This window comes from Lycium barbarum, chromosome 2, assembly GCF_019175385.1.
Source record: "Lycium barbarum isolate Lr01 chromosome 2, ASM1917538v2, whole genome shotgun sequence".
NCBI classification, from domain to species: domain Eukaryota; kingdom Viridiplantae; phylum Streptophyta; class Magnoliopsida; order Solanales; family Solanaceae; genus Lycium; species Lycium barbarum.
Window position 1 is genome coordinate 6,163,258 of NC_083338.1, and position 72,089 is coordinate 6,235,346.

A 72,089-nucleotide genomic window follows, 5' to 3' on the forward strand; every position below is an offset into this window, starting at 1 on the left:
ACAATGGAAATACGTCAATGAGATAAAGGAAACATCAATAAGGAGCAACTGTATATGACTGTCACGTATAGAAGAAATAACACATGTTGACTTACTTCATATCCATCATCATATCATATATTGCTGCGGAACGTGCATCCCGGTCCATAAATCATCAAATATAAATATATTGCCACGGAAAGAACGGCCCGATCCATATATCATCATATATAAATATATTGCCGCGGAACATACGGCCCGATCCATATATATATAATATAGTATATTAGTGCCGAGGAACGTACGGCCCGATCCATCACCTATATATCCCGCGTCCGGGATGATATCATAAAATACTAGCTGATCAGGTGGCTATGCGTCTATAGCGCCTCACCTTTCCCCACTTTCCCTGAAAACATTTTTATATCATATACATATATATAGAATACACATAGCATGCATGAGAGCCCAAGGAAAAGCTATGGTCCTATCGGAGTGAAGTAAGGTTGGTAACCTCCGATTATATTATGAAATAGTTGTTATAACTTTGTCTCACCTTGAAGGAACAACTATTATAAGGTGGGACTATCAATGAAGAATAGCATTAGGAGAACATAAAATAAAGTCATAAATATCATAAGGCGTCAATTCATATACTTTGGAAACTTTAAAAATAGTCATCATCCGTGAATAAAATTGAGAAATCAAGGAATAGCTCAATATTCTTATATCGTCATTGAAATCATAACTTGAAATCTTTAAACATGAAATCGTTCTCATCGTAGTCATCATAGGAAAATATTCTCATCTTTGACATCATCGTTGTCATTACAAAAACGTGTCCAACATTATGATCATAAAAACTTACAAATCATAAACCTTTGTTTTGGAAAGATACGGATATTTTGGGACACATTTACGAGTTATCAAGAGAGGAATCATGCCTTGGAATAATAAACGTTTATCTTTGGAAAATGAGGAAGCTATGGAAGCATTCATGAAGTCGTAACTTGGGAATCATGCCTTTGAAGAAAAGAGCGAGCCTTAACATACCTTTGTCGTTAACTATGCTATCGTTCGCTTGATTTCCTTTGATGTCACGTCTCTACCTTCAAGAGAGAATTCACACCATCGTTAGTCAATCAACGAGAAGAACGCGCTACTATTTCTAGGGAAAATTGGGAAGCGTTTCCTTTGTTTCTACTACTTTTCCCATGATTCATTTCAACTACCAAACATTCATAACAACACTCACAACATCGTATCAACAATCGTCATTTATTTACATTTACCTCATTCCACCATTTTTCTCCAATCTCTCCACATTTATGGGTTTTATCTCATCATCACATTTTCGCGTATCTAATACTTATTTCGTGGTCTAAGTATCATTTATAACATGTTTGTAATCTCAACATATCCATTTTCATGATTTCATTCGACTACCCTCCAATTGTGGCACTATTAATTCATTCAAGACCCACTTCTCATTCTTTTCTACAATTTAAGTATACTAGCTTTCCAATACCTTAAATAATATGTTAAAGTCATAAAATTTATCTCAAATGATAGTGGAACAATCTTGGAGTAGAATTCCTCCTTTTGCACCAAAACCCTTCTTCACTTCCCTTGGGTTTTCTTGAATTAGATGAACTTTGGCTAGGTTTCATACCCTTAGGTTCATGGATTTAGTGTTATTGATCATGGATTTTCCTTGAATTTTCTTGTGGATGAATGTTGGAGAGGGTTCTAGAGGTTTCTATGTAAAAAATGATGAAAAAAATGAGTTAGAAACGAAGTTGAGTCTAAATATAATGGTCTAGAAAATTCTGGACCGACACAACATGCGGCACGCTTTGCGAGACGCAAAGCATGCCTGCGAGCCACATGTTGAGTCGCAAAACGTTCCAGCCAAACAACTCTCACTGGCACACTTTGCGGTCGAAGTGCGGAACCGCATGTCGAACTTGCGAAGCCGCATGTCTAACTTGCGGAGCCGCATGTTGTGCCGCAAGGTGCGCTAAGCTGCCCGTCGTAGACTGACCATAACTTTTGATCTCAATAGGATGTGAGGGCCCACGACCTGTGGTTAGAAAGCTCTTTTAATTGTCTACAACTTTCATCATGTGGTGTTTTTCCCAAATTCCAACTTTATAATAGCGTTTTGGCCCCTCCAAACCAGATCATTACGAAGATATTTCCTTAACTCGCCCTTTTGGATGGCCTATGCTCATGTTTGGCTTATGGGTTCTTCTTGAAACTTACTTGACACTTCATTACCAATATAAGAGACATTATAATTCTTTTCTAAAATGTCATTAACACATCATTAGTTCGATACTCGTAACGGTTCCTCGTCGGTCAGTTCACTGTGCACGAATGAAAATTTTCCGAGGTGTAACAGTTTATAAGTTCTGGATTCTAATTTTTTAAAGTTATTTAGTTTTATATTATTAATCAATACATAGTTAATGAACTTTAAGACAAATACAAAATTTGTGTAGCGGATGGGGGTTGCTCCTCCTTTAATCAAGATTCCCCCCAATGGGCACTACACAATGCGAATTATTTGGATTAATCGGGCTCAAACGAGGATATCAAGCACCGAATAGAAAACCAAAAAATAAGAAAAATGAGGTAAGAGGTTCGATAACTTTTAAAAAGTAGACCTTAAGAACAAAAAGTAAATTTGATTTAAAAAATAAGATTAAGACCTAGAAGTAATTAATTGAAAAGTTTAAAATTTTATTGGAAAATTTTGTGAGAACTAAAAAAGCCCCTTAGTTGTCCCTTATATATAGTACTAACATATAAATATTTAATTGTATGTGAATCCAATAATTAAAATGAGTTATGAATTCGGTGACAAGTTATTCAAAATCTATAATTAAACTTTAAATTCTAATTCCGCTTCTGGTCAGTATACGCATCTTAGGCCCCGTTTGGACATGGTTTCAAATCATATTTGGACATACAATTTGGATATTTTAGGTTGCATTTTCTCTTATAGACATAAAAACCCCACAAATTGTGAAAACTATCAAAACGTTCTCAATTCTTATACAATCTTACCAAATGAGCGAATTATAGTTTATAACAAAATTAGAACACAACTAGAAGGCTTTTCTAAAAAATGCAATATCAATTAATCAAACTTTATTTCAATAAAATTGAAAATTTAACATGAATAGTAATGTAACTACTATTTATATAATTTTCCTACATAAATTAAAGATTGATAGACATAAATAAAAGTTTGTGGAAGTTAATAAGATTGATAAATGATTGATGGGGATAATTGTTAAAAATATTTATCAATTTATGGGTCTTTTTATAAAATATTAATTTATGAGTTAAATTTTATATTTAAAAAAGTGACAATATGATTTCAAACCCCAAATCATGCTTTTTAAATGATTTGGATTCAAACCATGATTTCAAATTAGGTTTCAAACTATGATTGAAAATTGATGACCAAACGTTAATTTAAAATTATGGTTTAAAAATTAATGGCGAAACGCCTACTTAATATCCATGCAAGAGCTCTAGAAGGTTTCCCCAGCAAAACTTCACCATCTATATAAAGAGAACTCCATAGAGACCATTATACAAACCAAGCACACATATCTTCTTGACCCAAAGAAGTGAGAAAAAAATTAAAAATGTTGAAGCCTCAACTTCAACAAGCATCACAATCTACAAAGACTCTATTTCCACTGAGTACTAAGCCATTCATTTCTGGAGAAATCTTAGCCACTTTTCCCATAAACATTTTAAATAAAAATATTGGACAAAAGAGTAAGAAGAATTTTAGGGTTCAGTATAATGCTGCAAATAGTACTAAGGCAGTGCTTACTTCTACTGAGAAATCCACAGGTGTGAAAGCTGTGGTGACTGTCCAAAGAACAGTTAATTTATCTTTATCAAGGGGACTTGATGATATTGGTGATTTGCTTGGTAAATCACTCCTTTTGTCTGTTGTTGCTGCTGAGCTTGATCCTAGTAAGTGTTAATCACTCATTAATTTGAATTTTTATGTGTACTTTGGTTGGAATCAAATACGGATTCAAAGTTTAAACTTAATGGTTTTAACTTTAACATTCTTATTGTTGAATTCATTGCGCTTCTGGTATTATTGGTTTAGAACTTGATCATTTGAACTTGAAGTTATCTAAGTTTTGGCCGTTAAGATAAGCACACTTTTAACTATTTGATTATATCATATCTCAATATTTTTTTGTTGTGTGCACGTGAGCTAGTCGGAACAGGAAGAGGGTTCAAATTAATTAGTTTAAACTTGATGGTTCAACTTTAACTTTAAATTTCTCATTATTGTATTTGTGAAATTTTGCGTTTAAAATTTAGTGTTTATTAAAAATTAATTGTACTTTGTTTGCTCCCTTCCCTTCCTCATGAGAGTTAGCTAGCTCTTGAGCTTGAAGAGGAGTGAACAAAAGCTAGTCCAACATTGGGGAAAAGTATATTTAGTGGGGAAATTAGGAATTTTAACCCTTGTATGGCTTTAATTACGGAGTAAAGTTTTTATGTTGAGAGGATTAACAGTTTAAATGTAATAAAAAAACAATCTTATTTGTACAGTGTAATTTCTTATGAAAGAGACTCGATTGAACTCCTCCTCATAGATCCGATCCTTCTTTGCACAGTGTCCACTTAGGTTTTTGTTTATATTGCAGCATTTACAACTTGACAGAATAAATATTCTCTCGATCTCAATTTATGTGATGATATTTGACTGTGCACGAAGTTTAAAAAAGAAAAGAAAATCTCTTGAAAGTTGTTATCTAAAATAAGTATAGATGGTCTTATTAAAGATAGACAATAAGGTCTTTTTGCTACATTATTTTGGCCACAATAGCCCAAATATAATAAATTCATATGACTATTTAGGTTAAATTTAATAATTTATATTTATTTAATGTTATTTTTATATTTTTTCTTAAATTTTTTCTTAATTTAAAATTATGTAATATAGATTATGGTGATTTTTAGTGTGAATTTAGCAACTCTTTAAAACTAAATTGTTTCTAACTGTGACATTTTTGAGATAAACAAGACCGTGCCACATCAGTTGGGAGGAGACTAATTGACCCTATTTATGATTTTATTAATTAGTAGTGTCTTAGTTATTTAGTTAGAGAAATGAACTGGGGTTCTTAAGTACATTTTTCGTCCTCTATTTTTTTTTATTCCTTGTATGTCCCAAGGGCTTGTTCCTTCCTATCTGTTTTCTCTCTTTTTTTATTTTTTTTTTTATTTTTTTTTATTTTGTTTTGTTTTGGGTGCTACCTTAGTATTTTTAATTTGTTGTCACGGATAAATGCTTTAGTAGCAATGTTAGAGCGTTTGGATGAGCTTAAAAAAAGCTAACTCATAAGCTGTTTTAGATAATGTAAATCAAATGAACGCAATTATTTTTTTGAGCTTATTTTAAGCATAAAATAGCTTTAAGCTGACCAGTTAAACACTAAAAAAAATTAAAAACAGCTTATAAGTTGCCAATCCAACGGGCTCTTACTCTCGACCTTTTATTCTACTGGTTTTCAAGTCAATTGTGAACAACTGTTTTTTTTTTTTTTTTTTGTACATGTCTTTTATGAAGTACTTCTGATTATGGAATTTTATAACTTGATTACGTTTCACAACCTAAATAGCAGAGCACAAAACAAAGATTAACTTCCCTAGGATATAACACACTACCCTATCTGTGCCAATTGATGTGATATTTTTTATATTTCGAGATTTAAATTACATAAATTTTGATTAATATTTTAAAATGTATTTTTATCAAATTAATATGAGAAAAATTATAATTTATATTACTTTTCATATAATTTTTAAAGATATAAATTTTAATTTTAAAATATTAATTTAATTTAATTTAATTTAATTTTAAAATTTAGTTAAATTGATTATTAAAAAATGAAAAATATAATATAAATTGGGACGAGGAGCATAAGTTAATAATAACATGACTTCATGAAAAGATAGGTCAGATAGGTCGAAAGCTATTCCTTAAAACTTTCTTTGTTTATGTTTTCCGATCTTTTCCGGAAAGTCATTAGAGAGTGTTTTTCTAGAGCATGTTTTGATGGGATTATGTTTATAAGCTAAAATAAATAAATTGGATAGTTTAACTTATTTTTTTTTATTTATAAGTTGTTTTTAGCTTATAAGCTACTTTAGATAAGCCAAGTTAAATGAGCTCAATTATTTTTGAGCTTATTTTAAGCACAAAATAATTTTAAGCTGATCAGTCAAATACTTAAAAAAATTGAAAACAACTTATAAGCAACTTATAAGTCAATCCAAACGGGCTCCTAATGTAAACATGTTTGATTAGACACATACTTTAAGGGAGAAAATGATATTAGGGGTCGTTTGATACATGGTATTAATTGGGATATCTTAATATTAATTATGAGATTAGTTTTGTATCATATTTATTAGAAGGTATAAATTTATTTTGGAATAAATTTATCTCATTAATTTATCCTGGGATAAAGTATAAAGTGCATGTCAAATTTAAAGATGGGATATTCCATCTTATTCCATTAGTCCTGGGATTATTTTATCTCATTTTCTAGATGGGATAAATTAATTTCAAGAGATTAGATAAATTAGTCCCAGGATAATTTTTTCTACATACCAAATGACTCCTTAGGTATCATGAGAAGATTAATAATTTGTTCGAACCGATTTTGATATTTGTTTCTTTTGAAAAATATTTTTTGTCAGTAGTGATTTTCAAAGAAATACTTTTGGAAAGTAACAATAATTCTAAAAACACTTTTCAACATTAAGGAACAATTTGTGTTTGGCCAAAGTTTTGACAGTGTAAAAACTTTTTTTTTCAATTTCTACAAAGCTGCTTCTTCTAGTACTTAAAACCCCTTATTTTTCTCCTAAAATCGTTACCAAAACCTCAAATTTATAAAAATCAGTATTTTTTTAAAAATAAAAACTGTTTTGACTTCCTAAAAGCTTTGACACTGCAAAAGTCACATGACTTCAAAGATAAAGAAAAATACAATTTCTTGACAAATTAAAACGAAAATGTTATCACATACCACAAATTATGTGGTGTAAGTAGTCGTTTGATTTAAGGACTCATTAGTTTTGGGATTATAATTTCGAAACTAATTTATTCCATATAGTGCGATTATTTTATATCATTTAAAAGATGTTATAAAATAATTTCAGTATAAGTGGGTTATGAAGATATAAGGTGAGTAATTTCAGCGCTAATTTTTATATCATGTTTGGTATAAGGTATAAATTTATCTCAGAATTATTTTATACTTTATACCAAATGTGTTATAAAAATTAGCGTCGGGATAACCCACCTTATACCTTAAACCAAACGACCCCTTAACAGAATTACCCCGTTCCTCCTGTCATTTCAAATTTCAAATCACATTAGCTGTAATTGTCTACCCATCACGATAGTAAAATATAGTACGTAAATAATTGTACCTTTGATAAGACATTTGTGGATGCCATTTCATTTGTACATTTTGTTCTATCGCATTCACTCAGTACGAAAGTAATGTTATTGAAAGTTCGAGATTTGAACAGTTTTTTGAAAATTGAAAGCAATTCAAGAGTTAATACTTAAATTAATGGAGTGTGTAGACTATATGCCATAAAAATCAAGTAGTTGCTCGAATTTCTATGCAACCAATTCGATATAAGTAGGCATTTGGCCATAAAAATCAAGTAGTTGCTCCCCGTTGAACCCAACACAAGTTAGGTATAGTTATAAAAAAAATATGAAAATTAGGTATAAAAACTCAAAAAACACCCTAAATATAAAAACACGGCGGAGTGCTTTGGTTTCTAAGTGAAACTTTAAAGATTTGGGTGGCCGGAAATCTGGGTTCAAACCTCTGCTCATAATTTTATTTTCATTAATTTTAATAAGACATCCACGACCTCAAATTCTAGGTCCGTCATTGTAAGTGGTGAATCCAACACTAAAGCAATATTTTTTACCAAAATCATATATTTGTATTAAAAAATTAACTAAATTAATTAAATACCTACAAATATTGAACTGCTTCCCTAGCTATCTTTATAAGGTAGGGGTGAGATCTGCGTACACTCTATTCTTTTTAAGCCTCTTCTGGTGTGATTATACTGGGTATGTTATATGTATACTTACATATATTGAACTATGAACCCAAATTTTAATGTACATTAACTTGAAATCGCTATAGAAAATCATAGAAACTTCAAATCCTGAATTCGTATTTGCTTTTAATATTTCTTTTATGCTAATTTCTTGCTTCATAATTGTTCAAGTTGTCCCTCCTTTATGCTAATTTCTTAATGTAATGTTTTCCAACTTCCATTTAATTGTAATTCTTTGAATATTAGTTAATTGTTTTTGTTCTCTATATCTTTTAAAGAGACTGGATTAGAGAAGCCAAGCATTACGACATATGCACATCGTGGACGAGATGTGGATGGTGACACACATTATGAGGCCGATTTTGTAATTCCTGAAGACTTTGGGGAGGTTGGAGCTGTTTTAGTAGAAAATGAGCACCACAAGGAAATGTATGTGAAGAATATAGTAATTGATGGTTTTCCCCATGGCAAAGTTAATGTTACATGCAACTCTTGGGTTCATTCCAAATTTGATAATCCTGAGAAAAGGATTTTCTTCACCAATAAGGTTTGCAAAAAAAAAAAAAAAAAATCCCTCCTCTCTTTATTTCTCTATATATGCTTTATTTACTCAAAAATAATTATCAAGTTATGTCTATCTCCGATAATTGGTGATATTAAAAACTTAATTTACAAGACAAGATTTCTTCGTCCAGAACAAGAACTATCTGGTTGATTTTACTAACGAACATATGATGTTACTATTGAAGAATGGATTTGAATTATATATGTACACTGGCACTATATAATTGATTATTAGAGATTAAAAAAAGAAAAGGAAAAAAAAAGATTTAATAGGCAGGACTTTTGCATCCGGGATAAGATGTAACTGGTCGGTTTTCATAATGGACAGATTTGACGTTACTATTAGAAGAATGGATTTAATTTAAATTATATATACTGACATTATATCTTTGATAATTAGATATAAAAATTAAGAATCTGATTTGGTAGACTAGATTTCTTCGTCTAGAATAAGTAGTAACTTGTTTCACAATGGATGGAAATATTATCTTACTATAAAAGACTGGAATATATTAAGTTATATGTACTGATGTTATAAAAAGAAATTACACTATCAATGTATGACCTGCGAAGCTTGTCGGTTATCCTTTTTCTCACAATTATACCTACACACTTTATTTTATATTTCATGTTTCACTTATTAAGAAAAAATGTTTATCAAAGAGTTGGCTTTGTGGTCCTTTTTATCCACAGCGACATGCATTGTCGTCTAACGTTGTACTAAACAACGAACATAAATGCAATCAATTATTTGAAACTTATATGACTACTAGGACCCGTATAGGAAAGAGACCGGACATATAAGTGGGAAAATGATATAACGTATCTATTTAAGATTCTTTATTAAAAAATATAGAGATAATTTTTTTTATTTACAAAATATAATGGTATATTATAAAACATAACGGATTTTTATATATTTTTAGAAAATAATTTCTTTTAAAAAATATTTTTAATTTTTAATTTTTGTTTAATTTTTTAAAAATATTTATTTTTTAAATTTATTTGTTTATTTTTTCTCAAAGGCTTAAAAAATTATCTTAAATTTTTGTGTATGAAATGTGTATGTGTGAATTTTTAATACAATTTTCATACATAAAATTGTATGTGAAAATTTTAAGCTTTGAATAATGTGTGAAAGTTGTTACAATGTTGTTGTAAATGTATTAATTTTTCAGATACCTAATATGAAATTTATATACAAAAAATGTGAATGAAATTCTAAGTCTTGAGCAAGATATACATATTTCATACCATTATCATACATAAAATTTTGAGCGTAATGTTTAATCCTCGATCAAGATATACACATTTCATATTTTTTTTTTCGTACACAAAATTTGAGCGAATTTTTTAAGCCTGTTAGATATACACATTTTATTCACAAAATATTTGAGCAATTATTTTAAGTCTTGAGTGTTGTTTTGAAGTTGTATACAATATTGTTATAGTTGTATTAATTTTATAGAAATCTAACATGAATTTTATACGCGAAAATGTGAGCGAAATTTTAAGCCTTGAGTTAGATACAAATTTTATACCGTTTTCATGCACATAATCTTTCAGCGGATTTTCTAAGTCTTGATCGAGATGTATACATTTCATACATTTTTCATATCGTTTTTATACATTAAATTTTTAGCGAGCTTTTTAAGCCTTGAGCGAAATATACACATTTCATACAACTTTCATACATAAATTTTTGAGCGAAAAAAATTATTTTTTTTAAATAAAATAATATTTTAAAATTTTAAAATTTTAAAAAAAGAATTTCTTATTTTTTTTAAAGCATGTTTTATAGGGTTTGTAATGTTATGTTTTGTAAATAAAAAACTATCGTCACGTTTCGTAAATATTTCTCCTTAATACGTTTTTGTACATATTTTACACCATGTATAAGTTATCTCGGCTGTCATTTGAGAAAGAAAAAGAAAATAAGAGAAGAATTTGCATGTAAAAATTCTTTTTGATAAAGTAGAGGTAGAAAAATCGGCCCATGAAAGCATGTCAAGTTTTGGGTGATTTAATGACTTTCTTATTAATTAACTCAGTACATTTTGACCTGCCCAATTCAGTCAATGTAAAAATTAATCTAATTTGGGCTAAATTGACCCATTAGATACCTTATCAAAATATTTTTTTAACACAGTTTACGTCTTTATATTGTCTGATATGTTAATATGCTCATAATAATAGTTTTATTAATTAGTTTTATTTATTTTGTAATTAAACATTATAAGAAAAAACAAACAAAGAAAATGACTCTAGGTAAACGTTGGATTTATCCCATCTTGACCCTACTCATTCCAGCCCAAGTAATCTTTGGGCAAGTTCATTAATCGCATATATATTTATTGACTCGGTTTGTTGTAATACTACAGTTTAAAATGACCCATGAGAAATCTTGTTAAAATAATAATAGTTTTTTATTTTATATCATACTCCCATCGTCTAAAAAGGATTGTCCTAGTTTGACTTGACACGGAGTCTAAAAAAAAGGAAGACTTTGAAATGTGTGATCCAAAATAAATTTTAGATATTTGTATGAGTGTAATTCATTATAGAGTTAAATTATTTCTAAATGAAGAAAGGTGCCAATCTTTTTGTGTTAAACTAATAAGGAAAATAGGACATTTTTTTTTGGGGCAGAGGGAGTACATATTATATCAAAGAACTTTTTTATTAGTTTTGCTTGGTAATTAAACAAATTATAAGAAAACAAATAAAGAAATTGACACTTAGTGAGAGTTAGGCGGGTTGGGTAATGACCCATTATTTTGAACCTTAATCCAACTCATTTCAGCCTAAATAATCTTTGGGCCGGTCATTGTAATTTGTTAACTCGGCGCATTGGTTTGACCCGTCCATTTGACACCTAGGTTGCAAACTAAATTCAGGACCTTTGGTTACTATGCTATTAGATTGGGATGTGTCACCATCTTTTCTAGAAACTTATGCTATCAGAGGAGAGGAAGCATATTTTTATTTACTTAATCATATCATCAATTTTAAATAGTTAACTATATTAACAAACTTAATCTTTCTTTGCATGGCAGTCATATTTACCATCTCAAACTCCAAGTGGAGTGAAGAGGCTAAGGGAGAGAGAACTTGTGATACTAAGAGGTGATGGATTTGGAGAAAGAAAACAATTCGATAGGATTTATGACTATGAAGTTTATAATGATATTGGAGATCCTGATGATACGGTTGATGGCAAGAGACCAGTACTTGGTGGCAAAGAACATCCTTATCCTAGAAGGTGTAGAACTGGTCGGTCAAGAAGCAAAAAAGGTAGTATTTACTTTAATTAATAAGTTCATTTATTAGATAATTACAATTATTAAGTTTCTAGGATCAAATTGTTATTTAGTGAAAACAACATTACCCCCATTTCAATTTGTTTGCTGGTTTTGATTTGACATGGGGTTTAAGAACGTAACGTAAAAAAAAAAAATGAATATTATGATCTTAAATTAAAGATAAGTAGAATATACCAAAATGTCCTTTAATCTTGTAGTCTTATGTCGTATGTGGAAAGTTATAATTAAAGAGTTGTCAAAAAAGAAAATAGACATTCTTTTTAAAACGGACTAAAAAATAAAGTAAGACAAACAAATTGAAACAGAGAAAGTGATTAACTGACCTATAATCACTGGTTAAAATTGACATGTAGGATAAAAAATCTTTACACGTATATAACGTAAAATCCTTTTTAAATGGATTTATTCTATATACATTGGTGGAATTTATACTCATCTGACTAACAATGTGAAGAGTGTTTACACTATCAGTTTATCTTTACCTACTGTAGTTGATAACCTGCCTTATCTTTTGATGGACTGGACAATATAGACTATTTTTACACTATCTATCAATTTATAAAACGTAAACTCTTACTAATATGTTTCATACATAGTTAAGGGGCCTCATCTACAGCAATCCTGTAGTTTACATGCCATATAACATGTTACTCCATGGTTTGTAGGTTACTAAACTATCAATTAATATAAAAACTAGGAATTATCTATTAAATTCGTCGTTAATATGTTGTTAAATAACCCACAGCTAATTAACAAGATTGTTTTTAATAATTCTTCGCGAATTCATTGTTAAATAGGATTAGCGACGACATGTTTTTGTTGTTTAATTCCTACTTTTTTTATGCGATCATGCATGTTACTTACTATATGTTGCAGGTTACCAGATCATGCTTGTTGCAAACTTACCTGTAATATACATTTTTAAGTAGATAAAATTAGCGATAGATTTTTCTGTTTAGAGGCAAATAATTTCTATCGCTCATTAATTCCTTTTGTTTTTTCGGGTTGTCCCATGTGTGTTATTTAGCTTACTATAGCTTGCAGGTTTGTTAGATAATGCTTGTTACATAATTTCATGTAATATAAGTTCTCGATAATGTGATGATTAGTAGTAGTATTTTTTTTTTCACTATCGGTGTGCAGAAGTTAAACTTTGGATTAGTAATCTTTAATTTTGTGCATGCATGCAGATCCATTATCTGAATCAAAGAGTTCCTTTGTGTACGTACCAAGAGATGAAGCGTTTTCAGAAGTGAAGGGCTTAACATTTTCTGGCAACACTATTTACTCTGTCCTACACGCTGTTGTGCCGGCATTGGAGTCGGTCGCCACTGATCCCGAGCTCGGGTTTCCACATTTTCAGGCTATCGACTCGTTGTTCAACGTCGGAGTCGATCTTCCGGCCGGAACTACCAATAAAAATGATGGTTTGTTGACTATCGTACCAAGGCTCATAAAGACTCTTTCTGATACTCAAAAAGATGTGTTGCTCTTCGAAACTCCTGAATTGCTTGAAAGTAAGTACCCAAAATCTACGAAGTATACATAACTATGTTGTTTGGACTCTTCAAAAAATGTCTACAAGTACCTGTCGGATTCTCGAAAAGTATATAGTGCATTTTTTGAGGATCTGATACCGGTACGATTGAACTTTTGAAAATCCGAGCAACATAGCTTGTTGATTTAATTAGTTGCGTTTTTCTTCTTGTAGTTGGATCAATGTATCTATTTTCATTTTATATCATGCAGCACTTTTGAAAAACCAAAATCGAGAAATCTAAATATTGTAAAAATACTCTCTCTCTCTTTATATGACATGTACATTTTTAATTTTAGCATGTTCTAAAAAGAACAATATTTTTTGTAGTTAAACATAATTTAATATTTAAATTCTCATTTTATCCGTAGTGTTTAAAAAGAAGAAGTAATATCAGATTCATCCAACCTTAACTAATTTAGTCAAATATATTGTAAAAATAATATTATATATTTTGATTGTTATGGCAGGGGACATTTTTTCTTGGTTTAAAGATGTGGAATTTGCTCGTCAAACCTTAGCTGGTCTGAACCCATATAGCATACGATTGGTTACGGTATGTTATTGCCTTTAGTTTTGGTTAATTTTATTTTGCCGCTATTTACTTAATTGGTACTTGATACTTATTTAAAAAATGATACTAATATTCATATGTTTTAGTAATAGTAAATAATTTGTACATTATTATAATACTTAAAAGTCAATTACATGTATTTTTTTTTTTATATAGAAATCATGAATTGGTAACGTGCAATAGATTGATAAGTGACTTGTTATTGCCGGTAAAAACACATTAATCATATATATATATATATATATATATATATATATATATATATATATGTTAAATCTACTTATATATGTAAGCTCTCGTGAGGCTATGTTTTTTTTTGTTTTTTTTTTTAAAAGGTAAGCAGAGCAGAGATTTTCACTAAACAGATTTAAAATATATAAAAGTAAATACACAAAGTAACCACAATATTTATTATATACATTAATAATAATTTAAACCTTGTACACACAATGTAATTTTCAGGCAAGGGGAATTAGGAGGAAGAATTCCTCACCCCTTGTCGGCCGATAGTTCAGGATTATTGTTTATGCAGCTTAATCCGTTAATTCATGTTTTAGTAAGATTACTCGTTAATTAGGTCATTATAAATCAGGGAATATATTTTGGTTAAAAGATCAATTTATTGATTGAAACATTGAGCTAAAATACTTCATGAAATTACAGGAATGGCCATTGAAGAGCAAGCTAGACCCTAAGATCTATGGACCTCCTGAATCAGCAATCACAAAAGAGCTAATTGAGCTAGAAATTGGAGGATTCATGACTGTTGAAGAGGTATAAACAAATCCTTAGTCTTTTTGTAAATTTTGAAAAATAAATAAATTATTTTTGTTAATTAGTTTTTGGATTATTTCATTTGCACAAACAGCCATTTTGGGGCCATTCTTTAAAATATGTGCCCTCGTTAGCTCAATGGGGTTAATTTTGTCAATATATAAAAAGATTCATCCAACTACTTTTAAGTTTTTATTTTTTAATGATTATACAAGCAGAATAAATGCTCATATATAAAGTTCTCCGTTAAGAAATTACATTATAGCAATTATGTAAGTTTTATACCTTCGGATATCCCAAAAATATACAACATATATATCACTATGTATTTTTTAAATACTTTTCCTAAATAGATATTGAATGTAATATTTTATACTGCGCATTTTTCGCGAAATTACTTTTGACAGCCTAGGCACATCGCATAAATGTCTTTACTTTTAGACGAAATTTAGCCTGTTAAACTAATGGGAGACATAATTTAACTGTGGGCTCCAACTTGATCATATGTTGCTTGTGCTCTCCAAAAATGTTGCAGAACTCATGTCAGATCCTTAAAAAATGCATTATTTTTAGAAGAACTGACATACAAAAGACTACATTTTAGAGGGTCCAAGCAACATAGACGTGACCTGTACAATCTCCCTTTTGATTTTGACTCTTGAGTTATACATAATCAATGCAGGCAGTCAAACAAAAGAAGTTGTTCATCCTAGATTACCATGATTTGCTATTGCCATATGTGAACAAAGTTAATGAACTCAAAGGGAAAGTAGTTTATGGATCAAGAACTGTGTTCTTCTTGACACCTGATGGCACATTGAGACCTGTAGCCATTGAGCTAACAAGGCCACCGGTAGATGATAAGCCTCAATGGAAGCAAGTTTATTGCCCAACTTGGCAAGCCACTGGTGCTTGGCTATGGAAATTGGCTAAAGCTCATGTTCTTGCTCATGACTCAGGATATCACCAATTAGTTAGTCACTGGTAAGTGATGACAATGTATTTTGATTTTTTCCAACTTGACTTTTATATCACTCATCATTTAGAGTGTTTTTGGTTAAAGCTTATAGGCGGGTCAAATTGATTTATAAGTATTTCTGACTTATATTTATGTTTTTGAAAAATATCAAAAGTGTTTATAAGCAGATGCTATAAGAATAACCTTGAAATAGAGTGGTCTTGAACTTTTGACCTTGCTTACCTCATGGGCAGAACTTTTAACTTTTGGATCTTGATGGTTTAATCAGATTCAAACTCTTATTAACTATTGAATTCTAAGTTAATAATTTTTACATATTAAATATTTTAAAGACAAATACGAAGTTTGGGCCAAGTTACTAGGTTTTGTCGAGCCATACCTTCAACTCTACATCCCCTGCTTATATAAGTTAAAATTAGCTAAAAGTCATAAGTTGGTCACTCCCAAATTATACATTTTCAACTTGAAAGCACTTTTAGTTTGACAAAAAAATTATTAATTTATTCCTAATATTTATTTTATTAATTCATAAAATATCCTTTCCAAAACAAACCTTTAATTTATTTTGTAAATAACCTTTAATTTATATTTTTTGGTAAATAACTCTTAACAATATTTTAGTCATTTTACACAAAGATCTTTGTCAATGCATTTTTTAAGAAATATATTAACTGCTTATTATTAGTTTTAACATTTCTAGTCAGTCTCGTAATTGCTATTTGTATTATTCAATACTTGGAAGTGTTTTTCAATACTGGATGCTGATTATTTTTTCCAAAATTTACAGGCTAAGAACTCATTGTTGTACAGAGCCATATATTATAGCAACTAATAGGCAACTAAGTGCAATGCACCCAATATACAGATTATTGCATCCTCACTTCAGATACACAATGGAAATAAATGCCTTAGCTAGAAAATACCTTATTAATGCCAATGGCATTATTGAGAGTTCATTTTTCCCTGGCAAGTATGCACTGGAGTTGAGCTCTGTTGCTTATGATCTTGAATGGAGATTTGACAGAGAGGCACTCCCTGAAGACCTTATTAGCAGGTATAACTTATTTTTCATCCCAATTTATGTGATACTTTTCGCTTATTGAGGTTCAAAATGTATGAACTTTGATGAACATTCTAAGATGTATTTTTTCACCAAACTGATTTGAGAAAAGTTGTAACTTATAATACTTTTTATGTATTTTCAAATACATAAATTTTGATCTTAAAATATTGAGTATTCTAATCCAATTTAGCTTCAAAGTATGGTCAAATTAACTCTCCAAAAAAGAAAAGTATCACATAAATTTTGGATAGAGGGAGTACTAATCTTCTATTTTCCTATTTCCGATTAGGGGTCAGGTATTTGTTTTAGGACCTAACTAATTTGAATTCACATTAGAAAGTCCCATTTTAGAGGTACATTAAAGCGCTCCCAACTAAAGGAAAATCCCCAAATCCCCTAAAATAATTACATTTTTAAACCCGGTCCAATTATGTAAAAAATTCATATGCGGCCAATTTATTCCCTAGTCCTACATCTGGAGCTACTAGGCACCCTATATGAATTTTTTATTTAATTTGGTGGGGTTTAAATGGAGCGGGTTTAAAATGAAATCGGGTTGTTTTTGAGAATTTTCGTTAAGATATGAGTATATTTTAAAACTTTAATGACGGGAGGGGTATTTTTTATCCAAATTTATAATGAAGGATATTTTTAGCCTTTTTCTTAAAGTAGAGAGGTATTTTTGACCTTTTTTTTTCAACACCAAACCAAGTCAAATTAAATCATTAGTCGAATTTTTTTCTCAATTTATCTATTTGGTGTGGTTTATCGGTTTATTTTGTATACCCCTACTTACCACTCTACCACAAAATTTGGTGGTCAGTAGTTTTTTGTTTTCTATTTCTCATCCGGTATTGATTACTTGCTCGGGACTCGACAACCTTTTGGTGGTTACTATAATATGCCGTTTGGTTTTACTTCTGATTTCAAATTCAATGCACTGAAGGTGCAAAAATTGTTTAGATAATATGATTAAATAGAAAGTATTTACAAGTAAATATTTTAACCTTATTTATACATTAAATTATCCAACGAAGAACGGAAGACAATTCGGATAAATCCCTTGCGCCGTCTGGCTTCCTCCTAATTTCTGCTAACATGTTATTTTGTGTAAATTTTACAGGGGATTGGCAGAAGAAGATCCAAATGCACCATATGGCTTGAAACTAGCAATAGAAGATTACCCTTTTGCAAATGATGGTTTAGTACTTTGGGACATCCTTAAACAATGGGTCACAGATTATGTCAACCACTATTATCCACAAACAAATCTCATTGAATCTGATAAAGAACTCCAAGCTTGGTGGTCAGAGATCAAAAATGTTGGTCATGGTGACAAGAAAGATGAGCCGTGGTGGCCAGAGCTAAAAAACCAAAATGACTTAATTAAAATTATCACAACAATAATTTGGGTAGCTTCTGGCCATCATGCTGCTGTAAACTTTGGCCAATACAGCTATGCAGGTACTCACCTTAAACTTTGTGCTTTACTTCAATTTTCATGTTAGTAAATTCACTTATTATGAACGGTTGCTTGTAGTTTCTTTTAGGTGATGTACTAGCGTAAATTTTTTATTTATACTGTTACGCCTCATTTGTTTGCACTTAATGTGCGTCTGAATATGAATGATTCAGATTTGAGCTTAAACACTTTCCGGTTCATCCCTTCAAAACATAATAGGGAAGAATATGTAGATGAACTAACCATTAAAATATCGAAACCAAAACGTGAAAATTAGTAGGGTGGAGTCTGATGCATTGGTAATAACTTAAGACAACTAAAGACCAAGGATTGCACAATCTCCATAAAACAAATTAGATTTTAAAATCTTTACCTGATCCCCTTTTTTTTTTTTTTTTTTTTTTTTTTTTTTTTTTTTTGTAAAGCTTTATGTCGTTTTCTTTATTTGTTAAACGAGAATTTTCTTGTAATTTTTTTTAAAAAATTATTTCTGTTATAAAATGGAGACCCAGATCTGTTTTACTCTCGTCAAAGCCATCACAGTATTCTGGGAATCTGGGCATCATCCATAGATGGCAGAATGTTCTTGATTTAATCCAACTTAAACAACTTCCTTTATTGTGGTTTTATTCTAGTCTCTTTGATCATAGGATAATTTTACTGGTCATTCAATTTCTTGAATCAAAAGACTATAATTTAACCCACATTGAGTTTTTTTTTTTTCATTATTGAGTAGGAAATAGGAATGCAGAAAAATTGCAGATATTAAATTCACACCGCTCAACACAACGAGGGAATTGCAATTTATGGTTTTATTTTTTATTTATTTAAGATTTTAATTTTTTTATTGATATGATATTTAATTACTTTTTATTTGAATTATAATTATTATGTTTAATAAATTATACACATTCAGATGTTGAAAAACAAACAGTTTTAATCATTCAGTGTTCAAGAGATAACTTCTTAATATTCAAATGTGTATTCAGATTTAAACACTTTAATCTCAATGAAAACAATTGCAGCCTTAGTGTGTATAATTAAATGGAGGGGAAGTTTTGCAACAATCGTGTGACCTATAAGTTATGGGGTCGTGTTGTGGAATCAATCACTGATATTTGTGTCAGGATAGGCTACCTATATTATACCACCTTGGTGTACGATCCTTGCTTAGATCCTGCTTGAATACGGAATGTTTTGTGCACCGAGTTGTCCTTTAATAGATACAAGTTAAACGGAAAAGGGTCGCATATACCCCTCTACTATTTTCTATTGTTTAAACCATTACCCCATTCTACCTCAAAATCGTTTGATACCCACGTTTCAAGCTCCAAACATCAAATTTCCTAGCGGATTTAAGCAATACGGGGGCAGGGGCGGATCTAAGAGAGGGTTCAGGTGTTCACCTGAACCTCCTCAATAAAAAATTACATTGTATATATAAGGTAGCTCTTTTATGTGTATATATCCGTGAACACAAGATTAGAGGTTCACTTTAGAGGTTATGGGGGTTCAAAATTTACCTTGAGATTTCAAGTTTAAATTCTAGACACTATATTTTATTTTTTGAACTCCCTTAGTGAAATTTCAGGATCTGCCACTATATGAAGGTTTTAGTTTGTGGGTTGTGTCTTTCATTTTCGAGCCTCCATGTGTCCGGTCCATCAAGTTAGGGGTAGATATGAAACTTTGCCTAATGATAAGGGCTCCCAGATAGTATTACGGAGGACTGGTTTAAATAATAGAAAATAGTAGTGGGGTATATCCGACCCTTTTTCGTTAGTTAAATCATTTCAAAAGAGCTTAAATTATATACGCTGATGATGATATTTTTTTGTTATATCTGTGTATTATAACCTATATTGTAGTGGGTTAGTTGGCTTGTTGTCTAATTTAATAAAAATCTCACTTATAGTGACCGATACTTGTAGTAATATTTTGGATGAAATGATATTGTAAAAATTAGTGCACTGGTAGTGTGAAAAATAATTATAGAATTATGTCACCTATAAGGTAGTAATTACAAGTAAATTTTCGTGACAAGTGGTAATTGGTTAACCTAGTAAATGGTAACTTGCCTGTTATACGAGTGGAGTTACACTAATAGTCAGGGCAAAGCTAGGGGCATAAGAGGGTTCATACGAAACCTCTTCATCTAAATATTACTATGTATATAAGGTCAATATCATTTATATATATATGTAGTAGATGTTAAATATTTTTGACTTTCTTTGTGTGTTTATTTCTTTATATTTTGAATCTTTTTTAGTGAAAATCCTGATTCTGATATTGCTAACACTATAAAACATCTTTTCCTTTTACTTCTTGTGTTTACACTATATATACATATACGTCCTCCTCCTCAATTCTTGAAATATTGACTCTTTTATCGCATGTGTAGGTTACTTTCCAAATAGGCCAACAACTTCTAGGTTAAAAATGCCAACTGAGGATCCAACACCTGAAGAATGGGAGTGTTTCTTGAACAAACCTGAAGAGGCACTATTAAAATGTTTCCCTTCACAACTTCAGGCAACAAAAGTAATGGCAATTTTGGATGTTTTATCAAGCCATTCACCAGATGAAGAATACATTGGTGAAAAAATTGAGCCATACTGGGCTGAAGATCCTGTAATTAATGCGGCGTTCGAAGTATTTTCTGGGAGATTGAAGGAGCTTGAAGGGATTATTGATGCTAGAAATGCTGATCCTAATTTGATGAATAGAAATGGAGCTGGGGTTGTGCCTTATGAATTATTGAAACCATTATCTGGTCCTGGAGTTACTGGTAAAGGTGTACCTTATAGCATTTCCATTTGATTCTTGAATTAGTGTTTGTCAAAGACATGAATTTTGTAACAAAGTTTTATGTGGAATAAAAATGATGCAAGCCAAATGTGCCTTTCTTGGTTTGCAAATGCCCATTGTAACAATATTAGTTCCAACCATTCTTGGATGTGCTTCGTTAATTGGTGGCCTAAATTATGGTTGTCATATTTGGTTCTTTTTTATTTCCTTGGAGGAAATGGCTATAAATTTGCACTCAAATGTCTATTTTAGTGGCCAATGAGGTGGATTGAAAATTACGAGGTCTTAGGTTGGAATCACAAAAGAGGAAAAAATATTAAGTGATTTCTTTTCATCTGTTCAAACCTTGGTGTAAAGAGTTTATTGATACATGTGCTACCATGTACAACTAGTCAAGATGCGTACAAACTGACCTAGATACGATAGTTATAGGAAAAAATACAAATCTACCATACTTGGCGTTTCCTTTTACTTGTGGAAAATATTTAAAAGCTTCTATAAATTGAGGCGGATCAAGATATTTACTCTGATATATTCAATCTTTAGGTTCTTAACCTTGAACTCATTATCTTTTTGAAATAATTCATCTCCATATCGAATCATAAACGTAGTACTTATGCTCTACATCTGTCACTGTTAGTAGTATCAACAATGTGGCCCCTTTCAAAATTAGACATTTTAGTTTGGGCGAGAGAGTTTCTGAGACATACAATTGTTAGTTTCTGAGACTTAATGAATGAGAACTTCACAGCAAGAAGCTGGGTCATTTGCACTTTTTATCCTATTTTGTGTTGGTCTTGAATTTTTATCCTCAAGACAAATATTTTTTTTTGTGAGGTATAAATTTATATTTTTACATCATAATAACCTATAAGTTATGCTCGCGCCATGTTCGGCATAAGTTCGATTTTGATTGATAAAAATTAAAGACCAGCTCATTTGAAGGACAACCGTGCAATTTCTTCCAAAAGCTAGATCGGTTCTTATTTGCATTTGCAGTAAGGTCAATTTGTTATGTCAATGATGAAAATCATGAAATTATATACAAATATATGCTTTATCATTAAAAAATATCCTTTTAACTATTCTTTATTCCAAGGATAAGAATAACTTTTAATTAGGGGAATCTAGTTCTTTTATCCACTGAGATAATTAAGTTGATATTATGAGATAAAAATAGCGTTAGCTGGTCATTTTTCGAGTTTGAAATTGAGAAATAATCGGTAATTCAAGGGCGGATGTAGCCATTCCCCAGGTTGTTCACCCGAACACCTTGAGCAAAAAATTACAGTGTATATTTAGAGTAAATTTTCGGTGTTTATGTACATATATTAACTTTTGAACACCCTGAACAAATACAAAAGACTAGCTCAAGTGATTCAGTTATTTTTTCTGATCACCCCGAATGAAAATCCTAAATCCGCCACTGATCGATATAGTATAGTAATTGAAAAATAGTCATTTTCTAATATTGAAATAAAATTTAGACTTTCATATTCTAAGCTAAAAGCCTAAAATGCACCAAAACTCTGCGAAAGTGTGCTAGAGTTTAAGCTTCTCTAAAATAAGGTAAGCACTAGCAAAGTATGTTGGAATTCAAGTCCTTCATTTGAAGAATTATCGTTTTGCAATTTGCTGCGAATAGAGTAAAAATTCTAGAATACTATCTTGAAAATTGGAATTGACGTTTTCAACTATATGAGAGTTTATAGCTATGTTTTAATTATAAGTCAAAAATGGCTATTCGTGGATTTTACCCTGTTATTAGTGACAAAATTAGCTGATGGAAATATCACTCACCAAAGTTTGGGCAGATAGGCTAAGACGTGTTTTCATTGCAGGTCAATTTGGACATAAACTCAAGTTAACTCAAGCTATAGCATAATTGGCAACATGGCTGTGAAACATTCCAATACTTAAATTTGCTATTTTATTTACAATTCTCCTTACAGCGATTGCAGGTTATAAATTTGCACTCAAATGTGAGGTTTAGTAGTCAATGAAGTGAATTGGGAAATGCGAGGTCTAAGGTTGAAATCTCAGCAAAGGAAACAAATACTAAGTGATTTCATTTCATCTGTTCAAGTCCTCGTGGAAAGAGTTTATTGATACTTGTGCTACCCCGTATAACTATTTGAGGTGCGCACAAACTGGCCAAGACACCATAGTTATAGCAAAAAATACAAGTCTACCACACTTGGCGTTCCCTTTTACAGTCAAACCTCTTTCATTCATTATAACAACATTTCACTGTGACGGCTTGATGTTTCCCGGAACTGATTTTTCATGTTATATTTTACTTCTTTATAACAACATTCTACCTATAATAAGCACTGACATTCATTATAGCGGTGCACTCTTTGTAAAATTACCTCTCTATAACAGTTATACCCAAATATTGTGTAATAATATTTTGTAAGAAATATCTTATTTATAAAAATAAAGTATTAAAATATTTATTGTAATCATCAAGGTAAAGCTATTGAATTCCTTTCTGCTGAAAATTTGGACAAAAATCCTCGTCAATTTAAACGTTATGTTATCGCTAAGAGACTGAAATTTATGAAACAACCTGCATTTGTAGAATTCTTACGTCAAACTTGAATATTTAAATTTCAGTTAATTTTAAATGCATATTTTCCTTAGATTTTAATTCTTTATCGGTACGGTACAACTAGTTATGAATTTATTAGTCATATGAAAGTCTATTGTATTTTGAAATTAACGAGTATTTTTCTTTTGTTTATAACATAAAAAGAATGCAAAAATAAAATTTTGCGTACTTTTGTTTATAATAGCTAAATGAGATTCAAATATCAAATGTCAGTATACATACATAACAACACCTCACTATCGTAGCCATGAAATTTCAGACAAACGCTGTCATTATAGAGAGGTTTGACTGTACTTGTGGAAAAAGTTGAAAAACTTCTATGAATTGAGGTTCAAAATAACCCAAAAGTTATGGCCGCGCTCTTAAATTTTTTTTATGCCCCGTTAAACATAAATTTGATTTTCAAGGCTAAAATTTAAAGACCAGCAATTTGAAGGCCATACCGTGCAATTCCTTTCAAAAAGCTCGATCGGTTCTTAGTTGCATTTGCAGTGAGGTCATTTTGTTATTCCATTGATGAAATCATGAAATTATTTACAGATAGATGCTTCATTATTAAAGATTATCCTTTCAAATATTCTTTATTCCAAGGAGAAGAATAGCTTTTAATTAGGGGAATCAAGTTCTTTTCCACTTAGGTAAGTAGATATTATGAGATAAAAATAGCGTGAGCTGATCATTTTTCGAGTTTATAATTGATAAATTGTCCATATCTGCAAAGTAATTGAAAAATAGTTACTGACCAATATATATACTCAGCTAAAAGCCTAAAATATAGAAAAGCTCTAGCAGAGTGTGCTGGAGTTCAAGCATCTCCAAGTTAAACTTCAGCAAAGTATGTTGGAATTCAAGGCCTTCATTTGTAGAATTATTGTTTAGCATTTTCCTGCGAGTTGAGTATATATTGTCCTGGAATTCCAGTTTTGTAATTCAGAAATCCAAGACAGTATTCTAAACTTGGAACCCTTTAATTCTCTATTTCAACTCGAAGACAGAGTCTTGGAGTTTTAAGTTGCAAAAACTTAACATTGTCCCTTAGTATGAAAAAAAGAGAAAAAATGAAGAAACTAGTCTCTGCGGTTTTTTAAGTTGGGGGAATTTTTGTCCTCATTCTATTTCTGAGTAAAAAATGATTGTTTTTCAACTATGGGAATCTATGGCTATTTTTCAATTATAGGTCTGAAAAATGTCTATTCGTAGATCTTTTTACCCCAGTATGAGCTACAAAATTAGCCAACGAAAATATGACTCACTCAAGTTTATCAGGTTAGCTAGGCATATTTGCATAGTGGGAGGATATTCCCATCAGAAGTATGTTTAAAAAATGATGGATTATTTGGCCAAAAAAACTTTCTTCATCATACTACTTTACAAATTACTCCTGTAGTAATTTCTTGGGAGATATGGAAAGTCAGGTGCTCAGTTATTTATGGAGGCAAGAAATGTTATGGTAAAGGTGTTGTTTTCCAGATTCTTAATCACTTGAAATGAGTAATTTCTAAAGCCAAAACAAATAGAAACTGGAATATCAAATGGGAAGAGATCTGTTAACAAATCATGCTTCTAATCCCAAGATTAAATGTACAATTGTTAAATGGTACAAGCCTCCTGAGAATTATTTGAAAATCAACACTGATGGTAGCAGGGACTCTAATGGAAGGGCCAGAACTGGAGGCATATGCAGAGATCACAAAGGCAATTTAGTTATGGCTTTTGGTTCTACTTTTGGTCACAATTCAAGTAACATGACTGAAGCCAAAGCAGCCTTGATTGGACTGGAATGGTGTTTTCTTAATGGGCACGATAAAATTATTCTTGAATGTGACTCTATGATTGCGATATAAAAGGATAAAAGGCATCTATAATGTTCCTTGATAGATGAAAGATAGAAAAGGATAAAAGGCATCTATAATGTTCCTTGATAGATGAAAGATATCATTTTGCAAATTCAAAACATTACAAGGAACATTAGCTGCGAGGATCAAGATTGCTATATGGAAGCTAACCAATTCGTAGATGCACTAGCCAAATGGAGCATTATTAATGAAGAGCTGTTGATTCACTCACACACTAATCTCCCCTCCACAGCTATTGGGCCTTATGAATTGGACCTCGTTCAGATGGCATCGTCAAGGCATAAACAAAGGAGGAATATTTTTGTATAAATCGGGGTCCAGTTGATTCTTGAAGCTTATTTTTTTGCCTTAACGCACTGGACCATTTGTATATGTTGTGCATAACTTGTAAAGTTGTGATTTAGATAGCTTATTCTCCAGCTTGTTTTGTAATTTAGGGTTGGACTCATTGTCCCCCTACTCTTTGTAATCCCTTATTGGTGTTATAAAAGGTTGCGCCAGCATACGGCGGCTTTGTTTAAAAAAAAAAATACATGAAGAGGATACTTGTGGCAGAGAATGCACGGGCTAATGCAGCCTCCTCTGATGCTTGGATATGCCATTGGTGTTAGTTCCATTATCAGTCTAACTATGATGAATATGAGTATCATTGTAGCATCTTGCCAAATTGAACAATATCATCATGGAGTTTTAAGTCATAATTATGGGTGCAATAAGTACCCGATAGGGTATATTGTAAGTGGCAGAGCGATATTGCTTCTACGATCCATTGAGATTCATTCCTTTATAGGTCTAATTCATCCTATTAAAAAAAAAAATTAAGAGTGCAAAGTACTTTAGATCCTTGTATATGAATGAATTATGTACTACAACTTGAAATACTCATTATACATGTGTTAAGACCAAATGAAAGATGTATTAAATATGCGATGACTGTTGTTTCAATCCACTAAGATTCATTACTTTGATGAATTATGATTATAGTATCAGGCCAAATTGAACAACATCATATAGCTCAAGATTATAGATTAACTATACAATGAGGAAGAAATCAGGAGGGATTTTGTGAGTAGATATCATCTCAAAGGTCCAGTCAAAATTGCATACTACGATCACATATTTGGGGTGTGTGTTTGGTACGACACAAAATATTTTCTAGAAAATAAGAAATTTTCTTACTTATTTTTTTGTGTTTGGTATGTAAGCTAAAAATATTATCATAAAAGCATTTATATCTGATCTAGGCAAAAACTATAAGAGTTGGGGATAAAGGTAGGGGTGTGGGGGTAGCGGGGGGTGGGGGGGGTGGGGGGTAGCTATGAGGTTGCGGGTGGAGTATGGGGAATAGATAACCAATATGTCATGCCACCTTTGGAACTTATCTTCCCCCACTTCCGAAAGTCATTTTTCTTATTTTAAGGAACTTGTTTTTCTAAATAAAATATTTTTCAAAGTATTTTCCTCCCTACCAAATACACCCTTGTTTATATAGGCTTTTCCACTGAAGTATCAGGAATAGATTTATGGAGTAGCTTATATAATGGAAAAACATTAGCTTTTTATCTAAACAAAGACCATCCCAAGTTTCGCCCTAATTCTCATCTAAGGTTGAATAAGATTAGATTAGTCTCGCTAAATTCTATCTTGATTGATTCATCGATTGATTAAGCAGCCCTACCTTCTGCTCAGGAACAACAAATGGATCTATAAATGTCTAGTTGCTTTAAGCCATGTATCTTGTTATGTTACTCCCTCCGTCTCAATTTGTTTGTCTTAGTTTGACTTGACATGCACGGAGTTTAAGAAAATAAAGAAGGTTTTTGAATCTTGTGGTCTTATACTAAATATATGCATATATATTATACCAATGTCCTTTAATATTGTGGTCTTAAATATGCTAGGTGGGATGTTGAAGCATTTTTTTTTAAAGAAATTAAAAAGAAAAGAAAGATAAACAAATTGAACAGAGAAAATAATAATATAGGTATTTAACCCAATATATATCAATCTAGAACAAAAACTGGTTGAAACTGAAATTGAATAAGAATGCTAAAAAAGTTAAAGTAGAAACTAAACATAAATTCTACATTCAAACTAATAAAGATGTTAACGGGATAATGTTCTCAACAAAACTGCTAACACATGATAAGAGGACTCTTGTCAAAAACTGCCAACACATGTAAACATGATAAGAGGACTCTTTTGTTGATGTTGTGCTCCACAAAACTGCTAACGAATCTTAAGCTTGAAGAGGAAAGCAGAGAAGAAGGGGCACTCGTTACACTTGTTGTTGGTAAAATATTTGTTATCTTTGTCTGGACATGACTAATCCTTTCTGCTCCAAACAACTCAACCACAACCTCTATATTCTTTGTCGTCTCGGTCACAGCAACAAAAACCTTGTTAGCCTCATCGTATACCAAAAGAAAGCGACCATCAATATGATTGCAATGCATAGCCAATTTGTGATAACTTCCACTGCTCCATTGAAATATTAATCGAACTAGTTTAATCAGTTGCCATAGCAGCTGATTATGAAGCTATTGAACCAAAACTGTAAAGAGAAGATGAGAGCAGTTAAGAGAAAGTGTGTGAGAGAAGAGAGGGAGAGAAGATTGTATACGGGTAAAACCGAGGATCTAGGCACGCTTGGTTTCCTGTTGTTATGCTCGGTCATGATACGACCGTCTCGCCTGGAACGAGGCTTCGATTTCAGGCCAGGATGAGGCGATAAAGGAAGGGTGATTGACTACCATTAGCATAAGACCGAAATATTCATCCTCAACCGGATATTTTGGCGTCGATCTCAGCAAAACAACTGTCACCAGATTTATTTTCTTTATTTAAAATTGTACTAGGGTTGAACTCCTCTACTATATAAAGAGGTGGTTATCATTCATAAAGGGGATTGGTAATAGCAAGGACAGAAACACATTACATTAACAATCATAAGAATCTTTTTAAAACCATTCCCATGTGTTCTAAGTTCATTTTTATTATACTTTGTGTAAGTTCTTAACAGAAGATATCGACCTCGGTTTCTATACCCGAGGCTAGACGTACTTAACAGTTGGTCAGATCTGCATCTCTGTTCATTTATTGGCTTATCTTGCTATTTAATCTTGAATTGAATTTAGCCACATATCTTTGGCGTCACGCATAAATTTAATTGTTCTCCATTTTAAGGTTAAACAGCTTGGCGCCCACCGTGGGGCCTTAGATAGTAGTGGCGGTTCAATACAACATTCTGGTTATGCTCGATATTTTACACTTGTTTTTTAAGGTTTGATTTCAGGTGTACCGAAAATGTCGGATTCCCATTCTGTCAACTTCCAAGTGTAACCAAGCCATCACGAGCATGACGACGGGGATATACCAAACAACAACGCGCCCCCCGTTAATCCTGTTCAAGTCGGATCATCGGTGGGGTACTGGCCGACGAGAATGACGAGGTCATGCTGCAACAGCTCCAAATCCAGTTAGACATGGCTATGGCTCAGTTGCAGGCCCACCAAGAGATCATAGCACAATTGCGAAATCGGGGTCAGGCACCCGATATTGCCCCATCAGAACAGACCCAGGATACAGAGGAAAGATACATCCCACGGGGTAATGAGAACCACCCTGGACAAAGCAGCGAATTGATAAGAATGCTCGAAGAATTGACCAAACGGGTCGAGTCCGCTGAAAAGAAGATAGAGGCGAATGACAAGAAGGTGGAGAAATACAACTCGAGGGTCGATCATATTCCAGGGGCTCCACCAGAGTTGAAGGGACCGGATTCGAAAAAGTTTGTTCCAGTGCCGTTTCGGCCGAGTGCGGCACCGATAAAAATTCTCAAGAGATTTTGCATGCCCGATATCCCGAAGTACCACGGGACAACGGACCCAAATGGGTATGTAACTGCGTATACATGCGCTATTAAGGGCAATAATCTCGCCGATGACGAAAGCGAATCAGCGCTGCCTAAGAAATTTGGGGAAATTCTGTCAAAGGGGGCTATGATTTGGTATTATAACTTGCCCGAGCACTCGATTGATTCATTTGCCATGCTCGCTGATAATTTCGTTAAGGCACATGCCGGGGCCATCAAGGTCAACAACAACAACAACAAGCCTAGTATAATCCCACCATGTGAGGTCTGGGGAGGGTAGAGTGTACGCAGACCTAACTCCCACCTTGAAAGGTAGGGCGGCTGTTTCCGAAAGACCCTCGGCTCAAGAGAGGAGAACAAGAGAGGAAAAACAAGACAAAAGGTTAGATAGGATCAAACATATCGAAAACCAATACGAAATCAAGGAATAACAAAAGCGAGAAAGTCATGTTAGAACAGTCCGGAAAAAAAGAAGCATTAACTACTATAGATAACTAAGGCCACCAAAGTACAATGACCCAACAAATATAAGCAGCAATCAAATGCACAAATCAAATGGCAATAAACAAATGAGCAAAACTACAACTACTAAGGTGAAAGGATTGGCCACCTAGCTATCTATCCTAAATTGAGTCCTCCACAACCTTCTATCTAAGGTCATGTCCTCGGTGAGCTGAAACTATGCCATATCCTGTCTAATCACCTCTCCCCAATACTTCTTTGACCTCCCTTTGCTTCTCCTGAAACTGTCCATAGCCAACCTCTCACACCTCCGCACTGGGGCATCAGTGTCTCTCCTCTTCACGTGCCCAAACCATCTCAGCCTCACTTCCCGCATCTTGTCTTCCACCGATGCCACTCCCACTTTGTCTCGGATATATTCATTCCTAATTCTATCCCTCCTAGTGTGCCCACACATCCACCGCAGCATTCGCATTTTCGCGACTTTCATTTTCTGGACGTAAAATTTCTTGACTGGACAACACTCCGCCCCGTACAATAGGGTCGGTCTAACCACCACTTTGTAGAACTTGCCTTTAAGTTTTGGTGGCACTTTCTTATCACACAACACTCCGGAGGCGACCCTCCATTTCATCCACCCTGCACCAATACGATGTGAAACATCGTCGTCGATATCCCCATCTCCCTGTATAATAGATCCAAGATACTTAAAACTTCCTTTCTTTTGAATGGCCTAGGTACCAAGCCTCACTTCCTCGTCAGCCTCACGCGGTAAGACATTGAACTTTCACTCGATCGGAAAAAAATCAAGAGAAACAGAAAGAATCGGAATTGATCAATAGATTTCTCGAAACAAAGTATTCTGTTTTGGTCCTACTCAATTTAAATCCTTTATACTCCAACGTCTGTCTCCAACCCTTCAGCTTATCATTAACTCCATTGTGAGCCTCGTCAATCATGACTATGCCATTCACGAACAACATACACCAAGGCACCTCACCTTGGGGCCACCAAGGTCGAAACTCAAAAATTGGACTTATTCAACGTTAAGCAACGAGATGACGAGACCCTTCACGAGTTTGTGGCTCGATTTCAAATGGAGCGCATGGACTTACCTCCAGTTACTGATGATTGGTCCATTCAAGCTTTCACCTAAGGGCTTAACTCGAGGAGCTCGGTCACATCTTTGGAGCTAAAACAAAACCTGATAGAATACCCAGCGACCGCCTGGGTTGATCTACACAACAGGTATCAGTTGAAGATGATAAGATTCTGAGGGCCGCTTCAGTATTATGACATTCCGGTAAAAGGAGTGATCGCTCGAGAAGAGTGATAGATCGAGATTCCAGATTTTCATATGATAGCCTTATCCGCTCGATCGAAGGGGGAACGAGCGTAACAACGAATTGGGCAAGAATGATAGGAGAAACGATCGAAGGAACGATCGAGGCCAAAATAGCTGTGGTTTGGTAAACAGAAATGTTGTCGATAGAGCTCTGGAAAATAGAGAAAATCCAAGGTTATCCGAGTACAACTTTGACGTCGATGTAGCAGCCATAGCGGCAGCCGTTATCCGAAATAAAGAAACAAGGCATCCGAGACCAATCCAATCTAACCCGGAGAAGCGGGATAAAAGTCTTATTTGTAAGTATCATCATACTCATGGACATTGAACCGAGGATTGTCGATAGCTGAGAGAGAAGGTCGCCCTCTATTCAATTTGGGACATCTTCGAGAATTCCTAAGTGAACGAGCAAAAATCTAATTTAAAAACCTGGATTCCAACAAGCAGGATAGACCAGAAGAGCCTTAGCAGGTGATACACATGATTATAGGAGGAACTGACGTTCCCATTGGGCCGGTTATGAAGCGCACAAAAATTTCCATAACGAGGGAAAAGCGTATCCGGAACGATGACCTCGATTGCCCCATTACATTCAATGACGACGACATGGAAGGCATCGCCCAGCTGTATAATGACGCACTAGTAATATCTGTCCTTTTCAATAAGTTTAGAATTAAACGTGTGCTGATTGATCCAGGTAGCTCGGCTAATATTATCCGATGGAGAGTCATCGAACAGCTGGGACTACTAGATAAGATCGTGGCGGCAATACAGGTCCTCAATGCATTTAACATGGCATACAAAACGACGAAGGGTGAGATCACTTCACCGATCAGTATGGTAGGAACTATGCAACATACAAAATTTTATGTGATAGAGGGAGACATGGGATACAATGCATTGCTGGGCAAATCGTGGATTCACCTCGTAAGAGCAGTTCCCTCGACCATGCATCAGGTATTGAAATTCCCTACTCCAGAAGGTATCAAAACCATCCGTGGTGAATAGAAGGCCGCAAAAGAAGTGTTCGCGGTTGAAGAATCTGTTAAGACTATAAAGGCGCCAGATCGAAGCGAAGGGAAGAGTGCCAAATAGAAATCACAGATCCCGGTCCCAATCCCAGAATCTTCGGAAGATCGGAACAGAGACACACTAGGCGAAAATTTAAAATTCGGAGTACCGAGAACCTTTGTGGTGCCCGATGATTCTGATGCCACTAAGTCCACAATTGAAGAACTTGAGAAAGTTACATTGTTCGTCCATCTACCCGAAAATAAGGTATACCTAGGCACAGAGTTAACTCCAGAGCTCAGGAAAGAATTTATTGAGTTTCTTAAAATTAACTCAGATTGTTTTGCTTGGTCCCATTTAGACATGACAGGTATTCCACCGGATGTGATGACACACAAGTTTAGCTTGGATCCAAGTTTTCCCTCGGTCAAACAAAAGCATAGGCCACAACTCGACGTAAAACATACATTCATCAAGGACGAAGTAACCAAGCTCCTTAATATAGGATCCATTCGAGAGGTAAAATACCAGGATTGGTTAGCTAACATTGTAGTAGTGCCTAAAAAGAGGGATAAGTTTAGAATGTGCGTATATTATAAAGATTTAAACAAAGTCTGCCCGAAGGATTTATATCCTCTGCCTAGCATTAATCGCATGATCGATGCTACCCCGGTTCACAACACGCTGAGTTTCCTTGATGCTTATTTCGGGTACAACCAAATACAAGTGGACCCAGAGGATCGAGAAAAAACCTCCTTGATAACTAGGTTTGGCACATATTGTTATAATGTAATGCCTTTCGGCTTAAAAAACGGCTAGTGCCACCTATCAGCGTTTAGTCAATTGAATGTTTGAACACTAAATAGGGAGATCCATGAAAGTTTATATAGATGACATGGTCGTTAAGGCCCTGCGAGAAGAGGACTATTTGAAATTTTTGCAAGAAACTTTCAGCATATTAAGAAAGTACAACATGAAGATGAACTCGAAAAAATATGCATTCGGTGTCGGATCGGGCAAGTTTCTCGGATTCATGGTATTAAATCGGGGAATTGAAATTAACCCGGATAAGACAAAAGAAATCGAAGGTATCACCGTGATAAACAACATTAAAGGGGTACAAAGATTAACGGGATGAATAGTTGCCCTAAGCCGATTCATCTCCAGATTCTCGGAGAAGAGTCACCGTTTCTTCTCATTGCTCAAGAAAAAGACTGATTTTGCATGGACCCTCGAATGTCAGATGGACTTGGCAGAACTCAAAAGATACTTATCAAGCCCACTTCTACTCCACACACCAAAAGCGAACGAGCAGTTGTATCTATACTTGGCGGTGCCCGAAATAGCGGTGAGCGGTGTTCGAAGAGAAAGGTACGCAATACCCGATTTACTATGTAAGTAGAACCCTCGGTGACACCGAAACTAGATATCCACATTTGGAAAAACTCACTTTGGCTTTATTAAGTGCATCTATAAAATTAAAACCTTACTTTCAGTGTCATCCTATATGCGTCGTAACGTCGTACCCCCTAAGGAACGTCATGCTTAAACCCGAACTCTCAGGATGGATACCAAAGTAGGTGTTGGAGATTAGCGGGTATGATATTGAATACAAACACCGAACTGCAATAAAATCCCAAATTCTGGCAAATTTCATGGTCGATTTTGCATCGGCCATGATCTCTGAGGTCGATAAGGAGATGTTTTTTGCCTCGGGGACTAGCACGGGAGTCTGGACCCTTTACACAGATGGTGCGTCTAATGTAAAAGAGTCCGGGTTAGGGATCGTTCTCAAACCTCCCTCAGGTGACATAATAAGACAATCTATTAGATCGGCTGAATTAACTAACAACGAAGCCGAGTATGAGGCTATAATTGCAGGCTTAGAACTGGCGAAAAGCTTGGGGGTCGAGATCGTAGAGGCCAAGTACGATTCTCTCCGGGTGGTCAACCAAACGAACGGAACCTTCGAAATCAAGGATGATAGAATGCAGAGATATCAGAAAAAATTACAGGTTGTCCTTTGCCGATTTAAGGAGTGGACGTTAGTACACGTACCTCGGGATCAAATTAATGAGGCGGATGCCCCGGAAAATCTTGGATCCTTGTTTGAATTAGAAGGGTTCGCCTCCGGAGTTGTGGTGCAGTTGACAAAATCAGTCATAGAGACTGGCTATGCCGAAATAAACTCGACCAGCCTCACTTAGGATTGGAGGAACAAATACATAGACTATCTCATACGGGAAAACTACCATCCGATGCCAAGGAGTCAAAGGACTCTCCGAACCAAAGCAGTTAGATTTTTTTTGGTCGATGGCCAGGTTTACCGAAGGTCATTCCACAGCCCCGTGGACGAGGGGACTTGTAAAAACCATTCGGGAGTCGATTCATTGGTCCGCAAGCTGAACAGAGCAGGATACTATTGGAACGAGATGGAGCAAGATGCCAAAATCTTCATTCGAAAATGTAATGAATACCAAAGGCACGCCCCCTCAATACATCAACCCGGGGAAAAGCTCCATCTCGTCCTCTCTCCTTGGCCATTCATGAAATAGGGCATGGATATAGTGAGACCTTTGCCATGGGCCCCAGGTAAGATGCAATTTATTTTACTTATGACTGATTATTTCTCTAAATGGGTCCAAGCACAGACACTTGAGAAAGTCAGGGAAAAAGAGGTCATTGATTTCATTTATGACCATATAATCTGCCGATTCAGGGTACCAACGGAGATCACATGTGATAACGGGAAGCAGTTCATAGGTAGCAAGGTCAGCAAGTTTTTCAAAGAATACAAAATCAAGAAAATCTTATCAACCCCGTATCATCCGAGTGCGAATGTCCAGGCCAAGTCTACCAATAAAACCATACTGTATAATTTAAAGAAAAGACTGTCTGGCTCTAAGCATCAATGGAAGGAGGTTCTACCCGAGGTTTTATGGGCGTATCGTACAACGGTAAGATCAAGTACCGGGGAGACTCCATTTTCCCTTATATACGGAGCCGAGGCCCTGACACTCATCGAGGTTAGTGAGCCAAGCTTAAGATTCCATTATGCCACTGGGGAATCAAACCATGTTTGTCAATATGAATCTCATGGATGAAAGAAGGGAAGCTGCTCATGTCCGGATAGCTGCACAAAAACAGAGGGTGCAAAGGTATTATAACCGGAAGACCAACCTCAAACACTTTAAGATTGGGGACTTGGTACTGTGGAAGGTCACATTTCATATGAAGAACCTCACGAAGGGAAATTAGCCCTAAATTGGGAAGGACTGTACCGAGTCACTGGAATAACCAACAAAGGTTCTTGTCAGCTCGAGAACGAAGATGGACAACAACTGAAAAAAACTGGAATGTAGCATACCTAAAACGATATTACTGTTAAAGGTACGAATAAATTTTATTTTGCTTTCTTCTTTCTCGATCTAACCTCGTAGGGATACAGCCCGAGGGACAACGAAACAACACAGCAGATACTCAAAAGTTATAGACTTAGGACTGAGAGCACGTGCTGCACTCTTTTTCTCTTTGACTGTTTTGTCCCAAAGTGGGTTTTCCGCAAGGTTTTTAATGAGGCAGTGCTGAACAGTGTGCTACACATATAGAGCATACCGATCAAAGATCGGAGACCGGGGAATGCACATACCGAGCTAATAGTATCCGAGCCCTTATACTTCAGACTCAATACTAGGGGACTATTATACCATGAGTTAAGTGATAACTATGTAAAAGCCAAGTCTTGAATGATAGGATCAGATATAAGGACCAAACGATTGATTGAATGGTGTCTACTTAGTTTTTTCTTGACGCAGCAACAATTGCGAATGCATCTCTGGCTGGTTTTTCAATAAAAAACTTACTTCAATCAAAAGGATCCAATGTTGCCAAATACCGAAAAACTATGGCGTAAACAATTAAAGACCACGGTCTAAACTATGGCGTAAATAGTTAAAGACTACGGTCTAAAAAACATATGCAAGCTCGAAAGCTGCGACTTAAAACGGTTAATGACCACGGTCTAAAAACGTAAAAATGTCGTGATCGGGTCTACCTTGCAAATTATAAATAAAGCAATGACTAACTTCAAAACAGACTAAAACCCAATCACGAGCCGTTACCATTTGAATTTTATCCTGGCCGAAACAATATGGCAAATTATAGTGGCATAGACGGAACAAACATTGAAACGAGGAGTATTTTGCAAATATCAAATATAAATTTTGATTCATACATATATAAAGTATATTTGCAAAGGCTGGGACTAGTGGCCTCAAAACAAAGGTGTAAAAACAAAAGAAGGGACACCGCTCGTGCTCAGCTCAAGGATTACTGGCTTTTTCGGCATCTCTAACATATCATCATAACTCGAGATCTGGTCAAGAGATTTTCCACGCTCAGCTTGCAGATCGATGATGATCCGGTTCAATCGATCCCGTTCTGCTTCAGCTGCAACAAGTGATTAGCTAAGGCCATTCATTTGTTCCACTAACGCCCGAAGTTGCTCCCGGAGAACATCACGTTCGGCCACAGTACCGATGGTCATTTCGTGAAGGGAGTTAAACTCGGGCTTGATCGCATCCAGCTCTGCCCAAAGTTGATCGATCTGGCTAGCATAAGCCCAGGCCTGAGAAACAAGGGCGTTAGAATCGGCTGTTAAATATTTATTGAAAAATTCGAAAGCCCTTACCTTCTCTACCATATGATCGCGCTCCCGCTTAGCCTCAACAGCTTCGTTTTGAGACACTGTTAAGTTCGACTTCAAGATAGAAAGGTCAGCGAGAGACGAGATGTATTGCAATTTATGCTCATACAGATCCATGAGCTCGTCCACCTCCTGAATTTTGCTTTTAAGCTCGTACTTGAGCCGGCCCACTTCATGCTTGAGCCGGTGAAAACAGGCATGATGAAGCACAGAGGCCTATAAGAGAAAGAGAAACGATTGTAAAGTAAGACATGAAGTTAAAATTAAATGAAAGGAGCACAAGAACAAAACTTACCCGGTTCAATGCCTGCTGGGCCTCGTTAAAAAAGCATGATTCGCCGACTTCATCCATTTTTTGACGGTCTTCCTGGGAGACCAGAGAGTATAAATAGCTGGCCACCCCGACCAGCCCCGACAGCATGTTCATGTCGGCCGACACCTTGAAGGTTATTAGCCTCTTTCGATTCGGGTCGGTACTAGGGGCAGGAAACAACTTCTCCAATCTAAGGCCAAAATTAATCCCGAAATGATAGGCCACAGGGATGGACAAATGCTCAAAACCCGACGTACCCGGAACGGGTATTTCATAACCCTCATGATCGACTGCCCTTTGCTCGGTCATCTTGTCCTTGGCTTTTTCGACATCGGCGGGAATGCCCTCCAATGGCGGCAGAGAATTTTATATGCAAATTATTATTTTAGATGAGGCCACAGCTTGTATCATAAGGACGGAACCAATACCGTACAAAGGCGGAATATTAGGTACCTTAGAGCCTGATACCGATGAAGTTGCCTTCGATCCAACGGCTGCGGTTTGCAGTTTTTTCGTACTTCAAGTAGAAGTGTGATCGGAGGCCCCGACCTTTGACTTGGTGATTCCTGCGTCTGTCGGCCTCGAGATGCCACTTGACCCAGCTGGAATTGGACTTGAGCTTTCCACAAATGGTGGAGTGATTGCAACTGAATCGGTCAGATCATGCTTGAGGAGCTCGTCAATAAGACGATGACCACCCAACATCTGATCATCGTCATCGGCATGGTCTAATAATTGACCAACAACCTCAGCGTCCAAAGCACAGGCCGAGATATCTTCTGATGAGGTCTCTCGAATAACGACCCTCAATCTTTTCCTTGCCTGGGAAGGAGCTCCAGATGATTCGTAGGATTTTTTTTCCTCGTTTCAACTAGGTCTCCCTGATTGGGAGCTTCGATATCCTGCTCATCAGCTAAGACCTCGGCAGTTTCCTGACCCCAAATTCTGGTAGCCTTTGACAAACCTATGAAGCAAAAAGAAGAACAGTCATTACCTAACTAATATGGCGTATTGCGTAGAGTAGAAAGTACGACGCTTTAAGGGAAAGACTTACCTTGGGTTCCGGCCTCCCAACGGGACCAGGACAAATGTCTCCAGGTACATGCGGCATAAGTAAGTCGGGAACAGATTTTCCCAATCCATTGGTCAAGGTTAGGAACCGCACCAAGGGTTCGAATAAGAGTTGTATACACATGAACAAATAAAAGGTTCAATATAAGTGCAACCACATGGCTGGATCGTATCAACATAAAGTTACTTACAGTTTGGGTTCAATTTCTCGGGAAACGGCAATTTGTTAGCGGGAATCAGATCCGTTGTCCTGATTCAGACAAACCTACCCTGCCACCTCGGTCTCTATCTTCGTCCAAACCAGAGAAAGGCGCTTTTCCAGCTCGTTTTGAAGATTGAACAGGAAACTAATAAGAAGATATGAAGATATGAAGATCAACATATCCAAGGCACACGAAGGTAAAATTCCGTTTGGTAAAAGTCGAAAAGTGAAAAAAGAAAGGGAAAACCTGCTTCTATAGAGTAGGACCAAGATGCTCTACCTTCCGCAATCGTCTTCAGATCCAACAGGGCTTCGACACGTGTCAATGTCAGACGGATATGACGGATGGGACCTTGATCCTATCCAATCATGGGAAGCGTACGCGAGAAGGAACCGGGGCGTCCACTCAACCAATAGATCGTGTTTAAATGGTTCGACCTACCGAAGAGACCTACATCGGGACCTAATCAACCCCGAACACCTATATGATTGAGTAAAGCTTCCGAATGGGTCGCATAGGGTATGGTTTTGAACCTGTCGTGGCTGAGTTTAATAACAAGATGCTCGACTACAGTGGCCTGTAGCAAAACATATCAGGTTTTTACGGATTATGGAGTATGTGATTGTTGATCGAATATAACAAGGGCATGCACAAAGGTTTGGGTACAAAAAATACACATGAAATGCTCAATGAAGTCCAATAACAACCAATTTGCGAAATCCCATTAAAGATTTTTTCCATTTCTCAAAATTCTGACTATGTCGGATACATTAGTACATCAGAAAAAGCAGAAGAAACCCTACTCTATGACCAGTAATCGAAAAACAAAAGTAAGGCAGCCACACCCTTACTCAACCTAACAAGTCGGAGGACAAGATCTCCGAGTCTATCCATGGGATGCGGCAATGATGGGTAATACCAATTAGATATCCCCGTGACTTGCACAAGAGGTGGATGACCCGGGGATATCAAATTCAGGTAAATCTTCCTTATCGAGCACAATCATTGGTGGAGTTTTGCCCGAAGGCATTTCCCGACGGGTCCCCATAATATGGTGAGTTCGAACTCGAGATCCAACCCTCGAATGCACAGCGGGAAATCTTCCAGCCTCCCTGCGTCTAGGTGGCCTCGATGGAGTAGGTGTTCTACTTCCCTGAGCTACGTCCTCGGCTACGTGTCCCGAACCAAAATGCCCCAAAAAAATATTTTGAACCAAAATACCCCAACAAAATATTTTGAACCAAAATACCCCAACAAAATTTCTTTTTACCAAAATACCTTTTGCGCTAAAGCAATTAACGGGGACAGCTCCGTTAATTACTATAGCGCACTAATTTACTGGGCTACAGTGTCCCTCCCATGTTTTTTCTGGCCCTTTTGGTTAACGCTTCTCCCATTACACTTTTTAACGTACTTTGACCATGGATTAATCATGCTTCGGGACCTCGAAACTTCAATATTTTATATAGAACCTTACTTATTTTTGAGCGATTAATAAGGTAGGATCAATACATAAAGGATACACAAAAGTTCAGATGGTCGTTTTAGTGGTTGAGAAGTGCTCGAACGCCATTTTTGTCTGAAGGCTTGGTGACATTAGCTTGAAGTTCTTTACGAATACTTAAACTTGTTCATTAATAATTAATCAAAAGTTAGCAAAATGGCAACATTCATGCAAAAAATAAAAATTAATTAAATTGCATCATTCATAACCTTGAGTAGATGAAAATACTTAACTACAAATATTCTTCAAAATAATAGCATAATCATAAATTAAACTTAAAACTAAAATTACAACATTCTTAATCATCATCAGAGTACAAGTCCTCAATATCGTCCTCAGAAAAATATTGGTAATTTCTTAAGACACATCTTTTTTCAGTAGCAGTTAGTTCTCTACCGGTTGATGATGCTTATTCTTCGGCCAACTTTAGCATGTAAAATCTATATCATCTTGCCATCATTCTGTTGTTTTCTTTTCTAATCCTTTGCACGGCAAGCTCGCAAGTTTATGGACCTACTTGAGGCATGCTTAAGGAGTACCTTATTGGGATTGGAGCGCTGAGATTTTCCAAGTTACGAACAAGACGTTCTGATTCGGCAAGCCGATGTGACCATTCTCGGCATAAACCGCAATAATATTCCTGCGGATCTGAATTTTTCACACTGCAGAAATCATCATTATGCTCTATAAGAAGGTCGGGATTTAGCTCATCTAGTTTGAAATCACTGGTATCACTCGTAAAACTGCTATGATTTGAACTCTCATCATCACTGCTATTTGGTTCTTTTGGAAGGAGTAAAGACCAAGCTGATTTTCTACTACTCGACATTGAATATGGTGTACTCTAATAACAAAATAAAGGGCTATTTATATAGTTGCAAATCCCCAAGTACCCTCGCAGGGGAGAGAGGGCTTTATGACCCCACCTACTTACTTTATTATAAGAAAAATATTAATTTTCATCGGACATTTCACAGTTCGAATCCCATTTGGATCTAAATCTTGTGCTACCATGTATACCATATTCTACCCTATGGTAACGTATTTGCATATGATTGTTCTCTTTGTGAAAATGATTAAGAGCCAAATTAAACTCTTGTGGAGTTCTGCGAGGCATTGACATAGCACATTTTTTTTGCGTTTAAGCCCTACTGACGCTAACTTGTGCTCTCATGCTGCAGCCTCCCTAACACGCCAATATCACTCCTCTCTCATTTTATTATAGGATTCTCGATTGAATCTGTCGTTAGGGTTATTTGAGTAATGAAAATCATCATCAATTAGTTCCCAGGACCTACCCATTACTTCAAAGATGTTTGCTGGAGTGAACGATATAACACGATTAATATCTCTAAATTGGTCAAAAAATGACATAGTAACTCAATTTTGTGTGGAATGTTGTGTGGTTGGTAATAGTTATTCGTCAAATTACGTTATATAAAGTTTGATTTGAATCATGACGTCTTTTTGTTTGACAGGTGAGGTGACAATATAATGCACGGTATAGCGCAATAAAATACTGCGTTATAATAACACATTAAATTACTGCGTTATACTATCATAACACATTATTTGAATGCGTTGTGACAGAATGTCGCGGTAATTTACTGCGCTATTCTGACATAATACAGTTATTTCATGTGTTATGCAACACTCCTTACTTAATTTGATTTGACGCAACACTGCAAGACACTGTAATTACATGCATGCGTTGGTTCTACATTAAAACTTCAAATCCTATTAATATCGAGTTCATATAAGGCAAAAAAAAAGCAAACAATTTGACGTTTCATCTAGTTTTTGCATTTTTGTATTCCTCCTAAATTATTCAAAATATGGTAGATGTTTCAAGAATTAGAGTTTCTTTATTCTGGGACAGAAAAATTATATTCTAGGAAAATAATTTGCGCTATGATTCTTCACCAAAATTCCATGTTAAGTTTTCACTTGACTTAAAATTCTCAAAACTACTCCAAGCCTTGTATAATAGACTACAAGTTAGTAGAAGTGATTTTGATCTAAATATAATTGGAAAATATCCAATGTCATTTACGCCGCAAGATGTAACTAGTTATGGACAGTGGTACATTCAAAATGATGATTCTTCGACTGATTATATGAAGTCGCCTTATGATTATAGGCAATGCATAACTTTAAACGTCCTTGAAATGTATATAGATAAGGTGCCAATTAATTGAATTGAATTCATGGCTAGGGTTCCTCGGGAAGCCCGAAATAGACGTCGTCGGGAAGCCTCATCTATAAATTAGGCCGAAGTCACTCAAGCAGAACCTACTTATCAACACAATTACCCTGACATGAGTACCTATGAAAGCATTTTTGACTAGCCAAATGCCTCTGGATAGTTTAAGTAATCAATTTGACGGGCAATGATATTATTATTATTATTATTATTATTATTATTATTATTATTATTATTATTATTATTATTATTATTATTATTATTATTATTATTATTATTATTATTATTATTATTATTATGTGTAGTGGCACTTGAATGCTACTAATGATGTCGATTATATTATTTAGGGGTTATATACCTGATATGGATCATATCGGACGGTCTCCTCAATCGGGATGGATGAATCAAGTTGGAATATCCTCAGCCTATCCAACAACTCAAAGCGATGGTCCTTCCTCAAGTTTCGGTGCAGTTGATTACTATCGGTACGTCTATTTTTTTTTTTAACATCAATAGTGTTATTTGATGTGTAGTAGTTAAAACACCCTAATTTATTATGTAGGGAGAATGTGGTGGTTGCACCAAATTATAAGCAAAGTCCTGCTATGGATGGTCCGGAATATCCGAATTATATAGTGACATCATCCAGCAATAGTAAGGAAATACCTAATGCGGAGGAAAGTGACGACGAGCAAAGTGACGATGAGATTGAGGTTGGAACTAATCCTTAACATCAAGTAGAGCTGTTGCAAGACATGATGAACAGTCCGACACGCGAGGAGGAACTGAATTCACAACAACTATTTGAACAACAAAAGACGACTCCGGTTCAGCCGCAAAGCCAATTTCAACAGCAAGAGTCGCCGCTGATTCAGTGGCATTCCAATGAGATCCCCTATCTTGATCATATTCAAGATCGCCCAGATGCCTTTGTCTTTACTAGGGATGATGATCATATTCGGCGAAGTTTGTGGAAAGAGCCAGTGAATTTTTTAAAACAAAAGGCTCATATTGAAAAAGAGATGGTTTTCAGCTCGAAAAATCATTGCAAAGGGCAGTTAAGATTTATTGCATCCAGGGGATGAGGGAGTTTAAAGTTGACGATTCCACATGAAAACTTTGGCGATTGGTCTGCAAGCGAAAATATCAAGGCTGCGAATAGATGCTCCGTGGTAAGGAGACTTCTGAAAAGATGTGGACTATTTAAAAGTTACACACAAAGCACACTTGTGATATAGGTGACCTCCCAGATAATCATTGTAATCTAGATACTAATTTGATTGCGCGTGTATTAGTTGGCGACATTAGAGAAAACCCAAGGTATCCCTATAACACCCCGCATTTTGGGACTGAATTTAAGCTCATATCATTAGAGTTCTAGTGGAAACATGGAAGGTTTGAACGTTTTGCGAAAATGGTTGATAGGCCTATTTCGGGCAGCGATAACTCCTTGATCGGTTTGGAATTTGAGAAATTAACCCCAATGAGGTTGTAGTATGTATAAATACCTTTCTAACGATATAAGGATCAAGCCAATCAGAGATCGGAGCAAGGAGATATGATCGTCTCAATATGGCTAATAGTAAGACACTTGAAATCCTCTAGAATCGGCTAAGTTTTCGACATGTCTGACTTCCAGTCGCTTTTCATGTACATACGTTGGGAATTTGGGAAATATTCCTTGATGAAAGTTGTATACCTTTGAAATATCTTTCCAACGGTATATTATGGGGGTAAAACGGACATCTGTGCAAAGAGTTATGCCCATATTACTGAAGACTGTTCGCTGGAAATTCTGCCAGCGTAACGGTGACGTTACGGACCGTAACACGTGTTACGGGCCGTAACAGTGGAAGAACTTCACTGGAAATTTTCACATAGGTACGGTACCAAGTTACGGTCCGTACCTTGTGTTACGGGACCGTAACAGTGACCGTATCTTGGTCCGTATGTACGTTTTGGGTCACCTGATTTCGGGAGGCCATAACCCTATCATAACTTGGGAATTTGGGAAAACTCAAAGAACGAAAGTTGTAGATTATTGAAAAATATTTCCAACCATAGGTTTTGGGTTCACAGGAGACGTCGGGATAAGGAGATATGGATGTTTTAAGACAGCAAGGTCCCAACCCGTTTTCAAGTTGGGTCAAACCCATTTCCCCTTGGTATATAAGGGAAATATAACCCTAGCAGCCCATTTTTTTCTCCAAACTCAGATTTTAGAGAGAGAAAGTGAGAGAGAGGGGAAATTAGAGAGAAAAAGTAGAAAATCAACCAAGTTTAAGGCCCCGAATCCCGAAGCTCGTGAAGGATAAAGTGTAGTACACGTTGTTGCCGTCATTCTAAGCTAAGGATCGAACTTGGGAGTGTTGATTTTGTGATTACTACTCTTGAAAGGTAATGTTTCTACTCCCTAATCATTTATGGTTGTGAATTGATGAATTCTTGGGAGAATAATAATTGGGTTTGATGAAGAGAATTATATGAACTATGCTAGAGTTGTTGGATTGTTGACTAGGGATTGTTGTATTCATATGGTTGATGAAGAATGATGTTAATTACATCTAATTGAGATTGTGGAATTATCTAGAAGTAATAGAATGGGGATTGGGTGAAGAAAACACCATTAATGAGGGTTATAGAGCTTCATGCCCACTAAGTGTTTGATAAAATCATTAGATGAACAAAACATGGATATTGTTGCTAATATAAAATACCTATGGCTTGTATTGCTATAGATTGAAGTTGAAGGGATTGAAGGACCTTGTGATACGCTCAAAAGCGGAAAGTTAAGGTATGTAGAACTCCATCCACATGTGGGAACCTCTACGTTCTTCCCCATGATTCGTTTCGTAAAATATATGAAGTTCAAATCTTAGGGCATTAAACCCAACATATTGGTAGCCCATAATTATGTATGTATGTACAAGAATTTGTATCTATTTTCGTTATTGTATTCCTAATCTTCCATTACGGATATTAGGAATCCTAGCTAAATCCATGAATCATGAATTCTTCCTCATGTGTTCTCATTATGTTTATATGAAACTTTATGATTTCATCCAGCAAGTTACAAGCATGTTTTCAAGTCAAGTATATATATATATATGATTATGAACTATTGTTATTACTCATGCATCAAAAACATGTTTTGCAAGACTATGACAAGTTATCTTATGAAATTATATTTACAAGTCATGATTTATGAAAACCATGTACAAGCAAGTTATGATTTATGAAAATCATGTACAAGTAAGTTATGATTCATGAAAACCATGTACAAGCAAGTTATGATCATGACTACCATGTACAAGCAAGTTACGATTCATGATATACCATGGGCAGCAAGTGCCACTATTTTACATGTTCATGTTTTGGGAGTTGCATTAATTACCGAGGAGGGCTTCAGATAGCCTGAAACTACGTAGCCACCGTAGGATGAGGATCGCTCCACCCATGTCCCGGACGATCTCTCATAATGATTGGATCCTTTCATATTTTATCAAATCTCATGCTCCCTGGCAAGGACTGAGTGTTCTGCTGGCGGGACGCAACCACCAGACCATGGATCGGTTATAAGTTATTGCTCTCCCTACTTATCATGTTTTACTCATGTTATATATGTATATGTACTCATGCTCATTTTCATGTTCATGTCCAAGTTTTCATATTCATCTCTTATCATGTTATTCCATGTCCCATGTTGTTTCTTCCGATTGCTTTACATACCAGTACATTCAATGTGTTGACGGCCCCTTTTTATTGCCCGGGGGCCTGCATTTCGCGATGCAGGTACTGATATACAGGACGACACATCTGCTCAGTAGGACAACATTCGTATCAGCTTATTGGTGATCCCCATCTCATTCGGGATTTAGTCAACTTTTATTTTATGATTAATTATGCATCTAAAGGTATGCTGGGGGCGTTGTCCCAGTGAGTATGTTTTTCAGTCAGACTCATGATAGAGGTTTCATAGACTAGACAAGTCAGTTATGTTATGTCAGACATTCCGAGTCGTATAGCCATTTTTGGCTCATTCATGTTATTTCTGCACTCATGTTTTAAATAAGTGTTTTTATTAAGTATTATGACTTACTACGTTTTATAAAGGCTCATCATGCATTCACGTTATATTTCCGCTCATGTATGCCTCATGATAGTTCAACAAGCCATGTGGTTCGCTCGGTCACATGCAGTCAGGCACCGAGTGCCATGTTACGTCCAGGCCATGGTTCGAGGCGTGACAAAGCTTGGTATCAGAGCCTAGGTTCAAGTGTCTTAGGGAGTCTATGAAACCGTGTCCAGTGGGGTCACTTTTATATGTGTGTGCGCGCCACACATATAAACAGTTGACCACCAAGACATTCAGGATTGTCTCATTTCTTTCTACTCTAGATCGTGCCATGAATCTTAGAGCAATCAGAAACTTCTCTTCCTTTCGAATTACGTACGTTTCGAATGCGCAGAATATGAACAGAAAATTCAAGGTCCAAGTAAGGATGTTTACCCATAGAGGGTACAATTGTGCAGTACTTACTGGTAACGAATGAGACTTCAAGTGCTATTGAAAGTGGAATATAATGTAAGTTGCCCGAAAAGGGGTGTAGTTGAATGAATGGTATGTTGAATGATAATGATGTTCTTGAGAAAGGTAAATCATGGAGGATCTCAAGGGAGTGGTGGTAGACAGTTTTCTACCGGAAGTCATCAGGACCCACTCCATCTGCAGTTAAAGATTGAAAGGGGAAATAAACAGGAAAGTGTAACAGGTACAGTTTGAGTTGGACATATGAGGTAAGTTCATCATTTTCTATACTGTTGTCGAAATTGGGAGCCCTGTGTGGCTACGATATGATATGATATATGTATATATGTTGGCCTTGTGAGGCATTGTTGGTATTTCCTACGTGCAGGTTTTGGGATAGTAAGAAATACAGAGGAAACTCTGCCAAATTTTTCCTAGAAATAAAAGGAGAATAAGATATAAGTTCGTAATATGTCTGGAAAAGCCATGTCAACTGTAAGGATAAGATTTGACTAAGTTACCAGTACGGCTGACCCTGAGAAATATGATTTGATTTCCTATTCAGATGAACACCCTGAGTGGGTGACAGTTCGGATACATCCGAATGTGTGTTAGAAACCAAGGGCTTAAGTTAATATCAGAGTAGAGTGATTAGTGGAATAAGAAATCAGCTAAGCCGTAAAAGAGCAAACTACAGAAGAATAGCCTTTAAGAGTTGTCAAAAAGGGGTTATCCTAATATTTACAGTGTGAGCAGAGTTAAGTCGTTAAGATGGAGTATGCCAGTTATGAATACAGTAGCAAACCGTTCATGTAAGTAAATTTAGTTTTTCCCCATGAGCAATTGCTCAGATGTGAGTAAGAAAAAAATCGTCCGTGTTGTAGAGTACAAAGAAATTACAGACGATAAGGAATGTTAATTGCAATCCCATCAGAAGCCGACCACCATAGGCCTGGTGGCTTGGCTCAGAATGTTGATATTCCTGTCTAGAAATGGAAAATGATAAATATGGGCTTTGTATCAGGTCTACTTCGTTCATCTAGGAGGCATGATTTAAATTGGATGATTACGGACAAACTTACGAAGTTAGCGCACTTCTTGCCAGTTAAGACCACAGATTGAACAAGAAGATTATGCCAAGTCATATGTTAATGAAATTTCCGGATTTTATGGGACCCTAGTGTCCATTATTTCAGATTTTGGTGCTCAGTTCATAGCGAACTTCTGAGAATCCTTTCAGAAAGGATTGGGTAGCAAGGTTTTTTCATCCTCAGACAAATGGTCAGACAAATACGCTATTCAGATCTCATGTTATAATATTCATGTTAGTTCAATACTCAGATATTTATGTCAGCTTAGTACTCAGATATCAGTCCAGTACTCACGTATTCATGCCAGTTAATTCAGTATTCGGTTAATCAAGTATTTAGCTAATCCAATATTCAGTTAGCTCAGTATTCAATCAGCCCAGTCTTCAGTCAGTTCAATACACATTCATTTTAGTACTCTTGTATTCATTCAGTTTAGTAAACATGCGTCTTTAATTTCAATAGTAATTGGGATGATCACCTGTCTCTCATTGAGTTTTCATATAATAACAATTATCAAGCTAGTATTGGGATGGCTCCATTTGAAGCTCTGTATGGGCGAAGGTGTAGATCACCAATTGGTTGGTTAGAAATTGGTGAAGCAGAGTTACTAGGACCAGATATGGTTATCAAGCTATGGAGAAAGTCAAGTTGATACAGAAGCGTTTGAAAATGACGTAGAATTTCCAGAAATTTTACACAAATGTGAGACAGAAGAGATTTATGATGAAGCACCAAGATTTTGAGGTATGTAAGCTTTCTTTTCATGCTTTTGGTCGTGTGTGGCCAATTTATAGTGCTATTGTGATGTATCCCTGTGAGGCAATGATATTATGGGATGTAGTGACAGGTTGGTAGTGCCATATTACAGGGGAAACTCTGGCGAAATTTATGTAGAATCCTGAATTTTATTATTTGAGGACGAATGTTCCAATAGAGAGGGAGAATGTTACACCTAGGAAATTTCTCCCTTAGCGTACCGCGAATAGACCCACAAAAGGTATGACGTATATGACATATTGACGAGTAAAAAGTAATATTTAATGATTTTAAATGAGATTTCAAAGACGTTGGAGGTAGGAGATGAAAGTTATTAAGGAAAGCAAGGTATATGTTGTGTGTCAGGCAAGAATTACGAGTATCAACAATATGATAGCTTAGCGACATTTTGTAAAAGAGTTATAATGTCCCTTATGTATTCATGCCTCACGTTTCACGTTCGAGTTCATGTATTCGCTATTCATGCCTCATGTTTGGGCACTGATGTTTTCATGAAACTATGTCATGTCAGTTTTCATGCCCCATGTCATTCTATGTCTCATGTTCCACGCTCATGTGAGCTATCCAGTGCCCATGTTCATGTCTCAGTATTCACGTTTCCATGTAACCATGTCATGTTAGTTCAGTCTACATGTTTCATGTCATGTTTCCTTCACGTTCATGTAATCAAGCCATTTCCAACCATATTCTTAACCATGACCCATCATTCGAGGACGAATGATCCCAAGGGGGAGATATTGTAACACCCCGAATTTTGGGACTGAGTTTAAGCTCATATCATTAGAGTTCTAGTGGAAACATGGAAGGTTTGAACGTTTTGCGAAAATGGTTGATAGGCCTATTTCGGGTAACAATAACTCCTTGATCGGTTTGGAATTTGGGAAATTAACCCCAATGAGGTTGTATTATGTAGAAATACCTTTATAACGATATAAGGATCAAGCCAATTAGAGATTGGATCAAGGAGATATGATCGTCTCAATATGGCTAATAGTAAGACACTTGAAATCCTCTAGAATCGGCTAAGTTTTCGACATGTCTGACTTCCAGTCGATTTTCATGTAAATCCGTTGGGAATTTGGGAAACCTTCAAAAAACGAAAGTTGTATATAATTGAAAATACTTTCCAACCATAGGTTGTGAATTCACAGGAGACGTCGAGATAAGGAGATATGGACGTTTTAAGACAGCAAGGTCCCAACCCGTTTTCAAGTTGGGTCAAACCCATTTCCCCTTGGTATATAAGGGAAATATAACCCTAGCAGCCCATTTTTTTCTCCAAACTCAGATTTTAGAGAGAGAAAGTGAGAGAGAGGGGAAATGAGAGAGAGAAAGTAGAAAATCAACCAAGTTTAAGGCCCCGAATCCCGAAGCTCGTGAAGGATAAAGTGTAGTACACGTTGTTGCCGTCATTCTAAGCTAAGGATCGAACTTGGGAGTGTTGATTTCGTGATTACTACTCTTGAAAGGTAATGTTTCTACTCCCTAATCATTTATGGTTGTGAATTGATGAATTCTTGGGAGAATAATAATTGGGTTTGATGAAGAGAATTATATGAACTATGCTAGAGTTGTTGGATTGTTGACCAGGGATTGTTGTATTCATATGGTTGATGAATAATGATGTTAATTACATCTAGTTGAGATTGTAGAATTAGCTAGAAGTAATAGAATGGGGATTGGGTGAAGAAAACACCATTAATGAGGGTTATAGAGCTTCATGCCCACTAAGTGTTTCATAAAATGCTTAGATGAACAAAACATGGATATTGTTGCTAATATAGAATCCCTATGGCTTGTATTGCTATAGATTGAAGTTGAAGGTATTGAAGGACATTGTGATACGCTCAAAAGCGGGAAGTTAAGGTATGTAGAACTCCCATCCACATGTGGGAACCTCTACGTTCTTCCCCATGATTCGTTTCGTAAAATATATGAAGTTCAAATCTTAGGGCATTAAACCCAACATATTGGTAGCCCGTAATTATGTATGTATGTACAAGAATTTGTATCTATGTTCGTTATTGTATTCCTAATCTTCCATTACGGATATTAGGAATCCTAGCTAAATCTATGAATCATGAATTCTTCCTCATGTGTTCTCGTTATGTTTATATGAAACTTTATGATTTCATCCAGCAAGTTACAAGCATGTTTTCAAGTCAAGTATATATATATATATATGATTATGAACTATTGTTATTACTCATGCATCAAAAACATGTTTTGCAAGACTATGACAAGTTATCTTATGAAACTATATTTACAAGTTATGATTTATGAAAACCATGTACAAGCAAGTTATGATTTCTGAAAATCATGTACAAATAAGTTATGATTCATGAAAACCATGTACAAGCAAGTTATGATCATGAATACCATGTACAAGCAAGTTACGATTCATGATATACCATGGGCAGCAAGTGCCACTATTTAACATGTTCATGTTTTGGGAGTTGCATTAATTACCGAGGAGGGCTTCAGATAGCCTGAAACTACGTAGCCACCGTATGATGAGGATCGCTCCACCCATGTCCCGGACGATCTCTCATAATGATTGGATCCTTTCATATTTTATCAAATCTCATGTTCCCTGGCAAGGACTGAGTGTTCTGCTGGCGGGACGCAACCACCAGACCATGGATCGGTTATAAGTTATTGCTTTCCCTACTTATCATGTTTTACTCATGTTATATATGTATATGTACTCATGCTCATGTTCATGTTCATGTCCAAGTTTTCAGTTTCAGCTCTTATCGTGTTATTCCATGTCCCATGTTGTTTATTCCGGTTGCTTTACAAACTAGTACATTCAATGTGCTGACGTCCCCTTTTTATTGCCCGGGGGCCTGCATTTCACGATGCAGGTACTGATATATAGGACGACACATCTGCTCAGTAGGACAACATTCGTATCAGCTTATTGGTGATCCCGATCTCATTCGGGATTTAGTCAACTTTTATTTTATGATTAATTATGCATCTAAAGGTATGCTGGGGGCGTTGTCTCAGTGAGTATGTTTTTCAGTCAGACTCATGATAGAGGTTTCATAGACTAGACAAGTCAGTTATGTTATGTCAGACATTCGGAGTCGTATTGCCATTTTTGGCTCATTCATGTTATTTCTTCACTCATGTTTTAAATAAGTGTTTTTATTAAGTATTATGAATTACTACGTTTTATAAAGGCTCATCATGCATTCACGTTATATTTCCTCTCATGTATGCCTCATGATAGTTCAACAAGCCATGTGGTTCGCTCGGTCACATGCAGTCAGGCACCGAGTGCCATGTTACGTCCAGGCCATGGTTCGGGGTGTGACAATCCCCTTCGCCTAAGTTTATTTTATTTTTGGTGTTAATATAATGTTCCTCGTTGTTATATGCTGATATTTCAACCTTTTCAGGTTCCCTATTAAAGCTTGTATTAGAGTCGTCCTAAAAGTATATAGCAAAACTGTTACTAAGAGGAAGGCGTATCTTAGGCGTAGACGTGCATATAAGATAGTCTTCGGCAATTGTGAGGACTCTTTCAAGACGTTACCGAGATATATGGCGGTTTTACAACGCTTTAATCATGGTACTATTTTTGAATGGAAGCTCAAATCAAAGTCTGGTGTGCCCGGTAATATTTTTTTATTTTTTGTTTTGGGCCTTCAAACCATGCCTTGATGGTTTTGCTCATTGTTGGTCTGTAATATCAATAGATGGAACACGTGTGTACGGGATGTATGACATAAAGCTGCTAATAGCATTTGGAATGGATGCAAATGGAGCTATATTCCCTCTATCTTTTGCAATTGCAGCTAATGAGAGCATTAGTACGTAGGGTATGTTTTTGGACTACTTAAGGCAACACGTTATTAAGGATCGCATGAGAATATGTGTGATATCAGACAAAAATATTGGAATATTGCACAATATGTTCAATTTGCAGAGGTGGCATCTACCCTTTGCCTACCATCGTTATTGTTTAAGGCATTTGAAGGCAAACTTCCAAAAGGCATATCGAATCCCAGCACTTTGCAATTGGATGTGCGCGGCCACAATAGAGCATCAGGAGAAGAAGTTTAACCTGCAGATGGACATTATTAGGCGGGCGAATGAGGAAGCCTTCCACCGGTGTAATGCAATTGATAAAGACAAATGGACATTCCACCAGGATAAAGGTAGGCAATGTGGTATGCTAACAACAAACAGCTCTGAGTCATTCAATGGCTTGTTGAAATCTGCCCGGGGACTACCCGTCACCGCAATGGTGAGAATGACATTTAAGCAGGTTGTGGAGCGATTCTTCAGTAGATCAAAAGAGGCCAAAGCACATGCAACAGTAGGTCTAAGATGGATGCCAAAACCGTCAAAACTGTTCGAGTACCACAAATATAAGGCTCAGAAACATGACCGGATGGAGTACAACCCTGCAGAGCACAATTTGAACTCACAACAAGTGTGCACCAAGGTAAAGGAGGTAACATCCACACAATTTGTGATATTCCAAGAATATTCATATGCGGCAAGTGGAATTCATATCACATGCTATGTTCTCATGCGTTCAAGTGTTTTATAGCAACGGGAAAGAACGCCTCCCCGTACATGGCTGAGGAATATATAGTTGAAAATTATGCAAGAACGTATGATGGAAGGTTCTACCCACTTGTTAGTGAGAGTTATTGTCCACCGGATCCATTTTCAATGGTTGCAAATAAAACATTTATCCGTAAATTCAAAAAGAATGGATACTCGCGTATTCATAATGAAATGAATGTTCCACCGAGGAGATACACTCGAAAATGCTCATTTTGAAATTATGTTGGTCATGATAAGCGCAAGGATCCCTAACGGCACGGTGGTCAAACTACATCTCGCGGTGGAAGTACCTCTCGTGGTGGAGAAAACTTTTGTGGTGGAAGTACCTCTAGTGGTGGTGGCACATCTCTCGGTGGTGGCAGAAGATTAACTCAAGGGCATTAATTAATGAATGTTTTTTAAGTTTTTTTCTTACTTTGATTATTGTATTTTAAAAAGTTTGAGTTTCTTATTAATGAATAAGTTTAAGTATTTTCATCTACTCAAGGTTATGAATGATGCAATTTAATTAAGTTTTTTTTCTGTATGAATGCTGCCATCTTGACTAACTTTTGATTAATTATTAATGAACGAGTTTAAGTATTCATAAAGAACTTCAAACTAATGTCACCGAGCCTTCAAACGAAAATGGCTTTCGAGCACTTTTCGACCACTAAAACGGCCATCCGAACTTTTGTGTATCCTTGATGTATTGATCCTACCTTATTAATCGGGTTCTATATAAAATATTGAAGTTTTGGGGTCCCAAAGCATGATTAGTCTATGGTCAAAGTACGTTAAAAAGTGTAATGGAAGAAGGGTTAACCAAAAGGGCAAAAAAAAATGGGAGGGACACCATAGCGTAGTAAATTACTGCGCTATAGTAGTTAACGGAGCCGTCCCCGTTAACTACTTTAGCGCAGTAAATTGCTGTGCTAAAGGTATTATGGTAACATTTTTTTGTTGGGATATTTTGGTTCAAAATATTTTTTTTGAGCATTTTGGTTCCGAACTCCTCAGCTACTGACTTTCCCTTAGAATCTTTCCACGTCCGAAGTCCTGGAAACCAAAGGTATTGAGTTAGGATATAATACAGGGAAATGAGGGTCGAAACGATCGGAGTAAGAAGTTACCATGGTCTTTGCCTTTCCACTCTTTAGGTGCCATTCTTCTCCAAGAACGACCTAAGCTACGAGAAGCCCGGAGAAGGGCAATCACCCATTCAAAAATAGCAGTTTCAAGCGTGGGCTCAACCGAATCCGGTTAAGGGTTCCACACTTCGGGAAAATCAACAGACGATGGACGGTGAAGTTGAACCGTGCGTATCATCACGAATCGTTGAAGCCATCCTCAATCATAATCATTTTCGGGGTCAATTAGGCTTCGGCTTCCCTTGGGAAGCATCTGAACAATTCCCCCTTGGATCACCCAAGGTACGTATAAATGAAGCAAATGATCGAGGGTAAAAGTGACTCCGACCATTAGCCAACTTCTCAATGCAAAACACGAGCCTCCAAATTTGTGGGGTGATCTGCCCGATACATATTCGACATCGACGATAGAAGTCCTCGATTATTCTATGAACAGGGAGGGTGAACCTTATGGTAAAGGGATAAGTGTATGATAACGAGTAACCGACAACATGATGATTTATTTTCACACCATCCCCAATGGGCAGGATGTCGACGTCCGTGCCTAGATGGCAATCTTCCCTGATCGTAGTAATGGCGCTATCGCCGATACAAGATTCAAAATTCTTCATCAGGTCAAGATGACGAAAAACTTTACAGTCGATTGTATAAATAAAACCCAATGGAACAATACCAACAACGATAGATTCTAACTCCCTATTAGGGCCACTGGCTCCAGTTGATGGCATGAACGAATGCTAATCTTCACCCTGAGTCCATAATGGTACGTAAGCCATGATCGAGGAGGTCCTCCTTAACGATAAGTACTCACACCCTGGAACAAGAAGATTGAAGATCCGAAGAGTATTATGGGCTCAGTATAGGAATATCAGTAGGTTTTGAGGTGGAGAAAAGTGAGATTTGAAGAAGTGCAGATGCATGAAAAAAGAAAGAAGGCATGGGCTTTATATAGAAAGAGATTCAAGAGATCCTGTAGCGTATCAAGGATTCTGATACAAGGAGGATTCCCCAAAAAGATTTGGCGGCTGGGTAATAATGATCTAGCATCGCGTAGAGTGAGATTTGACTTAAAGGTCCCGTCCTTGGTAATTGGAGGCGGCTGTTCAGCTTATTTGGGTCCATTCCTCGCCGTCAGTAATTGTACCTCGAAAAATAGGGGGACTATCTGTTTACGGGTAAAACCGAGGATACAGGCACGCACGATTTCCCGTTGTTATGCTCGGTCACGATATGACCGTCTTGCCGGGAACAAGGCTTCGAGTTTGGGACAGGATGAGGCGATAAAGGAAGGGCGATGGACTGCCATAAGTAGAAGACCGAAATATCCATCGTCAACCGGATATTTCAGCGTCGATCTCGGCAAAACAGCTTCACTAGATTTATTTTCTTTATTTAGAATTGTATTAGGGTTGAAACTCCTTTAAAGAGGAGGTTATCATTCATGAAGGGGGCTGGCAATAGCTAGGACAAAAACACTTTACATTAACAATCATAAGAATCTTTTTAAAATCATTCCCATTTGTTCTAAGTTCATTTTTATTATACTTCGTGTAAGTTCTTAACAGAAGATATCGACCTCGGTTTCTATTCCCGAGACCAGACGTACTTAACAGTTGGTCAGATCTGTTTCTCTATTCATTTATTGGCTTATCTCACTATTTAATCTTGAATTGAATTTAGTCACATATCTTTGGCGTCACGCATAAATTTAATTGTTCTCCGTTTTAAGGTTAAACAAAGATATTATTGATGGTGAATTGGAGAGAATGAAGTGTTAATTACATTTATATCGTATGCACTGCTTATATAATGCAGCAATCAAAATATCTTGCAACTAACTAACAAACTCAAGGTCCTACAAGTTGAACCACCCACACACTAATAACTAAATTCAACTGACTTCTTCACTAACTTGTTGACAGTTCTACCTTAAGGTAGAGTTTGAATCCAAAATTCTTCCTTGCAATTTTTTTTTAAAATTTTTTACTGAGCGGGGTTTCAAACCCGGAACCATGTGTTTTTAGACAAAGGGCAAAAAATAAAGACCAATAATTTGAGGGGCAAAAATTAAAGACCAATGCTTTTGAAGGACATTCCGCGCAAAAAAGTGACTGAAGCCAAGCTAGTTTGGCTACTTGGGTTTTCGCTCTCCAACTGTACATAACTTTTCCCTGGTAATATAAATATAGTTACCAAAAGAAAATGTATGTACTCTAAGAAATACTATATTTTACACTTGAAAGGATAAAAGACACACAGTTCAAATACAAATAATCTAATAACTAACCAAACAAGTGCAATAAAAGAAGAAGATGAAACGAGATTAGATTATGATCAGAGTGCAATGGCTACTCGAGCAACCGTTTCACTACCCTCATTATAAATTGATTAAGGTTGGTTAATTTAAAGCGTGATCTAATGTGTGAAAACCTAGGTCCTAGAGACATTGGACATCTAACTATTAATGTAGGCTACTAGACATGAATAGAAAATCTAAAATATAATGTGTTAGACTATTATATATAATACAAGACAAGTGAAGGACTTAAACAATTAGCACGTAAAAAAAATGGTTTTGTTGTTGTTGTTTGTTTCGTAAGAGCGAGTCAGAATACAAGATTAAAGTTAGAAGTGATTAGATCAGTTGGCTAAGTATAAGTGATCTTTTTGATTTGTGTCACGTTGAGAAGGATAAAGTAATACCTATCAAGAAGTTCATTATTTTCAGAATTCGAACTTGACATTTCAAATGAAGATTAGATAGATATCATTCACTCGACCGCACATTTTTAGGAGTACAAAATGATACTCATAACGCCTAATTTGACATTATCTTCTCGAAGAAAATTGGAACCCTGTGCATTCATACTCACAAAGATTGTCAAATCATTTATTTTTCCTACAAAATCATAACACTAAGGTAATAAAGGAAAAATTAACAACAAAAATATTCGGTTCTGATTTACATTTGAAATGAGGTCATTACCTTATGTCATTAATGGAGTTATTTATAGATAGAAGCTTTATCATAAAAGAATCACTTTTAATTATGGGCATCTAGTTCATTTCCCACTAAGGTAAAAGTTGATAATAATAGATTTTAACTAAATTAGATAGGGTTTCAAATATAGTTACTAAATTTACATGTTTACCTGTGAAGGCATATTGTTCTTTGATGAATGTATAAATAGTCACGTTTTGCCTAAAAATTACACCTATTTTGAACAATAAAGAAAGACAATTTTTCTAATGCAATTTTAATAAATAAAAAGGAAAATTTTGTTTGTCGTTGCCCTTTTTTAGTTTATTTATATCCTTTGTGTTAGCAAATCTCACGTATTTGCCTTTGCTATTCGTGAATCTCCAATGTCAAATGATTAATCATGAATAGACTCCAAGTATCCTAATTTCTCAACCCAACAAAAAAAAATGTCCAAATTTATCACTTAATTAAAATTACCCATTGTTTGAAGCTCCAATGAGACTTTTACTAATGGCAGTGGTATTCTACTAAACGTTTAAGTGGATCGGTCAAAGTTGCTCCATTTCGGATAGTAGAGCAATTATGATCATTTTGTTACAAAAGCTAAGCATGATCCTGCCATAATTATATTCTTTTACCAATATGAGGTGGTTCAGCCAAGGATCACTGAAAAACTTGTGGAAAAAAATGCCAAAATTTCTTTGCATCAAGTATTTAAAAAAAAAATAGAAAAACTAAGCATGATTAGCAACATGGACACGAAGCATTCTTTATTCAAGTCTGCTATTTTCTTCACAATTCTCCTTACTGCTACTGCAGGTTATGATTATATCTCCCCCTTTCTTTTTTCTCCCTTTTGTTCCTTTTACGTATTCAAAAGTTGAATGACTATTTGAGAAATTTAAAAATTTTAGCGGGTGACATGGCATGTGATCAGCGGCGTAACCATATGCAATTAAGGGTGTTCAAACACCCTTAGTCTGAAATTTAGAGTGTATATTAAAATTGTATTAAGTATATACATCAAAAAATACTTTATATACATATATATTTCATCTTGAATCCTTAGCGAAACTTTTGAGTTCTGATTTTGTACTGCTTGCCATGTCATCTTTTTGGTACAAAAAAGTTTATTTTCGACTGAAATGACTTTGTGATAAAGTTGGATATAAATTGATGACCTTATTATTACAAAAATTTGAAAAATGACCTTCATTATTTTCGTAGCTTGGATAACCATTTAAATAATCAACTACAAAAGATTATGCATAGATAGATTTTGTAGTTTTCTATTATAATTTAAGATCGGTTATAATCGAAATATTTTGCAATAGATTCTTCCCCTTTTTTGGGTTCTTTTAGTGAGTGACAGAGCATAGCGTATTACATCAGCGAAAAATTTATTATCGTGCTGAAATGACTTTCTGAGAAAATTAGGTCAAGTTAGATGACTTTATTAATACAAAAAATTTAATATCCAAGTAATCAATTCGAAAAGATCATGTATAGATATCTTTTTACTATATGATTGTTAACTTGATATATTGGTTATAATCGAAATTTCATGATTTGAAAGTTCAGGGTGTGACATGCCACGTCATCCTGAAATGAAATGTCAATGTGAGCATTCGTTGGTTTTGTTTATAAATATGATTTCCAATATAAAGAGGAATTAATTAACATATATATTCTTCTAACTCAAAAATTTAGTGGTGAAATTACATTCCTTTACTATCTTCTTCACCATTCTCCTTACAACAACTGCTGGTAATTACGATCACTCCATCTTTCCCCTTTCTTTTTACTCATTTTTGTTTCTTCTTTTATCTTTATTAATGTAGAAATTGAAGATTACATGGATATCTGTAGAATTATATTTTATGTGTTTATTTTGAAGTTTAGTTTGGGGTTGATCTCATTGGTCACTCAATTTTATTTTATTGCACAAAAGTGATCATTAGTAGAACATAAAAATCGCTCAATTTTTTCTCAAGTATCACATAGAGTCACCAAACTATTTTTGTTTCAAAAAATTAGTCAGCTTTTCTTAATAATCACAAGAAGTTAGTGAACAGTTATTTTGTAACCAAAAAGTGATTCAATTTTTCTTACATATAAAATGTCTCATTTGATACAAAAAAAAAAAGTTTAGTGACTTTCGTGAGCATAAATAAATTAAAGTTGAGTGATTTTTTAATTACAAAAAGTAGTTTTGTAACAATGCAATAAAGTGAAAATTTAAGTACTATTAAATTAATCCATTTATGTATATATCTTTGGTTTCGCACTCATGTCTGGTACTTGCATTTGACTAATTTGGATTTGCGTTACATAAGACCTATTAAAGGGGGAAGCGCTCCCAGAATCTTTGTTCGTTTCCAGGCTCGTATCGGAAGCCTCTGTAAGGATCCTATCCATCCTTAACCTCTAAATACTAATTAGCATATGATTATTAACTTGATGTTGTTTATAATTGAAATTTGACTTTAATTTATGCAGTTGATTTGACTCGAACCTCAGAGATGAAAATGATGACACTGGGAGCTGCCTTGCCATTATCTATGTCAATGATAAAAATGAAATTACTTCCAAATCATGGATTTTGGGACTGGACTTGTGGTAGAGAATGCAGTTCTGATGCCGAATGCTCTGATGGTGTGATGTGCAGGACTTGTTGGTATCATTATCGGCCAAACATTGATGATTATGTTTATCATTGTAGCCTGTTGCCAAATTGAAGAATAATAGCACTTGTATATGTGTGATGAATTAAGAGTGCTAAATATGTACTACATCAAATAATAGTTGTGTATGTGCGTTAAGAGTGCTAATTATGTATACTACATCAAATAACAGTTATGTGTATGTGTTAAAAGAGTGGTAAGTACTATGTACTCCCGTGTTTTTTTTTTGTTTTTTCCCCTCCCCCCATTTAGGAGGATTTATAGTGTTCCACACTTCCCCTCCCGTGTTTGCTTATGGAGCTTTTGTGGAGATATGTTGGGAACTAATTTTGCTAAAATTTCGGATAGTTCTATTTCTTCTGTAAATATTGGCTACAAACTCATTGGTCCCTAGCGAACCTGGGCTATGCCTTCGCCATGTAAATCCTAAGGAGCCGTTTGGATATGATTTGAAATCATGAGATAAATTATGATGATTTGAAGTTGAAGTTTTATTTGGACATGTAATTTGAATTTCTTAAGTTGTATTTTTACTTATAAACATAAAAACCCCACAAGTTGTGAAAACAATCAAAACTTTCCCAATTCTTATACAGTCTTACCAAATGAGCAAGTCATAGTTCATAACAAAATTAATACGCTACTAGAAGACCTTCTAAAAAATACAACATCAATTGATCAAACTTTAGTTCAATAAAATGGAAAATTGAACATGAGTTGTAGTGTTACTACTCTTTAATATAATCCTCCCACATGGTTGGTAAGACTAAATTTGTTATAAATATACTACCAAGTTGTAGATATTTTAACATTTGATATAAATTGTTAGTAAACATGATCGGTAAATATATCTACCAATGGATCTATTTTTACAAAATATAAACTTATGGGGGAACTTTTACATTTAAAAATTTTAAAATCTCAAATCATGCCTTTTTGGATGATTTGGGATTTCATCACATAAGATGAAATCGCATGTCCAAATGTCTACTAAATAATAATAGCATGACACTTCGAATTTGATATGAGAAGCTTTTGTATTGGATTTTTTTTTTCAAATCATTAGATTCTGTATCAAGAGATGTAGTATGAGATAAGGGGTGTATATATATATATATATATATATATATATTCGATTTTCTCTTATCTATCGGGAGTTCCTTCTGACATATCTGCATCCCCATTTATAGTAAGAATCTTTCCGACGAGGAACTTCACACTCGAAAGCCCTCACTCTTAGCAGTAACATCCGTAACCGTAGCTATTGAGTCTACTGTGGGAATAAGTGTCGCAGAATAGGCATCTATTAACTTCCTTGTTATAATGCAGATAATATAAAATTATCTTTATTACCAAAAAAATGTAATAGTAATTCAAGCTCCCGCATAAATATAGTCAAACCCATACGCGACTATCTTAAGTTGTGCCCGAAGCGAGTAAACTTGCAAAAATTTTCAATACCAAGTAAAGGTTAAATGGTTACCCCAAAACCGGATATTGTCAATGCTATATGAAATAATATTCTTTTTGGTAGGGGTTGGGGGTTGGGGTGGGAGTGGGGGGGGGGGGGTGCACGTTTGCTTATAAATATGATTCTAGCATAGTAAGTGTATGGGTAGAAATTCGGATTACACAAATAACTATGTGAACTTGCAAAAGGAGATGAAATGAGTTAGAAAGCAACGCTGAAGAAGTAGAATCGATGCAATGCCGTGAACATTTACGACAACATACCAAGACAACCTCGGAGATGTCAGAACGTCATATACAAAATAAGGAAATAATTACGCGTTATAATCATAACAGAAACAATAACGCATGGCGAGAATCACGACATTTATTATCGGTCATTAATTCCTGAATTAATGATATACGTTACATCACAACGGGCAGATCAACTTAGAGACCTATAAATAGCTTATCATTTGTACATTTTTGGGCATCGAATACAAGCAAGAGAAATACATAAAAATCTTTTACTTTCTTGCTCAATCTTCTATTTCAAACTGATATTGTTGCCAAGTTCTTATGGTTAACGAAGAAAAGGAAAAATAGATCAGAAGCACTTATAACGGAAAGAATAAGTTTTCTTTCTCGTCTTATTATCATTTAAGTCTTAAATTGTTCCTCTTATTAGTTCGATCAAAGTGTTTAGTCTAAATCGAATTACTACCTACTGTGGTTAACTCTTTTATTTCCTTTACATAAATTTAACTAATTGGGGAAAGTACGAATTTTGACTCAAACAGTTTGGCGCCATCTGTGGGAATTCTACAGTTGGTTTTGTAATTTGATTTTACTTCACACAAGCATTACTTTCCTGGTATCTTTTTCTATTTTTGTACTCAGGCATGACAGGAGTTACACCTACACCCGTTGATGTTCCACACACTAATGACGGGATTAGAGATCTCAATAAAGATAAAATGGTTGATGAAACAACTAGGATGATGGAAAACACTTCAACTGCAGATCCAAATCAAGCCTCCATTCCAATAAATGAATTATGTGATTTCCTGAAAGGAGAGATGGCGGAAGTGATGAAGCAGATGATGAGTGAATTGCATCATAATCCCATGGGAGCATTCCCGACAAACGGGATTGCTAGTTCGAGTCAACCTGTGTTCCTCAGGCAAAAAAAATGTAAATGGCTAGACAACAGCTAATCCCGGAGTACTCGGTGTGACGTCAGCAACGGGGTTGCATATTGGTATCGATAATCCCACTATCCCCGAACCAATATTGCAGCGATTTGAGGAACATATGGAGAAGTTCAAAGAGCATGAGGAGCAAATCAGCAGGATACCCGGAGCCCTACCAACTATTAAAATAGAGGACGATAGTGATTACATCTATCACCCATAGAAAGATTCGGCCGATCTGGAACATGTTCCCGAAAGTTTCAAGTTACCAAAAATTAAAAAGTATGACGAGACCACTGATCCTCAGGATCATATAACTGCGTACACTTCAGCAATTCGGCCTGTGACTTAGGACCAAAAATGACTCGGTCTGTGATGATTAAACGATTTGGTCAGGCATTAACAAGAGGAGCACTAGATTGGTATGCAAGCTTGCCTCCAAACTCAATTGAATCCTTCACGGACTTAGTAGATAAGTTTAAGAAGGCGCACATGGGGGCAAGAATATCAGAGAAAAGGATGGAAGACATATTCAATATCAAACAGAGGAAGGATGAGACGCTACAAGAATTTGTTCATCGTTTTCAAAGCATCGCAACACTCTACCTCAAATTGAAGACAAGTGGGCAGGAATTGCTTTCCGACACGCCTTACATCCAGAAGGAACACCGGCGACGAAGGGTCTTGCCAAATATTTGGTTGAATATCCAGCAACTACATAGTATGATATATGAACATCAGGTAACTTCGTGCTGCAAAACGACAGATTGGTAATGAAAGGCAATGTACAAATGCTATCAATATTGCACAAACATATGAATAGAACAAGATATTATCAATCTAACTATGAGAAGATCACCACCAACGGTTAGGAACGTCATAGCAAGGAGAAATTCCAGAAGGACCGATGGGAATTGGAGATATAGAAGAGAACGTTACGACCCTTATTATTCACGAGGGAATCAGGAAGACGCAAGAAGCAACAATCAATATTGGCGAAGGACGTCGCTAACAGCAGGGATTTCCCGATTAAATCATAACCCCGGAGCTCCAAAGCTTACGGAGTACAACTTTTGTGTCTCCACATCGGAGGTAGTAGCTGCTTTGGATAAGTTGGGGAATCGAGTCAAATGGCCTAGTAAGATGAAATCAAATCCAAGCAAGAGGAATCCAGAACATTTCTGTGCATTTCACAAAGAACATGGTCATAAAACAGAAGATTTCCATGCTCTTAGACTAGAAGTTGCAAACATTTTAAATAAGGGTACCTTAAGGAGCTGCTCACAGAAAAAGGCAAGCAGGCATGTTCGCAGAACCGGGAACAAGGAGCTCCACCTTCTCTTCCAAAACCAAAATGAATAATCAATTTCATTGTGGGAGGAGTAGATTTCAACAAAGTCACATACACCTCAGGCATCAAATTTAAGAGGGTGACGACACGAAATGAAAAAAGAGACAGACTAGCTCTCGTCGAAGACAGTATCACTTTCGACGAAGACGATGCTGATAATATGCAATTTCCACATAATGATGCATTATTAATTACTTTACGAACTTTAGATACTGACATTAAACGTGTTTTTGTTGATCAGGGAAGCGCATCCAACATCATTAACATCAGGGTAATAGAGGAAATGCAAATGATGAACAAGATAATCCATAAATCTATCATGCTCACCGGGTTCAACAACTCGACGGAGAGGACTCTGGGAGAAATCACGCAGTCGGTGGTAGCAGGAGGAGTGGAACTAGAAACTACCTTATCGATCATGTCGTCATAGATAGTATTATAACATGATAATGGGACGCCTTTGGATTCACGTCATGATAGATGTGCCGTCAATATATCACCAGGTGATCAAATCTTCAATGCCGTAGGGCATTGGTGACATTCGTGGAGAACAAGGATTTCTCGAGATTGCTATGTTGTGGATTTAACAAAAGGTTTGCCAAAAGTAAAACCGTTTGAACCGGCAGTGAAGTGAAAAGGGATAAACTGTAACACCTCATGCATTCAGGCTAAGAATTGACTTGTAAGAGGGGGTATAATGAAGACAATATGAGTAGTGTAGAAAATATGTTTGAAACCCGCTCAAGATATAAGAAGAGTCCTAGGACAAAGTAAAGTCGGAAGCTATCCTACGGAGCGTGTTTCCAAGTGAGTTTGCACCAAGTCTCACTTAAAATGAGTATATGGAAAAATATATACATAATTTTGGAAAAATTCCTTCTTCAAAGTTGTAGATATTTGAAATACCTTTCCAACAGTATATTATGGAGGTCAATAGAACGTCTGTGCAAAAAGTTATGGCCATTTTACTAAAGGATCGCAAAGCTAGAAATTTTGTCTCATGTACGACCATGATGTACGGGACGTACTTTAAAGTACGGGACGTACATTGAGGCCGTACTTAACCATTTATTCACTATTTTTGGAAGCCAAAGTACGGGCCATACTTCAAAGTACAGGACTTACTTTGTGGCCGTACTTTCCCCATTTTAGTCAAAAAAACTATAAAAAAATGTGGTTTAGGTTCAGTTTTTCCCACTGTTCACATTCTTCAAGCCCTAGCACGAAGTTCTTCTCTCCCTACTATTAGAATACATCAAGGTAAGCCTATTCTAATCATTCCAAGTGAATTCCAACATATATTCATGAATATTAAATGAGAATTCAATGTTCTTAACCTAGGGTTTTTCAAGAAAACCCATTTAAAGGATTCAAGACTAAAGCGTTGGGATTCTTCTACAAAGTTCAGATTTTTATTACGCGTTTGGAGCATTACCTGGTATGTAGGGTTACTATCTACGTGTGGGAACATCTTTATTCTTCCCTGCGCCACTTCTTTCATAAAGTATGAAGTTATACGAAAACTAGGGTTTTTAACCATGATCATGATAACCCTAGGTCCATGTACTATGCTATACTAAGTATTGAAGTATTATTAATCCATTGTTGAGTTTTTGATATTTCATTATGATTATTGAGAATCTGTTTGTAATCAATGAAAACCCATACTTTGCATTTCATGGGTTCTTACATGCAAGTTATAATTTATTATGTTTATTTTCAAGAAAATATATACTCTACATGCTTTACACGTTTTCATGCAAGAATACTATGAAGTGATATCCATGTACCTGCAAGTTATGATTTATAAAATCCATGGGCAGCAAGTGCCACCTATTTTTCATGTTCATGTTTTTGGGCGTTCCACTAATTACCAAGAAGGCTTCAAGCAGCCTGAAACTACGTTAGCCACCGTAGGATAAGGATCGCTCCGCCTATGTTTAGGAAGATTCCTTAATATAGATTGGATCCTTTCATGTTATATTTATATCTCATATCCCTGGCAAGGTATGGGAGCTCTGCTGGTAGGGTGCAAGTACTAGAACCATGTTGACGGTTATATTTATGTTCTCCCTACTAATAATGTTTTTACTCATGTTATATCTATATGTATTTATGTGCATGACCAGACTTCAGTTTCAGTTTCAGTTTTTATGATGTTATTTCATGTCCTATGTTATTTCATTCAGTTGCTTTATATACATGTACATTCAATGTGCTGACGTCCCCTTTCTATTGCCCGGGGGCTTGCATTTCACGATGCGGGTACGGATTTACAGGATGATATATATACTCTATAGGATCATCCACGTATCAGCTTTTGGTAAGCCCCATCTTCTTCGGGTTTTAGTCATTATTTACTTTTATGATAGCTATGCAAAGGTATGTTGGGGGCCTTATCCCAGTAAGTATGTTTAGCAGTTCAGGCTCATGTTAGACGTTTCATAGACTAGATAGTTATGTTATGTCAAATGTTCAGAGTCGTATAGCCATATTTGGCTCATTATCTATGACAATCCATATTCATATTTTTAAACAAGTATTTTATTTGATCTTTTGAAATCTTATGTTTATTAAGGCTCATCATGTTTATTTTATATTCTGCTCATGTTATGCCTCATGATGATTCAGCAAGCTATGTGCTTCGCGCGGCCATATGCAGTAAGGCACCGAGTGCCATGTTACGTCCAGGTCATGGTTCGGGATATGACATAAAAAGGTTTATCAAATATTATAGCAAACAAAATCAAACACCCATAATCCCGAAAAGGAAGCTATACAAGATCCAACAGTGGAGAAAAAGCCAACAGTAGTGGTTAAAGACCTCAATCCAACTACTTTAGATGAAGTATCTCTGGAAAAGTGCACCTTTCTCGGTTGCAAACTAAGACAACCAGGTAATTGCACTTCGTTTTTACGTAACAATATAGACTTATTTACTGTTTGCCATGCAGATATGACGGGAATAGCACCGGAGATGGCAACACATAAGTTACACATCGATCCTTATCACAAACCAGGTGAAGCAACCACGAAGAAGGTTCCCCGAAGATAGAAGCAAATTTATAGAGGACTAAGTCCAAAGACTTCTAAATGCGGGATCTATTAGGCCGGTGGACCACACAGATTGGGTTTCAAATGTAGTAGTTGTTCCAAAAAAGAACGGTAAGCTACGAATGTGTGTGGATTTCACCGACCTGAACAAAGCCTGCCCGAAGGATCCATTTTCCCGTCTTTACATAGATCAAATGACAGATGCAACTGCTGGCCATGAGTTATTAAGCTTTCTTGATGCATATTATGTATACAACCAAACCAAAATGAATCCTTCAGATCAAACGAAGACATCATTTATAAAACCAAGGGGATTACATTACTACAATGTGATGCCGTTTGGACTCAAAAATACCGGAGCCACGTATCAACGGTTGGCTACAACAATGTTCAAAAATCAACTGGGAAATATAATGGAAGTGTGCATCGATGATATGGTCGTGAAGCCTGAGAAAGCTGAAGATCATCTAGAATATTTAAAATAAACCTTTGCGATATTACGACAATTCAACATGAAGTTGAAACTGGAGAAATGTGCATTTGGTGTATTTTCGGGAAAAATTTTGGGATTCATGGTTTCGAAATGGGAAAAAAAGGTAAACCCAGATCAAATAAAAGTGATAGATAACATTCTCGATGAGCTCACAAGTAAAAAGAAGGTGCAAAGCTTGACTGGACGAGCGACAACACTATCTCAATTCATTTCAAGATCGTCGGAGAGATGCCACAAAATTTTCTTTGTATTAAAGAAACAACAAGACATTGAATGTACTCAAGAATGCAAGTAAGCATTGCAAGAACTCAAGAAGTACTTTTCAAGCCCGTCGTTGCTGTCAAAACAAAACCTCGGAGAGAAGTTGCTGCTATATCTCGCATTATTGGAGGTATCGGTAAGTGCAGTTCTTGTACATGAAGAAAAAGGTAAACAATCTCCTATTTATTATGTTAGGAAAACACTACTTGATGCTGAAACAAGGTACCCACACTTAGAGAAATTAGCTTTAGCATTAATACATGCTGTTAGAAAATTAAGACATTATTTTCAAATCTCCCTATCGCCATGGTAACGACATTCTCCCTCGGGAGTATTCTCCATAGGATAGAATTGTCGGGTAGGTTAGTCAAATGAGCGATCGAACTCAGTGAGTTCGATATAACCTACCACCCTTGAAATGCTATAAAATCACGAGTACTTGCCGATTTTGTTGCCGATATTAGTTCAAAATCATCCTTAAAGGCAGAAAAAGAAGCCATTGCGGCTTCGGGATCATTCTCCGGGATGTGGACCTTATATACAGATGGAGCATCCAATGAAAATGGCTCTGGCTTGGGATTAAGCCTTAAGGTACCAACCAGAGAGGTTGTTCACCAAGCTATTAGATGTCCAAAGATTACTAACAACGAAGCCGAGTATGAGGCTGTTATTGCAGGATTAAAACTTGCTTTGGAGTACGGAGCCGAGAATATCAAGGTACATTGCGATTCACAATTAGTCGTCAATCAGGTCAACGGAACTTTCAACATAAATGAACCACGTATGCAGAAACATCGAACGCAAATAGTTGAACTCTTTACAAAATTCAAAGAGTGGGGATTGGAGCAAGTCCCACGAGAGAGCAATGCAGAAGCGGACGGATTAGTGGAACTAACATCGACAGCAGATCCAGCTAAGCCAGGAAGCAGGAATATAATACATCTGTTACATCTAGTTGCTTGAGGCACTAAAATACATGCAACCAACTCAACACACGATTGGCGGAATGAGATACTTGATTACTTGCAACATGGGACTTTGCCCACAGATCAAAAAGAAGATAGAAAATACGATTGAAATCAGCCCGTTATTGCTTAGTCTATGGGGAGTTATATAGAAGGACATTCGGAGGACCATTAGCTAAATTCTTAGGGCCCGCTGATATGGAATCTACCATGCAAGAAATACATGGCGGATATTGCGGAAACCATTCTGTAGGAAGACTGCTAGCACGATGCCTATTATGAGTGGGACATTATTGGAACACAATGGGCAAAGATTCACAAAACTTTGTTCGACGATGCAAAGAGTGTAAGAAGTATGCATCATCAATACATTAGCCGGTGAAACATCTCTATTCGGTCATCACCCCATGGTCATTCATGAAATGGGGACTCGACATCGTGGGGCCATTTCCACAAGCAAAAGGTAAGGTTAAATTTTTGCTTGTTGCAACTAATTATTTCTCAAAATGGGTTGAAGCAGGAGCTTATGCAAAAATTGGACAAGAACAAGTAATCAAATTTCTCGAGAAAGACATCATATGCCTCTTTGGAATTCTGAACGAAATCAGCTGCGATAATGGAACACAGTTCGTTAGGGGCAGAAATCACCAATTTTCTTCATAATCTTGGGATCAAGAGAATAACTTCTTCACCATACCATCCATCCGGCAATGGACATGCGGAATCAACAAACAAAATAATACTCAAAATCTTGAAGAGGAGAATCGGCAGTGCAAAAGGAGATTGGCCAGACGTCCTTGCCAAAGCTCTCTGGTATTATCGAGTGACACACAAAACTAGCACTGGGGAGACTCCTTTTTCATTGGTCTATGGAGAAGAAGCCTTGGTACCCATTGAAATAATGGAACCAAGCATAAGATATGCTCCGTGGAAGAGGAAAATACAGAGGCAATGAAAGACGGACTTGGTTTATTTGAAGAGCACCGTGAATTGGCTTTGATTAAATTAACAGCACAGAAGCAACAAGTGAAAAGATATTATAACAATAGAGCCAAGTTGCGACGAATTAAACTTGGAGACTTGGTTTTGAGAATGGTAACTCCGGCAACAAAGATCTCGAATGAAGGTAAACTAAGCGCAAATTGGGAAGGACCATACTGAGTTGTGGCTACTGCGGAAAAAAGGAGAGTTTCATTTGGAAACTTTGGACGGAAAGATCGTCTCCAATAATCAAAATATAAGCAATCTGAAGCTTTTCCATTCCCAACACATAGTTTCACTCCGCAGACTGTACTCTTTTTCCCTTACCCGGGTTTTATCCCAGTTGGGTTTTACCGGGAAGGTTTTTAATAAGGCAGTAAGTAGAATGTACGAGAATAGGTTACAGGCATCATTGCTTGGTTCCTCATACTTCGCACCCAATAAATGGGGGACTATCATTAGGGACATTCAGTAGAGATTATCAGTCCAAAGATGCATGTACAAAAAGCCTCCTGGTTTAACTTATAAACAAAATTTATAGTCACATCATCAATAATACTACAAGCTTGTTGGATACCCTATCATAATGATTATACTTGCTTGGTTTTGATGTTATTATACTTGTTTGGTTTTGATGAATCATGATCCCGATCAATGAAATAACTTTACTTGTGATTCCGATCACATATGAATGATCGCTATTTTTATAACGGTTTTACTCTTGTTTGATTCCGATGAATGATGATTCCGATCACCGAAATAGTTTTACTTGTGATTCTGGTCACGCGAGAACAATCCCGATTATTTAACAAATTTATTCGGGATTCGACCTATGATTCCGATCATATGCATAAGATTCCGGAGAAAATTTCTTCGCAATGAAATTAGCATAAAAAAATTGGATATTGACAATATACTCATATGGAATCATTAATTCAGCATCGGCGAGGTTTAAAGGTGTTTTCATACCTTCTCGATCCGAATTATTTAAATGATACATTTTTTAGATCATATTATCTTGGAAATACACTTTTATAAAAGATGATAAAATCATTCGTACAACACGAAATGACCATAATGACTTCCTGAAAAAGGAGTTATGAAAATTCAAATCTACTTACAAGAATTCTAAGGTTAAAATTCTTTAACGGATTGATCACCCGGGAAAGATTATAATCGGAGAAGCCTTCCAACTGATTATGCACTATATATAGACTTCAAATAATAGTGATGTGTATGTTTTAATTAAGAGTGCTGATCATATGTACCATATACTTCAAATAATCGTTATGTGTATGTATTAAGAGTGTTGATTATGTACCACATACTTCAAATAATAGTGATGTGTATGTGTTGAGAGTGCTAATTATGTATTATTACTTCAAATAAAGAGTAAAGGTTTACTAAAGGCAAATAAATTGGCCACCAACTATGCTATCCCTTTGAACTACGCACTAAACCTATAATTTTAACAAAAAAGAATGGAAGATCGATGGAGTGAGTACTTTCATACTCAATATGTCTCACAGTATCCCATAGAAGTGTCGGGTCAAAATAATCACGTGTCATGCGAAAGCTAAAAAAACAAATCTTGAATAATGCTAAACAAGACAACAAAGGGAAATATACTAAAAGAGATTGCAACACCCCAAAAAAGATTTCGTAATATTGAAACAGTAGGAATGTATAAATTATCTACACTAAGTTTTGACAGTGTATTCGAATAATGAAATATGGCATGCGGGTGTAATAATGTCAAAAAAGTAAGATTATAAATGGTTGAAATTGAATTTGGTATTGTTGAAATTGAGAAAACAACAATATCAGAAACTTGCTTGAATTTTATTGACGGAAGTCTCCAAATAAATAGCAGGTTACAAATGAAACTAACTCCTAAAAATTAGCAACAAACTGATCCATAATTCCTAAGCTTATGGGATTCTCCTAAAAATCATGAAAGCATAAAATCTTCCTAAAGAATAGGTCCACCAAGACCAATTCTTTTATTCTGCTGAACAAAATAAAACATTAAACGACCTAAACAAATTAAAACACTCAACACCCTCCCTTAAACTAGATGCCATTCATAACATCAGTTTAAAATCATTCTCTGGGCAAACACCAAGTAATCAGCGCAACTTCACAAATGGACCCAACTTGAGAGGCTTAGTTAATAAATCTGCAACC

At 35.7% G+C, this 72,089-nt stretch overlaps 1 protein-coding gene and 1 long non-coding RNA gene across 2 annotated transcripts; both read left to right on the forward strand.

The window, feature by feature from the left end:
• The first annotated feature begins 3,568 nt into the window (after positions 1-3,568).
• On the forward strand, positions 3,569-21,339 carry LOC132625990 (linoleate 13S-lipoxygenase 2-1, chloroplastic-like). The gene is made up of 10 exons (XM_060340686.1): positions 3,569-3,981; positions 8,409-8,677; positions 11,751-11,988; positions 13,208-13,534; positions 14,025-14,110; positions 14,792-14,902; positions 15,585-15,886; positions 16,669-16,935; positions 18,068-18,408; positions 20,808-21,339. Exons 1-10 carry the CDS (start codon positions 3,642-3,644, stop codon positions 21,224-21,226), a joined length of 2,700 nt encoding a protein of 899 aa, XP_060196669.1. The 5' UTR covers positions 3,569-3,641; the 3' UTR covers positions 21,227-21,339.
• A 28,584-nt stretch (positions 21,340-49,923) lies between these two features.
• On the forward strand, positions 49,924-51,838 carry LOC132629257 (uncharacterized). Its single transcript, XR_009578158.1, has 3 exons — positions 49,924-50,240; positions 50,582-50,637; positions 51,639-51,838. It is a non-coding gene; the product is annotated as an uncharacterized LOC132629257 (long non-coding RNA).
• Positions 51,839-72,089: the final 20,251 nt, after the last annotated feature.

Excerpts from the sequence above, each read along its gene's own strand:
- LOC132625990 (XM_060340686.1), top strand. The coding sequence starts at position 3,642 with ATGTTGAAGCCTCAACTTCAACAAGCATCACAATCTACAAAGACTCTA. Across the intron at positions 14,903-15,584 it reads GATTCATGACTGTTGAAGAG|GCAGTCAAACAAAAGAAGTT; the intron begins GTATAAACAAAT and ends TAATCAATGCAG. Across the intron at positions 18,409-20,807 it reads TGGCCAATACAGCTATGCAG|GTTACTTTCCAAATAGGCCA; the intron begins GTACTCACCTTA and ends TCGCATGTGTAG.